Here is a 71,089-nt window from a genome sequence, read left to right as displayed (position 1 = left end):
CAACTCGATTGTCGAAGAGCACATTGAATGAGACTTAATAAGTTATAACCAATTTAGGGTATTGTAAATGTAAAATCAATATTAGACGGGTGGTGCAAATAAAGTGAATATTGGTCACATGCCAAATTTAATGCATATCTTGAGGCTCTAAATGGTATGTTTTGAATTAGATTTGAATAGTTGGAGGGGCAGGGGGGAGGGGGGGGGGGGGAGATAGAGTCATTCCATTAGGATTCAGTTTAATCCTTTTCTATATAAAGGGGGGCTACCATGTAAAAAGGAGTAGGAGGTTTTTAGTAAATCTTAAGAGAGAGATCTTGTAATAGCTTGAAAAATAATGGAATAGCTATTCTGAGCTCAAGAACATAGTTTGATTTTGGGATGAATCCTGTGAACAAATCTTATTTTTGTTTTCTCTCTCTCTGACTCTTTTATCCTTCTCTTTAATTAATTTTTTGTGTGAATTTTGATCATTTGTGTGCATTAAGAACAACGAAGATCAATTGTTAGTGATAAATCTTGTGGAATTGATGACATCCAAGATTTTACCTCAATAAATTGGCGCCATCTGTGGGCATCGATTTTGAAAAGACCAACGGAAATCACAATGGTGAGATTTGGATCAAGACACCACGTAGAATGATTATGATGTCCATCAAGAATTGGAGGTTGCCCCGAAAGTCAACCTTTGCAGATAAGAGTTTCCAATTTGATCTTAACAGGGAATGGACCTTAGTTTCCCAATTGGTTCCTTTGATCATGATGTCCGAATCTTTATTTGAAGCATGATCGGATCCTTTGATAATATATTTTCTTATTAAGTTGCAAGAAAGGATTAAACCATGAGTTTTTAGTATCATTGTGAAAGTAAGGTGATTTTACTGGTTCAAGTTGCTTGTTCTATTCACTTACTATGGGAAATAGGATCAACCTCGGAATCTAGCTCTATTTGGTCTGCCTAACTCTATTTGAAACCCAGCCTTGCTCGGTCTACCTAACCCTACTTGGTCTACCTAGCCTTAATCGAAACCCAACCTTACTTGGTCTACTCAGCCCTACTCAGAACCCAGCCATGCTTGGTCTACCCAGCTGTACTCGAGATTCCCTTAGAATATACGTTGTTTTGTTATATTCAAAACCCAAATCTACTTAGTTTTTGCTTAGGATGATTGGTTCGTACACAACATGGAGGCATAAAATAAGGAATGTTTTCATTAAAGTCATGAACTTGGCTGAGTCACAAAACTCCATTGAGTCGAGTTTATAGTTCAAGAATTCGATCAAGTGAAGAGACTACGTTGAGTCACGTGACTTGATTGGAGGCTAATTACCACGTTATATTTTGTGCAAATGCCATTATTTTTTGTTGTTGTTTAAGAGCTGTATGTTGTAGGGAAAATACTTAGTAAATCAAAACTCATTGTGAAAGTCCGATCCATATTCTAAGAGGGCTTTCTACAAATTTCTTAGTTTGTCTTCTGAATTGTAACAATAGGTTTAGTTTCTATTTTTATTTTTCTATTCTGTTAAGTTCCTTTTGTAGGATTGGAGCACTTTTTGGACAAAAATTCTCAAGTTTAATCCGTTAGATCCAAGATTCATTCCACCTTGTTGTTGTTTTTTTTTTTTTTTTTGCATTTTTAATTATATATATACTTTTCTATTTTAAATACATTTGTATTAAGAACTTTGTAAAATTTCATTAATTAATTATTATCCAAGAATGCTTGGATTGTAATAGACTAGGGTAGTAGGATGGTTGGACAATACTGTCACGGCTCATTAGGTTCGCACACCAAAATCGGAGTTGGTGGCCTAAGTGGACTTAATTCGTCTTCACCTCATCTAGCACGTTAGGTAATTTCAATTTACCTATGCCTCTCATTGCTAATGGTTATTCCTTGTCTTTATTTTTTATTTTCCATTTTACACACTCTTGGATTAGTAATTAAGCTAGTAAAGAGCACCCCTCTCTTAGGGATGGTACCATAAAATAACAATTGGAAGTGATGATCCAATCAAATTAATTAAAATCAATTAGATCAGTATGAGAAATCTGCTTCAAGTTATGCCGATTGTGCTTCTTGATCATCTTTGGTATGTAGTAAGATCTTGCCTTTTGAGGGGACATACTCAGTCTATTAAATAAAGGAAGGTGATTTAAGAGTTCCTTTTGTTATGCATTGTGCTCCACCTTCGATCTGGAGATCCGAATGATCCAAACTTGATTTCATAGAAACGAGTCGGAATGCTAGTTGCACCATTTCTACCTAGTTAAGAGATGTCTAGAGTTAGGCAACCTATCTAGGTCCAGTCTTTTCTTTCGTGATTGTTTGATATAATCTATGATTGTATGCTTGGTAGACGATCTAGAAGTAACGTATTAGAATCATTTGATCATGAGATCGAACATACCATCAATAGAATTCATAAGAAACCCTCATTGAATATGATGAGTGATCGAGAACGAACTCTCAATGAGCTCTTCGTTCTTGCTTCCGCTACCCCACCTACTTGTATTATGTTACCATTAAACAGTGCCCCTTAGTTTGAAATTAGGACAACTATTATAAACATGCTCCCTAAATTTTATGGTTTAGAACATGAACAACTTTACACCCACATCAATCGATTCTTGATCATATGTCAAACCTTTTAAAATCAGAATCTAGATGAGAAGAGTATCACGCTCATTTTGATTTCGTTAACCTTGAAGGATCACACGACTGCGTGGTTGAACTCTATAACTCCCAATTCTATAACTTCATGGCATGTTCTATCCAAGAAATTCATGGTCAAATTTTATCCCATGGCCAAAACTTAAAAGATGAAGGATGCAATTAGGAACTTTAGAAAGTGTTTGGATGAAGAATTCTCCCAAACTTGGAAGAGATTCAATGATCTGTTAGTCAAATGTCCATACCATGGCATTGACAAAGCACAATTGATACAATGTTTGTGTAGAGGATTTTTCATAAATCAATGTACCTTAGTTGAGTCTCTGCATAAGGGTTAATTCATAAATCAGACTCCCAACAAAACGTACAATTTTCTAGTTAAGCTAGCCAAGAGTGCTCAAAATTGGAGTACTAACAATGGAGAGTTTGATAGAGATGACCCTGTTAAGAAGCTAGGAATGTGTGAGATGAAAGTAGACCCTAATCTCAAGAATGTTATGTCCAATCTAGTGAGTGGTATGCATAGTCTTACAAAGAAAGTAGATACTTTTACCATCTCAACATCTAACCCTCACCATGATTCTCGCTTAGTTTCGTAAGTGTTAGTCGAGCCAAATTTTTTATGTGTTTTGTGTGGCGGCAACGATCATTTGGTTGAATGTATCCCAACTTGTGATACATTAAGGTTGAACATGCCAATGCTATCAATGGCTACAATGCTTTTAGGAATCCAACTCAAAATTCTTATAGTTAAGTGTATCATCTAGAGATAGGTTCTATCCTAATTTTTCATGCAAACAAAACGCACCTATTCATTCTAGTGGTCTACCAAGTTATAATAGGAGCTATCCTAAACAAGACAGTCATTCCATGAACCAAGTATTTGTTCCACAAATACTTTATCAATCTCGACAATTTACTAAATGTATAATCATAATCCCATATTCTATGACCAACTATATTCTGCTTGACTAACAACAATCATCCTTAGAATTTATGATGGTAGAATTAATGCAGCAGCAATACTAGCTCATCTAAACTCAACAATATGCTAATCAAAACGAAATCCAGATTAATCAGGTTACTATTCAATCCATAGTTAAGATGGACGTTCAGTTGGGTCAATTATCTCTTTTCCTTGGAGAGATAGAAAAAGGTCAATTTTCCATTCAAACTATTCTTAACCCTAGAGGTCAACCTACGGTTCCCAACAGACTAAAGAGTCAATACGAGATAGAAAGTCATTCTAGAGCTTTATAAGATTCTGTCCAAGCTATCCACACCTTGAGATCAAGAAAAAAAGATGGACAACAAGGTCCAACCTATTGATGAGGAAGATAATGTCCTAGAGAAGGACAAAGTTCAAGTAGAAGAAATCTTAGAATCCCTTAAAGAGAAATAGAAAGATTTGGAAAAAATTTCGATCATTCAACCAATTCCAAAAGCTCCATTTTCCCATCGCCTTAAAGATAATAATAAGTGTAAATAATTCGAGGGTGTCCTTGAAGTTTTTCAAAATGGGCATATTAATATCTCATTCTAAGATGCCATTAAACAAATACCTTCTTATGCCAAATTCTTTCAAGATTTGACCACATCTAAGAGGAAAATACCATTTCCTTAGAAAGCCATCATAACAACCTAAGCTTCGTCTCTCATCTAGCAAATAGTTGTACAAAAATTTAAAAATCCCGGATGTTTGACAATTTCCATTCATATTAAAAATTAAATGGTTGAAAAATATCTCTTAGACTTAGGGGCGAGTGTGAACTATTTACCTTACTCGATTTATAAATAGCTATGTTTGGGGGTTTTGAAACCTTCTGATATCACATTGAGTTTAGTCGATAGGTCGATTAAGGTTTCAAGGGTATAATTGAGGACGTGCTAGTAGAAGTCAAAGATTTCTATTTCCTAGTTGACTTTGTTGTCTTAGACACATAACCAGTTGTCAATCCGCATAGTCATGTTCTTATAATTTTAAGATGTCTATTCTTTGTAATTTTTAATGTAGTCATTCATTCTAGAAGCATGATTATGACTTTAGTATTTGGGGATATGAAAATCATATTGAACATCTTCCACAATTTCAAAAGAATTGATGTAGATGATGATGCAGAGGAAGTGAACATGATAGATATGATAATCAATCAAACCTATCAAGATTTAGGGTATTTTGATCCCTTAGAAAAATGTTTGGCTCACTTTGGTCAAGATTTTGACATAGAAGAGTTCATAAGTCTTCCTATTCATACTCCCACTTTTGTTCCTACCCAAATCGATCCTTTCAATTTAGAACTCAAGTCCCTTTTAGAGACATCGAGACACACATTTCTTGATAAAAATCAAACTTTGCCTATGATCATTTCCCCTAACCTTAGTGTAGTCCAAGAGGAAAAGTTGTTAAAAGTATTGAGAAAACATCAATAAGCTATTAGTTGGACCATGTTGACATTAAGGGAATTAGTCCATGCTTAGTAAAATACCATATTCATCTAGAGAATTTTGCTAAGCCTTCGTTAGAACCTCAGATGTAAAATCTCAAGTTTTTGATTCATATCTCGAGAAAAAATAAATAGTTGAATTTTGAAAAAAATCTTGAAATTGGGACTTAGGGTAAAACTGTAGGATTTTGTTCTGATTATTTTTAATGAAATTTGACCTCACCATTGGATTCAAAATGGTCGAAAAACTTACTTTAGCGTGTAAGCACACTCAAATGCGAATTCAAAAAGAAAAGTTGCAAATCCTCGATTACCGAGTTGAATCAAGTTAAAATAAAGAATATTTGTTAGATTAAGAATTATTAATATTTGATTATACCATTGGGTTCATAATGAAAAATTATTGAATATGGACTATTTACTTGTCATTTTTGAAGATCAAAAAGTCAAATTATCGTCAAAAACGAAAATGACGTTAATTTTAGAGTCACATCGGGTGAAAAATGTAAATTTTTGTTAGAGATAGAATTTATAGAAATTGACTATACCATTGGATCCGAAATGAAAAATGAGATGAAATAGAGTATTCATTCGTCACTTTTGGAGTCCGAACGGTCAAGTTATCATCAATCGAAACACTAGGCCAAATACCGATTTCGTCCCAAGACTTTATATAAATAAATTTTTTAATTTTTTTTCACTATTCATCTTCCAAAGTCGTCTAAAAACCAGCCACGAGTTTAAAAACAAATTAGTTTTTCTTCTGAAGTTCAAACTCTGATTCGTCGCGAACGGTCCACTTTGACCACCGACGCAGAAGAGAGAAACGTCCGCAGCCTCGTTCTTTACAAAACCCACCCAAGTTTCTTCTGTTTTCTCGCCTTTTTCATCCCGTATCGTCAAAAATCAGTCGTATATATATACGAGGGTTTTGCAGCTTCAACCTATGATTTCATCTATTTTGGGATCAAACCGTCATTCGTCATAGAAGGGAGAAAGGACGACGGCGTCGAGATCTTTGAAACCACTGGGTTACATTCGAAAATCATCCATCTCGATTTTCATACCGATCACCTCGATCTTTGTGCACGTGCTTCAATTTTGTCGCCTAGAGATTATAAGGAATTCTCAATTTCTATTTGTAATTGTAGATTGTGAAAATTGCATTTAGAATTTTATTAAAAATTTGTAATATATTTTCAAAAATATGGAATTCTTTTTGTTATTTCAAATTCACGTAAGAACTTGCATAATTGATATGTTTAATTGCATTTTATAACAAATTATACGTGGGTAGGATATTTCACAGGGTTATTTCCACCAATTGGGTCATATGCACCGCTCGGACCCCGTTTTGATCTAAATTTTGTACTTTTTCAATGTTATTGATAAAAATGAATTTCATAGGTGAAAAAATGATTTAATACTCAATGAACTCATATTGAGTTGATGAATATCAGAAAGTTGATATTTTGTTTGAGAGATTGAAAATTGTAAAAATCAGAAAAAGGAAAAAAGGGTATGAAACGGTAAAATGTCAAAGTCACACCTAAGGGATGATGTCTGCATTTTACATTATTGTGTTGTGTGTAGGTTGGTGAACAGATATTTAAGGATAATGTACGTTGCATGTTTATTTACTTTCTGTTAGCGCGATGCGCTGTTTAGTTTTTCGTTCCATTATTTATTTTAGGCCGAGTGGCCATAGTTGCATGGTAGGAAACTGGATATCCATTATCAACCTTGTTTTGTTAATTTTCCTTTCGTTTTCAAATAAAAATAATATATATATATATATAGCTATTTTGTGAGCTGTTAAAGAGTCCGTGAATGCCTGAAGGGATAGTGCGTCATATCATCCAGAGTGGTGTACTATCCTGGGATGTACGATAGGGACCACAAAGCTCATACATGGTACGGGACGAGTATGAGAGTGTAGTCACAACTGGAATCCGAGTTTATTTCTTTCTATCTTTATCAGTGAACTTGTAATGTAAATATGGTCGTATATGAATGGTTTGTATATTTGGGAATCACATACACGCCTGATAGGCATAGACGAAAATGATTAGTAGTGATTACTAACAATTTATAGTAGTCTAACGTTCTGACACATCGAAAAGAGACCCATTACTTTTGGTTACATCAAACGACCTATCTGAACCGGATAAATGGTCAACCAAGTATGGTAAGTACAGCGATCGGCCACAAAATCAGGAACTAAATGTCAGTAAAGAATATGAAACATTGCGATCCAGTCGTGAATCCCAACTCTCTAATTTCACTACTCCACCATTGTGTATTATGTATATGTTGTCTTATTTTGATATATAAAATGAAATGCATGTTTAATGTTTCCATTTGATCAATTAGATTTGTATATAAAAAAAATGCAATAATGTGTACTGTTGATTGATATAATGTCAGTTTTAAAATATTTAGTTGCTTATCCCTGGCTATATGTACCAGTTAATCGTAGTTTCTTCTATAAAACTTTGCATATGTTAAAATGATTCAATATGCTTATTCGTTCATGTTAGAAAGGGTTATTGATAGAAATTGTTTGTTTTCCTACTGGGTAACCATTGTTACTCACCCTTTCCTTTTTCATTTTTTTTAGTTTCAAATCCGAAATTTGGCGAAGCAGGTGTAGAACACGAGTGAGGACTATCTAGTAGGTCAGATAGACGATCAGAGTCCGTGACCTGGTGAGTATTGGGGCTATATTCCATTAGTAGTGTTAGTTCGTGTAGAAGTCTTATAGATTCTATATTGAGTATTAGGACTTTTGTTAGAATGAAGAATTTTTGTATAATCTGGTATTTTATTTATCCTTTCGTACTTTAATATATCGTACGTTATTAGATTTATAAAGGCTTCTACTAATATTAAATTTTGTATGTATATACAGGATGATGTATGTCTTTTATCAGGTGTAGGTTGAACATCTTGGAATACTAACATAAATAGAGGAGATCATGTTGAAATTTTGAGGGCCACCTTGTGCCTCGAGATCTGACATGGGACTTTGTGTTAGCGTTTGGCGGGGCGCCACATATGGTATCAGAGCATAGTATTAGATCCGTATGGGATACAGATTTGCTGTGTTATGGAGAATTGGCTGATACCACAAATATTATATCAATAATCATAGAGTGTCACTAGAATTTCGGTATCCGAGCTCATCAGTAGTTCCGTATTGGAATTACGAGTTCTTTCGTGTTTAGATGTCTATAAAGCCTAATAAGCGTAGGATAGTATTATAGGTTCATTCTGTTAGTAATGAAAATGGTATTCATTACTAGATTCCTTATTCTACTAGTAGTTAATGCTTCCTTGAGAATGATGTTGACGTGGTTGTGAGAAGTGCCTTGCTTCTGATAAAATGAAGATTACTGAACTTGCAGGTTAGGAAAGATGCAAGGAAATAGAGATGCAACTGGACCCGTGACAAAGAGTCAAACTGGTAAAGAAGATCTACCTGGGTCTAGTAAACTCACCAAGATAGAACGGTTGTAGAAGCAGTCTCTGAGTTATCTCAAAGTCAGGCGCGTATGGAAAGAAGACATTCGGAGATGTTTGAAGCCCAAGTGATCATGGTGAGTCAACTAATAAAAAGATTAGAAAGGATAGAAGAAAGACTCGACCACTATTTTAAGGATAAATCCCAAAAGGATAAAAAAGTAAATACCCACCACAGGAAGGACTACAAGAAGAAATAGGGACAATACAAGCACCGCCTCAAAACTTAATAGAAGAAAGGCAGTTAGGATCCAATAAGAGGCAAACAATTATGAAACTAGTAAATTCATAGGAAAAATAACCATACATTAGAAGTGAGATTATAGACATACCAACTCGATGGATGGAAGAATTTTATAAGAAATAACAAAATATACTATGAAATCAGTTGAAATAAAGAGTTACGAAAATTGAAACATAAAGGAAAGTAATGTTCGGGTCGACGTCAATTGATTAAGGATGCATGGCTCAAAAAAATGCTAGAAAAACCAATTCAAGGAATAATAAGGCTACCAAATTTCAATAAAGTTGATAACGTACTCGTACCACCCCGAACAGACAAGACTAGTGATCGGAAGCGAGAAATGATACAAGACTTACCACAATTGCAAGGTGCACCACTAAATCCAAGAAATGAAGAAGTGTTGGATTTCTTCGCAAGATACAAATACTATTCCACCTCTAGGACCACTTCCACAGGTCGTGCCTTTAAAAAATGAGAAAATTTCCGAGCCCAAAGGACAGGTAAATCCAAGGATGTAGTTGTAGAAGTTCCAACGATTACATCCACCAAGATTTGGGGGTTTTTCTAATCCGATTGAGGTTAATGAGTGGGTTTTGAAAATCGAGAGATTTTGAATGCCATGTAGTGCCTGAGAGATCAATGGGTGACGATGACTACATTCCAATTAGATGGGGATGCCAGTCATTAGTAACATTTTGAAAAGAATGTATTGGAAGATGGATTGTTTGAGTGGGTAGACTTCGAGAGGATGTTTGTTTATAGATTTATATCAAAGACTACTCGAGAAATCAAGCACGATGAGTTTTTGAGATTAGTGCAGGGTAATCTATCGATTACAAACAATGATATGATGTTCACTAGATTGTCACGATATGGGCCCGAGTTTATACCTAAGGGCCAAGAGGTCGATGATTGAGACTACCAATTATAGAGATACGATGAGTCAAGCTTAGAGGATAGAGTGAGGGGAGATGGAGTTACAGACTTTCAGGGGGCAAATTAGTTGACCTTAAACTTCTTTTCCTCCCAGATCAGATTTGGTCAAAAGGTCGATGTATTCGAGGCCAATTTTCTCCAGATCAGTGTATCTATAATATAGAACTCTTTTCCTATCGAGTTGTAGAGTTCCCCCATTACTAAGTTATAGAGCAGATGGAGTTCCATTATGCCAACAGGGCCAAAGGATCCAACAAGGTAGATTCAGAGCATGCAGGTTCTAGTTTACCAACTGCCTACTCCATAGAAACCTATGAAGACAAGATCGTTGACATGTTACTCGTGTGGTCAGGTGGGACATATCAGAAGAGAGTGTCCTCTATCATAATTGTGAGTAAGGGTGGTGACCTAGGAGAAAGTACCTATCTCAGATGAAGTTTTGGAAGGTACGAATTCTAATTATAATATTAGAAAGTAGAGTTCTATTAAATACTAGTTCCTCTAGATTACATAATTCTGCTGAGATTTTGCACACTTACTAAAGTTAGAAACTATTGACATGGGTGGAGTAATGAAATTATCAACACCACAGGGAGACTATGATTGATAAAAATTTATTAAGGTAGTATGGGTAGAAAATGTTGATGAAATAGGCATAGTAAAGTAGAGTAGAAAATTGAATATTGAATTGAATATAAAGATAGTGGTGTATTGGAAATGGAGATTTTAATACAGTTTATGAATTTAGTGTTAGTAGATATTTGTATTATAGTAGGGATATATTAAATGTGAATGTGGTGTATTATTTTATTAAGAAGTATTAAATGGTGTTCAAATAGTAGTGGTGTGTTTGCGGTAAGTCTATGCATTGAGGAATAATATTCATAGCAAGTTTGAGTAAAACATAATAGACGGTGTAATTGGTAAGAGAAGTAAAGATAAAGAATATAGAAAATGTGAAAGGATTGTTGTTGATTGATATTGGTGGGGAATTGATATAATGTGAGTTGATTATTATCTTAGGATTAGACAAATAATGGATTAGTTGGATTATGAGAGTGATTTGGAGTGGTTAATTGATGAATGTATTAGGTTGATGCAATATAGGTGACATAAGTTTATGAGTTATAAATGAAATTAGCTTAGGACCAAGAATAGATGATAATCGAAAATATGTGTTGCTTATTATACATGTCGTGTTAATGGAATGGCGACAAAGCTTAATAAGATATTATTTTAATTTGAGGATGAAATTTTATCAAGAAGGAGGGGGGGAGAATGTAAAATCCCGAGTTTTCGATTCGTATCTCGAGAAAAAATAAATAGTGAAATTTTGAAAAAATCCTAAAAATGGGACTTAGGGTAAAACTGTAGGATTTTGTTCTTATCATTTTTAATGAAATCTGACCTCATCATTGGATTCAAAATAGCCGAAAAACTTATTTTAGCCTGTAAGCATGCTTAAATGCGAATCTGAACAGAAAAGTTGCAAATCCTCAATTACCGAGTCAGATCATGCTAAAATAATGATTTTTTGCAAGAGTAAGAATTATTAAGATTTGATCATACCATTGGGTTCATAACAAAAAATTATTGAATATGAACTATTTACTTATCATTTTTGGAGATCAAAAAGTCAAATTATCATCAAAAACGAAAAAGACGTCAATTTTAGGGTCACATCGGATCAAAAATGTAAATTTTTGTTAGAGATAGAATTTGTAGAAATTGACCACACCATTAGATCCGAAAAAAAATTAGACGAAATAGAGTATTCATTCGTCACTTTTGGAGTCCGGACGGTCAAGTTATCGTCTATTGAAACAATAGGCAAAATACCGATTTCATCCCAAGACTTTATATAAATAATTTTTTTAATTTTTTTTCGCTATTCATCTTCCAAAGTTGTCTAAAAACCAGCCATGAGTTTAAAAACAAAATTGGTGTTTCTTCTGAAGTTCAAACTCCGATTCATCGCGAACGGTCTATCTTCGACCACCTATACAGAAGGGAGAAACGTCTGTAGCCTCATTCTTTACAAAATGCACCCAAGTTCCTTCTGTTTACTCGTTTTTTTCACCCCGTATCATCAAAAATCAGCTGTATATATATACGGGGATTTCGCAACTTCAACCTCGGATTTCATCCATTTCGGGATCAAACCGTCTTTCGTCACAGAAGGAAGAAAAGACGACGACGTCGAGATCTTTGAAACCACTGGTTAGATTTAAAAATCAGTCATCTCGAAGTTTGAACCACCTCAATTTATGTATCAATCACCTCGATTTTCGTGCACGTACTCCAATTCCGTCGCCTAGAGATTGTAAGGAATTCTCAATTTCTATTTGTAATTGTAGATTGTGAAAATTGTATTTAAAGTTTTATTAAAAATTTGTAATGTGTTTTCAAAAATATGGAATTTTTTTTTGTTATTTCAAATTCACGCTAGAATTTGCATATTTGATATGTTTAATTGCATTTTATAACAAATTATACGTGGGTAGGATATTTCACCGGGTTATTTTCATCAATTGGGTCCTATGCACCGCTCGGATCCTATTTTGATCTAAATTTTGTACTTTTTCAATGTTATTGATAAAAATAAATTTCATAGTTGGAAAAATGATTTAATACTCAATGAACTCATATTGAATTGATGAATATCAGAAAGTGGATATTTTGTTTGAGAGATTGAAAACTATAAAAATCAAAAAAAGAAAAAAAGGGAAAAAGGGTATGAAATGGTAAAATGTCAAAGTCACACCTAAGGGGTGATGTCTGCATTTTACATTGTTGTATTGTGTGTAGGTTGGTGAATGGATATCCAGGGATAATGTAGGTTGCATGTTTATTTACTTTTTGTTAGCGCGAGGCACTGTTTATTTTTTCGTTTCGTTATTTATTTTAGATTGGGTGGCCACAGTTGCATAGTAGGAAACTGGATATCCATTCTCAACCTTGTATTGTTAATTTCTCTTTTGTTTTCAAATGAAAATAATATATATATATATATATATATATATAACTATTTTGTGAGCTGTTAAAGAGTCCGTGAATGCCTGAAGGGATAGTACGTCATATCATCCAGAGTGGTGTACTATCCTGGGATGTACGGTAGGGACCACAAAGCTCATACATGATATGGGACGCGTATGAGAGTGTAGTCACAACTGGAATCCGGGTTTATTTCTCTCTATCTTTATCAGTGAATTTATAATGTTAATGTGGTCATATATGAATGGTTTGTATATTTGGGAATCACATGCATGCTTGATAGGCATAGACGAAGATGATTAGTAGTGATTACTAACAATCTATAGTAGTCGAACATTCTGACATATCGAAAAGAGATCCATTGCTTACGGTCACATCAAACGGCTTGTCTGAGTCGGATAAATGGTCAACCAAGTATGGTAAGTGCAACGACCGACCATAAAATCAGGAATTAAAAGTCAGTAAAGAATATGAAACATCATATCTCAACTAGGAGCGATCCAATCGTGAATCCCAACTCTCTAATTCCACTACTCCACCATTATGTATTATGTATATGTTGTCTTATTTTGATATATAAAATGAAATGCATGTTTAATGTTTCTATTTGATCAATTAGATTTGTATATAAAGAAAATGCTATAGTGAGTATTGTTGATTGATGTATTGTCAATTTTAAAATATTTAGTTGCTCATCCCTGGCTATATGTACCAGTTAATCGTAGTTTCTTCTGTAAAACTTTGCATATGTTAAAATGATTCAGTATGATTATTCATTCATGTTAGGATGGGTTATTGGCAAAAATTATTTATCATCCTATTGGATAACCATTCTTACTCACCCTTTCCTTCTCTATTTTTTTTAGTTTCAGACCCAGAGCTTGGGGAAGCAGGTGTAGAACACGAGTGAGGACTATCTAGTAGGTCAGATAGATGACCAGAGTCCATTACCTTATGAGTATTGAGATTATACTTTCCTAATGGTGTCATTTCATCTAGAAGTATTATGGATTCTATATTTAGTGTTAGAAATTTTGTTAGAATGAGGAATTTTTGTATAATCTTATATTTTATTTATCCTTCCGTATTCTAATATATCATACGTTATTATATTTATAAAGGCTTCTGCTAGTATTAAATTTTATATGTATATACAAGATGATGTATGTCGTTTATCAGGTGCTGGTTGAACGCCTTGGAATGCTAACATAAACAGAAGATACCAGGCCAAAATTTTGAGGTGCCACCTTGTGCCTTGAGATCTGACATGAGACTTTTTTTTAGCGTTTGACGGGGTGCCACATCAGATACAGCTAAATCTTATCATGAAGGATGTAGTCCGGAGTGAAGTAATAAAATTACTAGATGCGTATATCATCTACCCCATCTCCGATAGTGGTTGGGTGAGTCCCATTCAAGTTGTTCTTAAGAAGTCTAGTATCACTGTGGTAGTAAACCAAGATAACGAGTTAATCCCAATCAAGTCCAAATCGGATGGAGAGTGTGTATCGATTATAGGAAAGTCAACTCAATGACTTCCAAAGATCACTTTCTACTATCTTTCATTAGCTAAATGTTAAAACGTCTAACATGACCTTTCTATTATTACTTTTTAGATGATTACTCTTGGTACAACTAGATACCCATTGCTCCAACCTATCAGGAAAAAATAACTTTTACTTACCCCTTCAAAACTTTCATGTATGGTTACAAGTCCTTTGGGTTGTGCAATGCACCCGCTACTTTTCAATAATGCATGATGAGTATATTTTTGGGCATGCTAGAAAGATATTTCAAAGTATTTATGGATGATTTTTCGATCTATGGATCAAGTTTTGAGGACTATCTCCATCACTTGACTTTGGTTATCGTGCATTGTAAAAAAGTTAATCTAGTCCTCAATTGGGAGAAATGCCATAACATCTGGAGTTGTGCTAGGACACATTATTTCTATAAGAAGGATTGAAGTAGATAGAGTAAAAGTCGATTTAATTGAGAAGTAACCACCTCCTCGAATGGTCAAAGAAATTAGGTCATTCTTAGGTCATATAGGTTTCTACTGTAGATTAATTAAAGATTTTGGGAAGATCTTGAAGCCTTTATGTGAACTTTTAGGCAAAGATGTTCCTTTCAACTTCTCAGTATCACATCTCTCCGTGTTCAACTAACATAAGTTTGAGTTAACCTCGGCACACATCATTCAACCCTCAAATTGGAACATTTTAATTGAGGTTATGTGCGATGTTTTTGATTATGTGATAGGCATTATTTTGGGTTAGCAAATCAATAAACATCCTTACGTTATCCAGTCTGCCAGTAAAACCCTCAGTGATGCTAAACTTAACTACTCTACAACAGAGAAAGAAGTGCTAGCAATGGTCTATGTCATTGATAAATTTCATCCCTACCTAATAGGGTTGAAAGTCATGATTTACATAGACTATGACGCATCAAAGTACCTCGTATCCAAGAAGGATGTTAAGGCAAGGCTAATCCATTGGATTTTATTTTTGCAAGAATTTGATCTCGAGATCCAGGATAAAAAAGGTGCAAAGAATGTTGTAACTGATCATCTATCTAGGATAGTTATTGAGTCATCTGATGAATCTTTACCCATCTCTGAATCTTTTTCCTATGAGCAACTTATGCAAATCTCTAATTCTAATACTTTTTGCTATGTTGACATTGTCAACTACCTAGTTATAAGTCAATTGCTAGTCTCAATGACTAGAAAAGAGAAACTTCGTCTCCTTTCAAAAATCAAGTGATATTTTTAGGATGAACCATACTTATTTAAGTATAGTTTCAACCAAATCATTAGATGTTGTGTTCCAACCTGTGAGCAAGCAAATATCTTAGAGTTTTGTCATAATCATGCTTGTGGAGGGTACTTCAGTGGTAAAAAAACCGTTGTGAAAATCTTACGGTGCAATTTCTTCTAATCTTCTATTTTTCGTGATACTCACGTATTTAGTAAATCTTGTAATTGATGTCAGAAATTAAAAAAAATCTCAAAGAGAAATGAAATCCCTCAGAATCTTATCCTGATCATTGAGATTTTTGACATTTGGGGCGTAAATTTTATGGGACCCTTTTTTATCTCTTATGATTACCAGTATATCCTTGTTGTCATTGATTACATGTCCAAATAGGTTGAAGCTGTAGCATGTAGAATGAATGATCACAAGGTGGTGATCAATTTTTTCAAGGAGACCATATTTTCAAGATTCGTTACACCATGAGCTATCATAAGTAATGGTAGCTTATATTTTGAAATAAAATTTTTGCAGCATTGATGAGGAAATACTTCATAACTCATTAAATTGAAACACCCTACCATCTACAGACATATGGACATGTAGAGATTTCTAACAGGAAAATCAAGATCATTCTAGAAAAAATATTCAATCTTTTATGGAAAGATTGGTTTTTGAGATTAAATGACTCGTTGTGGGCATACCGAACTGCATTTAAATTACCAATCCAGATATTTCCCTATCTGTTAGTTTTTTGCATGGCTTGTCATCTCCTTATAGAATTTGAGCATCGAGCATATTAGGAGATCAAACCCCTTAACTTTGATCTCGATAAAGTCGATGAAAATCGTAAATCATAACTCGATGAATAGAAGAGATCATAAATGACTTTTATGATTGTGTTAAATGTTACAAAGAGCGTATATTTTTTTTTATCACGGTAAGTACATTTTTCGATGAAATTTTGAACCTAGTCAAAAAGTTTTGTTGTACAACAATAAACTCCACTTTTTTTTGGGAAAAGTCAAGTCTTGTTGAACTGGCCTATATATTATCCAAACAGTTTACCACCATAGTACTGTTGAAGTCCTTAATTCTAAGGACGGATCCACTTTCAAAGTAAATGGCCAACACCTCAAACCATATCTCGAATGTGTACCTCAAGAGGAAGTTCTTCTCCTCGATGATCCAATTTATTAAGATGAACATGACTTTCATCTGGCTAAAAACATTAAAGTTAGTACTTCTGGGAGGTGACATCGTCATTATCTTATCAGAAATTAATATGTTTATACTCTCCTTAACTTGTGGGCAAGTGAGGGATCAAACCCCAAAATAAAGTGGGGATGTTACCAAGCTAAGCAAAATAAAGTTAATCTAAGTTACAAATTTAAAATCTATTTTTGTATTTTTGTGAAATAAAAATAGAGAGTAAATATTGCAGGAAAATAAAGTAATAAAAAGAAAATTTATTCTAAGAAATAGGAGATTAAGCCATTAGTGATTAGAGTAGCCTAGGATTAGCAAATAAAACTATATCTAAGTTCTATCCTTCTTTGTACTCAACCTCAAGGGGTTGATGTAAGCTCCTTAGATTGGAAGATATGACATGGAGCTTGAAATAATACTATAGTTAAGACCCCTTCACTCACTAATGTGTGAAGTCCCTACTACCAAATATCTAGATTAAACATGTTTTATCTTGATTTCATCTAAGTATAAAACTTCTAAGTTAAGCATAAGATGTGTAGGGATTCATCTAAAGCTTTGATCCATTGGAGTTAGATAAAATCTTGAAGAGAACCCTATAATCATAAATAACATGGAATGATAAAGAACATAAACACAGAATTAGAAGCTTGCTCTTAGGCTTTTTCCTCTCACTAATAGAGGGAGTCTAGCCTATGGTCATTGCAAGGATACAAGGAGAATTCATGAAGCCAACACTTGTATACATATAGTAACCAATATACACTATCACCTTCTTTGAGAAATTACAGAGAGTTATTGAAATAAAACCTATCTAAAAAATATATAATTATAGAAAAAATACCAAAGGCATTAGTAGGAGAAGAGAAAAGGGATACGGCCCAAGGGACTCTTTCCTAATTAGGAAAATGATTTATTTATAAACCTTAGGTGCTTTAGAAAGACCTAAAAATAGTTATCATCACTCTTGCGTATAATCTCACGTGCGGAGCACACTGGACAATTTTAGGACGTTCCTATCGAAAATCACTATGCCACATTGAAAGTTCGTTGCATCACATTGATCTGAAGACACCTGGATTTCTAGTTTTGCATGGTTTCTTGATTGTAATGCACTCTTGATTGATTGATTTGGTGTTCATCTAGGTGATTTTATATTTGACTTCTACAATGAAGACACGTAATCAGTCTTTCGATAAAGTGCATTAATTTTATATAATTTAGGCTAATTTGCGTCGTAAAACATGTAATGTGATAAATTGAAGCTTAAATAATTATTTACCTAATCTAATTAAATAATGATTGAAATCAAGATAAATACTTGGGAAATGTGTAGATAAATCGGTGTTTTGAAATACTGATCACACCCCCAAACTTATCTTTTTTTAGTCCCTTAGAAAAAAATTTATCACTTTCCTAGGCATTTTGACTGCATTTAGCGAATGCAGCAATCCCTTAAACCACTAGGTTAGCCCTAGTAGACAAGTTTGACTTGTGAGGATTTGTAGAGAATATACCTACAAAATTCAAAACAACTTTTGAAATAATAATAGTCAACATCAAAACTTATATTTAAAAGCACATGCTTCTGAGCAGTGTCGATGAGAAAATTTACCATATTTTGAACCTTCTAAGAGTTGTGGAAAATGGTACATTTGGGTTCCTAGACCCATCATAAGTTTGTTTTCGCGCCATTGTTGCCTTCATTGGCTAATTTTTACGAATTTTATCTTTTTCTATTCCCGATTCCATAGCTTCATGGGATGCTCTATCAAAGAAATTTATGGCCAAATTTTATCCCATGGCCAAAACTAAGAGAATGACGACACAATTGGAAATTTTAGAGGGCGTCCGAATGAAATTTTTTTCCAAAACTTGAGAGAGATTCAATGATTTGTCAGTCAAATGCCTACACCATGGCGTTGACAGAGCATAATTGGTGCAATGCTTTAATCGATGATTAACCATGAATCAACATACCTAGTTGAGTCTATGCATAAAGGTCAATTTAGAAACTAAACTCCTAACCAAGCGTACGATTTTCTCGTTGAGTTAGTCGAGAGTGCTCAAAGTAATAATGGAGAGTTTGATAAAGATGATCCCGTTAAGAAGTCAGGGATGTATGAGATGAAGGTAGACCCTAATCTCAAGAATATCATGTCCAATCTACTGAGTGGTATGAATAGTCTCACAAAGAAGGTAGATGTTTTCACTATCTTAGCATCTAACCCTTACTTTGATTCTCGCTCAGTTTTGCAAGTATTAGTCAAGCTAGTTTCTTTATTGTCTTATATGACGGTAACAACCATTTGGTTGAGTGTTGTCCTAACTTACCATACATTAAGGATGAATAGGCTAACGTTGTCAATGGCTACAATGCTTTTATGAAGCCAGCTCTGAATTCTTACAGCCAAATGCATTATTCAAATAATAGGTTCCTTCTTAATTTTTTATACAGACAAAACGAACCAATTCAATCTAGTGGTCCACCAGGTCACAAGAGAAGTTATCATAAGAAGCAAATCCTTCCATGAACTAAGTCATTGTTCCACAAGTACCTTACCAATCTCAATAATCTACTGAATGTAGAGTCATAGTCCTAGATTTCATGACCAACTACAATCCACCCAGCCAACAACAGTTATCTTTAGAATTTATGATGGTAGAGTTGGTAAAGCAGCAACAACAGCTCATTCAAATTCAACAGCAGACTAATCAAAATCAAACCCAGATTAATCAGGTCACTGCTCAATCTATAGATAAGATGGAAGTTTAGTTGGGTCAATTAGCTTTTTCCCTTAAAGGGAGAGAAAGGTCAATTTTTCAGTCAAATTGTTCCTAACCCTAGAACCCAACCTATGGTTCCCAACGGATCGAAGGGTCAATACAAGGTAAGAAGTCATTCTAGAGACCCACAAGACTCCGTCCAAGCTATCCACACTTTGACGTCAGGAAAGAAGGTGGATAACAAGATCCAACCTATTGACAAAGAAGACAATGTCCTAGAGAAGGCCAAAGTTCAAGTAGAAGAAGTCATAAAATCTTTTAAAGAGAATGAGCAAGATTTGAAGAATCTTCCCATTGTTACACCAATTTCAAAAGTTTTATTTCCCTATCGTCTTAGAAATAAAAAGAGGAATAAGTAATTTCAGGGTGTCCTTGAAGTTTTCTAAAATGTGCATATCAATATCCTATTCTTAGATGTCATTAAACAAACTTCATATGCCAAATTCCTTAAAAATTTGATCACAACTAAGAGGAAAACACCATTTCCTTGAAAAACCATCATGGTAGCCTAAGCTTCATCTCTCATCCAGCAAACGGTTGTGCCAAAATTTAAAGATTCTGGATGTCTGATAATTTACATCCATATTAAAAATCAAATGATTGAAAAATGTCTCTTAAACTTAGGGTCAAGTATAAACATTTTACCTTACTAGGTTTATAAACAACTAGGTTTAAGGTTTTGAAACCCACCAACATCACATTAAGTTTAGTCGATAGGTTTAGTAAGATTCCCAATGGTATAGTTTAGGATGTGATAATGAAAGTCAAAGATTTTTATTTTCCGGTTGACTTTGTTGTCTTAGACACAGAACCAGTCATCACTCCGCATAGTCATATTCCTATCATCTTAGGATGTCCATTCTTAGCAACTTCTAATGTAGTCATTCATTGTAGAAATGGGATTATGATTTTACCATTTGGAGATATGAAAGTCAAATTTAACGTCTTTCATAATTTCTAATGAATTGATGTTAATGATGATGTGGAGGAAATGAATATGATAGATGTGCTAGTCAATCGAACGTGTAAAGATTTAAGGTATTTTGATTCCATAGAAAGATGTTTGGCTCACTTTGGCCACGATTTGGGTCCATAAGTGAAGTCAACACTTTGCTTGAATCTATTCTACTTTTAGACTCTACATGTTGACATGCAAAAGTCGAAAATCTTTCCATTCATACTCTCGCTCTTGTTCCTTCTCAAATCAAGCCTCCCAAATTAAAACTTAAATTGCTTCCAGAAACATTGAGATATGTATTTCTTGGCAAGAATCAAATTTTACCTATGATCATTTCCTCCCACCTTAGTATAGTCTAGGAAGAAAAGTTGTTAAAAGTGTTGAGAGAACATCAAGAAATTACTGGTTGGACCATAGCTGACATTAAAGAAATTAGTCCATCTGTGGTGATGCATCACATTCGTCTAGAGAATTTTGTTAAGCCTTCCCTAGAACCTTAGAAACGACTAAATCCTGTCATGAAGGATGTAATCTAGAGTAAAGTGATGAAATTACTCGATGCAGGTATCATTTACCCCATCTCCAACAGTCATTGGGTAAGTTTCATTAAAGTTGTTTCTAAGAAGTTTGGTATCACTGTGGTAGCCAACCAAGACAATGAGTTAATCCCCATTCAAGTACTCGACTCAATGACTCCCAAAGATCACTTCCCACTACCTTTCATTGACCAAATATTAGAGCATCTAGTAAGACATTCCTACTATTGCTTCTTGGATGGTTACTTCGGGTACAACTAAATACCCATTGCTCCCACTGATCAAAAGAAAATAACTTTTACCTACTTCTTCAGAACTTTTGTGTATCGTAGCATGCCCTTTGGGTTATGCAATGCACCCTCTACTTTTCAGCGGTGTATGATTAGTATATCTTCGGACATGCTAGAAAGATATCTCAAAGTATTCATGGATGATATTTTGGTCTTCGGACTAAGTTTTGAGGAATGTTTCCATCACTTGACTTTGGTCCTCGTGTAATGTAAAGAAGTCAAATTAGTCGTCAATTGAGAAAAATACCATTTTATGGTAACATCCGAGATTGTGCTAGAACACATTATTTCTACTAGAGGGATTGAAGTAGATAGAGCAAACATAAGTTTAATGAGAAGTTACCAAATCCTAAAACAGTCAAAGAAATTAGGTAATTCCTAACCCACGCAGATTTCTACCATAGATTCATTAAAGAATTTGGGAAGATTTAGAAGCCTTTATGTGAAATCTTAGGCAAGGATGTTCCTTTTAACTTCATAGAGTCATATCTCTCCGTGTTCAACCAACTAAAGTCCGATTTAACTTCGATGCCCATCATTCAACCTCCAAATTGGAATAATCCATTTGAGATCATGTGCGATGCTTTAGATTATGTGACAGATACTGTTTTGGGTCAACGAATCAATAAACATCCTCACGTTATCTAGTACGCCAGTAAAACCCTCAGTGATGCTCAGCTTAACTACTCTATAACGTATAAGAAAATGCTAGCAATAGTCTATGCCGTTGATAAATTCTTACAAAAAAGGATGCTAAAATAAGGCTAATCTATTAGATTTTACTCTTACAAGAGTTTGATCTTGAGATCCGAGACAAAAAGGGTGTAGAAAATGTTGTAGTTGATCATCTATCTAAGATAGTTACTAAATCATCCGAGAAATCTTTACCCATCTCTGAATTATTTTTCGATGAGCAACTTATGTAAATTTCTAACAATCCATGGTATGTGGATACTGCCAACTACCTAGTTACAGGTCAATTGCCAGTCTCAATGACTAGGCAAGAAAAACTCTGTCTATTTTAAAAAATCAAGTGGTATTTATGGGATGAACCATACTTATTTAAATACTGTCCTGACCAAATCATTAGACATTGTGTTCCAACTTGTGAGTAAGCCAATATCTTAGAACTTTGTCATAATCATGCCTGCGGAGGGTACTTCAATGGTAAATACACTGTTGTGAAATCTTGTAATACGATTTCTTCAGGCCTTCAATTTTTCGTGATGCCCACAAGTTTAGTAAATCTTATAATTGATGTCAGAAATTAGGAAAAATCTTTAAGAGAAATGAAATGCCTCAGATCATCGAGATTTTTTGGGACACAGATTTTATGGGACATTTCCTATCTCCCAGGGTTACCAGTATATCCTCGTTGTTATTGATTACATGTCCAAATGGGTCGAAGGTATAACACATAAGACAAACGATCATAAGGTGGTGATCAACTTGATTAAGGAGACCATCTTTTTAAGATTCGATACTCCGCGAGCTATCATAAATGATGGTAGCTCACATTTTTGCACTAAAATCTTTGCAGCATTGATGAGGAAATACCTCATAATTCATAAAATTGCAATATGTGGACAAGTAAAGATTTTTAACAAGGAAATTAAGACCATTCTGGAAAAAATAATCAATCTTTAATGAAAAGATTGATCTTTGACATTAAATAACTTGTTGTGGGCCCATTGAACTATTTTTAAAACACCAACATGGATGTCTCCTTACCGATTAATTTTTGGCAAGGCCTATCATCTGCGTGTAAACCTTGAGTATCATGCATATTGGACAATCAAATGCCTTAAATTTGATCTCAATAAAGCCGATAAAAATTACAAGTTACAACTCGATGAATTAGAAGAGATCAAACATGATTCTTATAATTGTGATAAACGCTACAAATAACGTACAAAATTTTATCACGATAAACACATTCTTCGATGAAATTTTGAACCTAGTCAACAAGTATTATTGTACAACAACAGACTCCACCTTTTTCTAGAAAAACTCAAGTCTCTTTGGATTGGCCCATATATGATCCAAATAGTTTACCCTTATGGTGTTGTTGAAGTCCTTAATCCTAAGGACGGATCCACTTTCAAAGTAAATGGTTAGTGCTGCAAATCGCATCTCAAATATATATCACTAGAGGAAGTTCTACTCCTTGAGGATCCCGTTTATGAAGATTAATAGAATTTTCGTTTGGCTGAATATGTTAAACTTAATGTTTCTGGGAGGCAACCCATTCTTTTTGTTTCAATAGTAATTTTAGAAGTTTTGGCTGAGTACTATAGTTTTTTACTTCAGTTAGGCCTAAAACTTGGCCATTTTCCTTGTCAGGAACAATTATCAGTTCAGAACCAAAGTGGTAGGTTCAAAAAATAAAACCATAATTGGTCTCATATGTTTAGGGTTGTACAATGCTTAACAGAAAGGATTGGTCAACCTGTTGATAGGTTTTTCCCTTGTTGGCCCTCTTCAAATAGTCACCGATGAATCAGGATAGCATACCCAATGCGCTCAAGCTCTACATGCTAAAAAGTGACGAGCAGAGTCCTTATCATGTTAAATGATACTCATAGCTAGCATTACCATCCAAACCTTAGGATTTTAGTTATTTTGTCTTATGCTAGTTTACATAATGTATATTGAAACTACTGGTGTGTGTTTATCTAACATAGCCTAGGAACCATTTGCCTCGGTTATGAGCACAATATCATTCATGGTGTTTCTAGTAGAATACAACATGATCACGACTAATATGACAGATACAATCGACGCTGCGATAGTAGTGAGTAGTGAATTGTCTCATTTCAGGAGACATTGTGTTACTATCAACAAGATTGTAGGATCTTTTTTAGGTTTCATCCAACCCACTTCATTTTCTTTTGTCATTTTCAATTTTGCTTTTGCATGTGCATGTTGAAATATTGAAAACAATATCATGTTTAAGTTTGGGGGCGTATGGGTTGGATTGCTACTTATTTTTCTTCTTCTATTCCAAAAATCATAAAAAAATAAATAAAAAGATTTAAAAGATTTTGAAAAGTATTTTGGTGTTAACTTTGTTGTATTTTGCTCAAAATCTTTGGTGTATCTTTAAATACTTGGTTAAAAATCTTAGATCAATCATTGGTTGAAATCTTTGATCCCAAGTCCTTATCTGTGTTTCTCTTAAGAAAATATTATAGCAAAGTTATCTTTTGGTTATAGTTACTTCTAATAAGGTTCAAGAAATATATGTTAAATTGATTAAGTTGTTCTTTCTACTTAGAATATTAGGAAAAATTGGGTTTGATGAACTTTGACTTCCTTATTCATTTGGTTGGTTGATTAGAAAAAAAACATAACTGGGTTAAATATGTCTTGAACAACAACAATTGAATTAGACTGGGTACCTTGAAAAGGATTGCATGTTTTTCTTAAAAAATAGTGGAAGAAATAAAATGAAAATGAAAAAGAACAAGAAAATAAAAAGATCCCTTGAAACGTAAAAGAAAGAAAAATTTAAAAGAATCAAACTAGAAGAGTTTAGAGTTTCATTAGGATAAAAGCCATCAAGTATAAAAAAGTGAATATACTGGAATATCACAGATAAAGTCCCTTCGGGGTATTAAAGTGAACATCCACACTTCTCACTACCCCAGACAGGATGTTAAGTTTAGAATTAAACCCAAGTCAATCCACCTACTCCTAGTTAGATAAAAGGTTAGAACTCACTCTATAAAACCAATTTCTAAAGTTTCTAAATTAGAATTACTATCTCTTAAAGGTCAATTTAATTCTAAGTTTGTTTATAGAGAAATAAGAGTTGGGACTCTATGCCAATGGTATTTCCCAATGACTGACAAATCGTAAATAACCCGTGCTTTTTTAAATATAAATTTTGATTTTGATCATTGTTATTTCAAAAAGTTATTTTAAATTTTGTGGATATATTCTCTACAAACCCTCACGAGTTAAACTCGTCCATTAGGAATTACTTAGCGGTTTAAGGACTTACTACATTTGTTAACTGCAATCGAGATACCTGCGAAAGTGACAATTTATTTTCTAAAAAACTAGAAAAATGCAAGTTTGGGCTGTGATCGGTATCTTAAAACACTGATTTATCTATACTTTTCCCATACATTTATCTTGATTTTCGTCCTATTTCATTACATTAGGTAAATAATCATGTAAAGCCTCAAATTATTACGTTACATGTTCTACTATGCTAAATGGACTTAATTGCATAAAATTAATGCATTTTTGAGAAAGTCTTGATTACGTGTGTTCATTGTGCAGATCAAATATCAAACCATCAAGATAGATTATTAAATCAACCAATCAAGTGTGCATTACAATCTGGAAGACCAATCAAGTAATTATGTGTAAAATTGTAGAACCAAAAGTCTTAGCATGATTATGGTGCAGTCACTATTCTGTAGTCACTATTCATTGTGGCACAATGAACCTCGGTCAGAGCGCCCTAAAATTGCATCTATTTGCCTCTTATTAACTTATATGCACAAGAAGTATGACGGCTATATTTGGGTCCTTCTAGAGTATCGAATGTTTATAAATAGACCCTTTTTTCCAAATTAGGAAGGGACCTTCATCTCTCTCTCTCTTCTCCCCCCAAGTGCTCTTAGCACTTTCACTTGTAATTTTTCCTTTTAGGATAGTTTCTTTATCTTTAAGTTCCGTAATTTCTTTAAGAAGAAGATATTGTACATTGGTTACTCAATGAATACAAGTGCTAGTTTTACTACTTCTCTTTGTTTCCTTGCAATGACCATAAGCTAAACTCCCTCCATTAGTGAGAGGAGGAAGCCTAGGAGCAATTTTTATTGTTGTATTTTTGTTCTTTATCCTTCCATGTTTTTTTGATGATTATTGGGTTCTCTTCAAGGCCTTGTCCAACTCTAATGGATCAAATCTCTAGATGAATCCTTATACCTTTTATGCATAACTTAAATGTTTTATGTTTAGATAAAATCAAGATAAAACATGCTTAATCTAGGTAATTGGTTGTAGGGGCTTCATACATTAGTGAGTTAAGGAGCTCTAATTTCTATGTTATTCAAACTTTCATGCTATATCTTCCAATCCAAAGAACTCACACCAAGTCCTTGGAGTTGAGTTAAAAGGATAGAACTTAGATATAGCTTTAAATGCTAGTCCTAGGTTACTCTAACCACTAGTGGTACTCTATCTTGTTTTTAGCTGAATTTTCATTATTATTGCTTTATTTTCCAACAAATTTACTTTCATTTTTGTTACACGAAATATAAAAACAGATTTGAATATTAATTTAGATTAACTTCATTTCTTTGAACTTGGTAATCACCCTCGTACCCAATGTTCGACCCTTACTTGCCTTCCTCAAGTTTTGTATAAAATTAAGTTCTCAACTATACGCAATTCACTTCCCATATATATATGACTTAAAGGTTCTTGTTATAGCTCAACCGACTCCTCAAGTTCTTATTTACAACTTCATCAATCTTCCAACGTGATAGATTTCCTCAAAGAACAGAATCAGGAGCAGAATCACTCACACAATTGGTCCCAAGACCTAATAGATCTCAATTTTAGTATGGGGAATTAGCTTCAAGCGTTCCTTCAAAGCTGTCCATTTTAAATTAGGGAGTTTGGTAACCATCCATTTTCAAAAACTTGGATCAAGCCAAAAAAGAAATATTTAGCATTTTTTGTTTGGATCTTGGTTTTTCTATGAAATCTAGAGAGTTGTGGTGTTGGGTTGCTAATGTGGCACTTTATTTTCATATTTTTGCCACGTTACCAATTTTTCACTTTTCAACATGGGTTTGGGTTAAGCTTTGCTATGGGTTGGTGTCTATGTGCAAGATACAACTCATATAGAAATACATAAGTTCTACTTGCATCTCCAACAGAAAATGTAAAGAACTCAAAGAGTGCTAGGTACTAGAAGGATTTGTTGAAATGTTAGCAAAAACCATGAGATCAATTAAATCCTTTGATGTCCAAGGACATCACTACGTTGATTGAATTGATGGTTAAAGTCAAAGTTGATGTAAACAACAATGACGTGAATGATCTGTTTATTTCTATTTATTCTCCTCTGTATGTTCTACTTTTGCAATGTGAGGTATATACATAAAATATTATTCAATTTCACCAATCAAAAAAATATTATTTAATTTCATTGCGTACAAAGTTAATATGATATCTTATGTTTCTCCATTTTTCATTCTAAAACTCTATATTTGCTTCAAAGTTCATTTATACTTCGAGGTTTAGAGATTAAGGTCAATTGAATTTTAAACTTGAAAAGGGCACCAAGAATTGTAACAAGACGTTGAAGAGGTTATAGACTCAATTGAATTTTGATGCTTTATGAAATCAGCTGATTTAACTTTTCGACGTTTAAGGAAGGCATCTTGGTTTTCACCATTAAAATTCAAGTTTCACCGTGGATCATTTGATCGATCAACTTATAAATTTGGTTTTCACTGATAAAAATGATGTTCTTAATTAGTGAATTTGATTTTCTATTATTAATTTATAACTTTAACCTTAAGATCCCTTTTTGTTTATCAAAAACCTTCTTGATCGAATTCGGAATTTTTTTACTTAGGACTTGATTGAGATGAAATCCTTGTTTTTATCCGAATCATGGGAGACTCAAGAAAATTATGAAATCTGAAATGGAGCCAATCACTCACTACATTGTGGAATTAGATCCAGGTCCTTCTCCTTGTAGTGGGGATGAGATCATGCAAGGACTCATCACTACCCCCCAATTCAGATCTAATGAACCAAATGAATCACTGGGTCTCATTCATTAAATTATCCATAATACTATGATGGATCCACATCATTAGATATTAATTCATCCTAGATCCGCTAATTTGCAATTCACAATTGTCCATACCTCACATTCCCAATCCCCATCGTAACTTGTAGCCATCGGAGAGGGGAACATACAAAAATAGAGAAAGAATCGTGAAAATCATATCAAAATCGCAACACCAAATTCACCAGATGTAATAAAAAAAAATATAAGAAACTAAAGAAAAATCAAAAAATACAAAATAGAACCGATCACAATCAAGATACTCTCGATGAAAGTACCATTTTGTTCCCCCTTCCAATGGATATGTAATAAATGTGAATGATAATAAATAAAGATGAATGAAGGGGTAAGGATGGATGTCTGGTTGTAGTGGAGGATATGAGCTAGGGGGGGGGGACAATGGATGAGTTCCTAGCTGATCTCGTCCACACTACAAGGAGAAAGGTCATGGGGTCCAATCCCACAAGTAATAAGGTGATCGGTTATGTTCTGAATTTTTGTAGCTTTTCTAGATCTCTAAACTCAATATTACAAATAAAATAGCATCTCGACTAGATCTAAATCAAATATTTAGATCCAATTTGGAAGTTTTCTAAAGATGAGAAATCAAGTTTTGTGATTCGAAACTAAAATCAAGCATGAAGCATAAAAATTGGCAACTAAGAAATTCATTTTATTAGTGAACAAATAAACTAAAATCCATAATAAAATTTAGATTCAAGAGAGAGAATTTAGAATTAAAATTCGAGAAAGAAATTCAATAGATCTGTCACAAATTTAATCTTACTTTTTTTAGCTTGGACAAGTTTCTAAAATCTGAATAAATTTATATTTCTTATTACCTCTTTTGAGTAGAATATTCCAATCTTACAATATTTTTACAATAATTCAAAAGAACTCTTTCAAAATGTAGAAAATTCCAAGACTTGAACTCTTTTCTCTCTCTCTGAACTTCTCTAAAACTCTGGAGAGTAGTTCTAAAAATATCCTTGAAGCTCTCTTCAGGTCACCATGAACAATTCCTTAAAAGATTCTCTAAAAAAATGAAACATATGTACAATTGAGAAAGACCTCCTCTAAAATGAGGATCCCTTGCCTTTTTTTATAAAATCATAGATGAGGGAAATTTACAAAAACAATCACAAATCTGAAACAACAACCTACCCGATTCAAAATCAACGAACCGAACCATATTTTTTATCATTATATGAAGTAGAATGATCATATCTCCCTATCTGTAGATTCAAAAACTTGCACTACCTCGAGATTCTAACTAAACTTTAATTCCTCCATTTCATGTACACCTATGTATGCCTGCAACAACACCTCTCAGACACCCAAATTAGATTTTTGGTACAAGAAAAAATAATAATATTTTAGGATTTTTAGGGAGAAAACCATATACCTCCGCAGTGTCATGTGTATTTCCCTTTATAAGGGCTTCTTTCATTATTTTCTCCATGATTTCCGTTCTTTCCGTTTCAACAGTTTTCGCCCTTTTTGGGATTTCCCTTGATTCTCATGAATATGGTTAAGTTTTCGATTCTTGGGGATATGATGTTTCTGAACTTTCTTCCTAGACCCTCAATATCTCGGTTTAAGAAGTCGATCGTCTTCCCCTCTTTCAATCTTTCATGGTGGTTGCACGAATCCTGAATCATTTCATATATGCCACAAGATCTCTAATATTTTTCATTTAATGGTATATAGATCCACCCAGTCTTTCATCCTGACCCTCCCTTAGTTTCCCTATGCCTTTTCCTCCAATCCTTTTCTTCCCTTACTCGTTATGGTTTTCTAGGAGCTTCAAGTTCTACTACACTAATGGTGGTTGCTGTGCTGTCTACCCCCTGTTCTTCATCAATTTTTCAACCAAGGTATATTTCTCCACCTTCACATACAAGTCCTCCAATCGTGATGGATCAGTCTTGATTAGTGATTTATGCAGCTGTGTCCTGGGAATTATTGCTACTATATAGGGTGCACATGCAGTCACCTCATTCTCTACCACCAACGTTATAGTCTGGAATTGTCACATGAAGGCTTGGATGCTCTCTCCAACTTCCTACCATAGGTGGAAGAGTATATTTACTTCAACCTTCATCTTCCTCAAATGTATAAATTGTCTGACAAAAGCTTGTTTAAGCTTAAAGAAGCTTTTTATTGATCCTGTGGGTAACCTTTAGCACTAGGATATATCTCCGTGCCTTAATGTCATTGGAAAGAGTTTACAAAGCAACAAGTTGTCGTTCTGGTACAACACCATCTGGTTCTTGTAGTGAAGGATATGCTCCATTGGGTCATTCGTCCTATCGAACGTTTCGAATTTTGAGGGATGAAATATTCTCGACAGATCGGATGCCATTATTTCTAGTGAAAATGGAAACCCTTTAAGTTCCCAAATTATATTCCGAGCATGGCACCCCAAATCTCTTCCCCTAGCTTGTTCCTCGTTCCTCCTATGCAGCAGCTCTTCCACATCCTCCCTTTTCATGGGGTTCCGAACTTCTTAACTTCCCTGCTAAGTTCCTATTCCTACTTAATTTATTGTCCGATCAATATAGATTTGATCTATTACAGGGGGTGGAGGTCCTGTCTTGCTCTTATTTTTCCCCAAGTTTTGGTTCCTTCATTATACTTTTGTTTGAGTTATTTATTTTTCCTTCTTATCACTTGAATTTAATCATTCTAGCATTCGAGCCCTTATCACATCTCTACTCTCGTCTCTGTCGACAAACGGTGTACCGCCGTGCTAATGATGGATTTGCTGATTTTTTAGGTCTTTCTCATCTTGTTCTCACTATTTTGGTCATTTCTCCTTGTAACGATCCCCACATCCGGTGCCAAATTATAGATGCTAAAAAACTTGCACTACCTCTAGATTCCAACTGAACTCTGATTCATTTATTTCTTATACACCTAGGTGTGCCTGCAATAACACCTCTCTAATGCCCAAGTCAAATTCTTGGTACAAGAAAAAAAAATAGTATTTTAGGATTTTTAGGGAGAAAATTATATACCTCCATAGTACTCTACGTCTTTCTCTTTATAAGGGCTCCTTTCATGATTTTTGCTCTTTCCATTTCTACCATTTTCAAAATTCCCTTGATTCTCGCAGATACGGTTAAGTTTCCAATTCTCGGGAATACGATATTTCCAAACTTTCATCTTAGACCCTTGAAATCTTGATGTAAGAAGTTTTTCGTCCTTCATTCTTCCGATCTCCTATGATAGGTTGGGTATTCGACAAAATCATCTTGTAAGTGCCACGTGTCATTAAAAAAAAATCACACTATTTGTCCTGGTCATGATATATAGCAATAAAAAATTACTATCTAGCGAAATCAATTTTATTGGCTTTTGGGTATACATTTCTTCATGCAATTGCTTTTTTTTTTTCTTCCATTTCTCTTGATTTTGGGCTTTTTCAACCTTCAAATCTTCATACTTGTCTGTGTGTCTGATTCCCAAATGAAATATTTGTACCATGGCTTGAATTGTGAGTGGGCCCATTATGAGGTATAACACCACCATACATGTCCAACCATGCCGCAATGGTCATGTGCTAGTGGGACTCCAAGTTGGTTCTAAACTCATGGAAATTCTTTTTGATTGCATTCCAATCGTGTCCTTGTTCCTCTGATTCTTATGCAATTGAATTAAGTTCAATAAATAAAACGTACATGATTAAGATCTTTGAATTGTATACCATTACATGCAAATATACCATGAAATAATACTAATAAAAAATGTGCAACGCATGGAAATGAACATAATGCATGACTTCCCGTGTAAAACCAGAGTTAAACAGAGAAACATTGCATATATGCCCCAAAAAACATGATGAAATATGAAATATTTGTCACTTATCATTCTCCATCTACCTGACCGTTGGGATGTTAAGGATTCCTAGAGAAAAATGTATCCCAAGGAAAAAGTGTACTAGTCCCTTGAATATTAGATTTAATCTCTAAGAAATTCGCGTTCTTCCTCGAATCCTAACTGTCATGTTAATGAAAAGCTTCAAGCGTAGGTCGAGGCTTGAAAAAATCCTTCTACAATTTAACCATATGTTACAATTTTCATTTTTGGAAAATGCTAGCCTCAACCCATCAGTTGCAGTTCTCTATCAACATGACCATCGAGATGTTAGGCATTCCCTAAGAAGTTATGTATCGGTAGGAACTAATCTTTAGGTAATATACTTTTTTCCACATATCTCAACAGTCATGTAGTTAAGACTCGAAAATCCCTTTTTTCAATTATAAATAGGACTCTTCTTGGAATATGTTATGTTTATTTAATTTGTAGATTTTGTCTGTCTTTTCTCCTCGTTAAATCTAAATATTTGTTTTTGAACGTTTAGACCAAAATAAAAACACAAAAAAAAATCAAATATTTTTCCTTCGTTTTCTATTCTTCTTTAGTTCTCGCAACAAACAGAGGTTAAATAGTAGATCTGACTAGACTGATGTGTTCTAGAGGTGTTGTGAGTCGTGTCACACATCTACCCACAAATCCGCAAACACCTAAACACCTTAAAAAGAGAAACATTGTCTGCACCTCAACCAAAGTTCGATCATATTCATTTTAACAAGTTAGAAGCAAACATTGATTTTAGATTCAAAAGGCACTTAAGTATAATATGCTTTTAAGTCTAGTGTTTGCCTGCTGCTTTATTGATTCCCTGAGTAGGCATCAAACAACCCCCCCCCTCCCAGGACGAGGGCCTCCTTCCAGCTCTGTTTCACCTCCGGGGGAAGTATGGATAGCCTTCAATTAACCTTGCCGAGGTAAAATGAAGTATAAACTCGTAGTGCGGTATCTCTATTTCCAAATATACCAAAATCAATGAATAACTCGAAGGACAAATTATTTTGTAGCAAGTGGGAATGTTGTGAGATGAGATTAGAACAAATAAAGCCACATGGAAAAAAAAAACAATAACATTCAGACACCATAATTTCTGAAAGATGCAACATTATGAGAGGTACTTTCAATAGTAATTGTAGTTCTAATCCAAAAGGCTAACGAAAAGGCCTACAATAGTTTTGGTTCTAATACGATTAGGACGCGGCGGGGGGCAGAATTTATCTAGTCATTTTAGTAAATTTTATCTAACATTTTTAGGATTTTGGTATTTCAATTAAATCACTTATTTTAAGATTATTTGTGTATTATTTATGTATGTTTCATGGTATTTTCTACTTTTTGAAAACTTTTATTATTTTGGGTAAGTATGAAAGTAAAAGTGGAGTCAAACTAAAAGTCTAAAGTTCATTTCAATCATTGAAAAGAGTTTTTTTGCTTGTAAATTTTTCTTCAAATTATCAAAAAGTTTCAATTTTTTCCAATAAATTATACTTGTGGATTCGTGGTTGCCTACTTTCAAAGTATAATAATAAGAAAAAAAAGTAGGGTGATATTCTTCTTGGATTTCGTGTTGGGATTTGAAGTCTCTTCTGTCACCTCCCTACTCGTGCCAGCGTGGTATCTATCAAAATCATTCCGACACTCAAGTTAGAAAAATAGAAGAATAGTCTAAGGAACTGGTTAGACCTCCAATCCGCCAAAAGATTTATTCTTCTATGCTCATTGTGCTACTTATGGATCCTTGCTGTGAATTAGGGTCTCCCCCTCTCACGGACAATGATCCCAGAAAATTTCTTGATTCTGTGGATCCACAAATGGAATGGAAATCTTCTAGATTAGTTATACTAAACTTGGGAGCTCTCTGGGCTTTACATGCGAATATCAGGATTATAAATATTCTTTGACCAGGTCTAACCTGCTTGGCAGACCAGGTCTTATTCAGTGCTGTACTGCCCTTCTAGCCAAACTAGGGAGATCTTTCCTTTGACTTACCCTGCTGATGGGTAACGCCCGTATGCTGATTTATGCATAATACCACTTAACCGGCCTGGACACGTGTACAGCTTAAATAATTGACAGTTATTTCCCTCTACACATATCATTTATCCACTCCTTATATTTAAAGAAGATCATCGATTTGGTTCAACTAGGATCCAAGCAATGTCTAATAAATTTGACAAATACACAATCAATCTGATCATTGAATGAGAGCATGACATAAAAACAATTCCAATTCTCTTTCTTAATGCACCCTCGCTATGATAAAATAACAAACTCAAATTGTCGAGATCAACAAATCAAATTATTGATCTCAACAATTTAAATGTTGATCTTTATGGTTTATGTTCAATTGTTGAGATCGACAATTTACAATTTTGACCTAGAAAATCGTAACATGATCTTGACGATTTGAACAGAAATTTCAATTGTCCATCTCAACAAGTGAAATTGCGTCGGACATTTTAAGAAAGAATTAAATTGACCATCAAATTACTGTCAAAAAATTAGGGGGATTTAAAAAGAGGTCTCCCCTGCATGGTTCATTAAGTAATTTCTAAAATGATTCTAAATTGTACCATGACAAACATTTGCAATATTGTGAGTAGAAAAGTTCATCCCGTAATAACAAAGAAAAATGAAACATTAATAAAAAAAAAAAAGGGTCGGTCTCAAGGATTTGAATTGTCCATCTCGACAATTTGAATCAACAATCTCACCAATTGAAATGGGATCGGAACTGCTTTAAGAAAGAAAAAGTTCAAAACTGACCATCAAATTACTTTCAAACAATTAAGGGGATTTACAAAGAAAAAGTCCCTCCTGCAAGCTGCATTACGAAATCTCTAAAATGATTTCAAATTATATCATGATAAAAATCTGTAATATTGTAGATATAGAGTTCATCCCATGACAACAACAAGAAGAAGAAAGAAAGAAAAAAAATGAAATGACATATATTGTTAGTAAATAGTTATTGATAAAGGTGAATTATGCAGCATATAGTGTGAGATCAAGTCGACCAATGTAAGGTTTGACTAGCGAGCCGTAGAATAGATGATTCCCTATCTTGAACCCAGTGGTCACCAATGCCAATCCGGGATCAGAATATAAGGCAATCACTTCCCCATCCAAATTCATAGCCATTATTCCACTATTTTTTTCTGACGTGGGAAGCTTCACAAATCTTCCCATCATTGCTGTTGTCTTCCGAAGCCAAGGATATCTCATCAGAGCATCCCAAAAAATTGTCTTTCCCTTTTAAGAAAAAAAAATTATTTTAACAGTTATAAAATTGAAGAATTCATTAACCAAAAAGGAGAAAAACTTGTAAATAAATTTGTTAGTTAATATTTTGGATGCCATTAATTTTTTATTTTTTTTTTCTTTAAATTGATTATAAGTCCCCTTCATAGATTAATGAAAGTTTCAGCATATGTGAGAAAAACCATTGATTTTTCTTCCCAAAACTAGTCATCTTCAATGTGAAGATTTTATCTGCTTCAATAATCAAACCACAAGAATAAGATAGGAATTTTTGACAAGTACTATATAATGAAAATTTTGAAAAATAAAAATCAAGGATTTTCCACCAAGGATTAAAGCAAAGGTTGGAAATGATGGATTGAATATGAAGTTTGAGTCATAAAAATTTACCATAGAGGTTGAAGAATTAGGGCTATCAATGGATAGTAATTGGTTCGAATACATGTATATTCAAATCCAAATCCAAAAAAAATATAATGATGCGTTTTGGTTGAATTCGTCGTAGAATTTAAGATATGGATCTTAAAATCCTTAAATGTGGGAATACAATGCCATTTACTTGACATAAAGTAAAATGAAGACTTCTTCAATATGATATAAGGATCTATCATATAGAACAAGATGCAGTCAGAAAGGAGCAAAAAACGAGCGCACGTAAGTCTATTTTGCTATACTCTGATCACAATCTGGGTGTACAAATTATTACTGACTAAGACAAAGCATAGGTATAACAAAGAAAGTCATTAATTGAAAAATATTATTCTTAAGTTTCACCAAGTGGGAGTTATTAGTCCATGGTAATGGTATGACTTAAAATGATGAGATAGTTTTCACACAAGGAGAATAAAGAAGTTGTTTAGTATTGGTTGGGAGTAACTTACTAAGTTACTCCACACTTATGGAATAACTATCTGTTAGTTTTAACAAATTCCATGCCTTACCTTGTTTAGAGGGAGACATGAATTCCGGACTCTACAAGAACAGACTATGCGGTTCTGTTTCGAGGCCATAAAAGAAACAATGGTTCGGGCAATGGGTTGACACCCATTAATGCTATTGGAACCCCAATGTTTATATCTCTTCAAAAATGTTGGAACCCCTCAAATATTTATAAATATGAGAGATGGTCCATTAGGATCATTTACACTATTTTCTTCTTGAGAAATCCTTGTGAGATTCTTGAGTCTAATGACCACATCTCACGCATTACAAGAGCTAAATTCAAACATAAGGATGTCTAAATTATGTAATCTTTAAAGAGTACACTTAAAAGTCTTTGAAGATAATATTTGCATTTTTACTCAATTCAGATAATATTTGCATTTTTACTCAATTCGAGATAATTTTTTTGTAATTTCAAGAGGAACCTTAGGTGTTGGTCGCAAATACTTGTTTCTAACGTTCCCCATGAAAAAAATAAAATATTGGAATAAAGTAAACCCCTCTCATTTACTAGTTAATATATGAAAATATCTTGGATTTGGCGTTTCTAGGCATGGCACATGGATGGAAACTAGTTTCCCTCCATGTGGTGTGTCTAGAAGCATTAATAAAAGGGTGGGAGCCTGACTAACATAATCAGATTAGCTTGAGGGAAAAAACAATGACAAGAAAGAATCAATTAAATTACCGAGACTAGCGCAATCCAATATCGACCATCTGCATCAAATCGGATGTTGTCAAGGTACCCTGGCAAGTTATCTAGGAACTCATCTATCGATCCTTTTTTCTCACCTTGAATGTAATAGTTTCTACACCTTCGCCTGGAATGTTTTTCATTTCAAGAATCAATTTTCTCATTTTTCATCAAACAACACAAATTGATCAATGGAAAATATGCAGCATATGCTTTAAACGTGTATTATTCACCTTATTTCAAAAATTCAAAAAAAAAGATTCAGTAATATTATAGTGATTAAGTGACAGTGATGGTGAAGGTGATGATATAGTGGTGATGGTAATAATGATGGTGGTGATAATGAGGGCATTGAGGTTATTATTCCATTTATTTATAAAAGTAAATTAAAGTCAAGGGACAAATCATTTGTTTGAAAAATTAAGGTGGTATGCGTGTCATTATTTTTTTAGATGATGAAAGGGGCATTTTTCCCCGTAAAAAGGTGAATTCCTCCAAAATTTTGAAGCATGACTGCTTCAAAGTTGAACTTTTGTTATATGTCGCAACTCACAAGTAAACACTTTAAATTAACTTTTACAATATATAACAAGTTACAATAGTATTTTTTTTACCGAAATTCATAGAAATTCGTAAAAGTCATAAAATTTGTAAAACAAAACATGGTTTATTCTTTTTTAACTTAAAATAGGTGAATTATTCAGAATAATTCAATAATCTGAAAAATAATACTTTTATTGAAAAAAACAATTAGTGAATTTTTTGCGAATTAAACAGGAGATTGTTTACTATGGTCAGGACCACTAATTTCTAGGGCTATCAAATGTCAGTGGGTAAAATAGGGCTCAAAATCCTAACTCCAAGCCTGCCAGCTAAATGGTTGGGTCGGGCCAAATAAAGCTCACCTATGTCAAGGCCGGACGCACAAGTACTTGAGCCTAGTTATGAGCTTCTTAATGGGCCTAGCTCTAAAGTTGTAGTCCAACCTTAACTTAAGACAGTCTATCTTGGTCCATTTACTAAACAGGCCGAATAACACTATCCAAGTGGTTTCCACAATGGGCTGAGCAGAGCATTTACAGGCCTACTTATTATTATTAAGTAACAAAAGATTAACCCGAACATGTAAGGTTTTGAGTCCCCTTAAAACTTACAAGGCGGTTTCACAGAAGATAACAAAATCTTCTTGTGGCGAGATGGCTACTCCGTTTGCAAAGTAGAGGTCACGGATAAGTACTTGGGTCATATTAGTTGATGGATCATAGCTCATGAGCCTTCCATGAGGCCGACCCTCAAGGAAGTCCAACACGTACTCATTCAGGTTGTATTTATAAGATGCGTCCGTGAAATAAATCACACCATCGCGTGCAACATCGACACCATCCGTTAGTCGGAATTTCAGCCCATCAGCCTCATCAGTCAAGAATTTTATCATTCCCTCTCTTGTGACCTTCAGCAGTCCCTGAAATGTGATATTAAAAGAGAAATAAATTATCTATCACATATATGGTTGTGAACAGAGAGAGACTGGGTTGCATCAACTCAAGAGGTATATATATATATACATGGAAGGCAGGTCCATGTGGAACGTAATTTGAGAGTTACTATTGCCACACTAGCTTTTACTAACGCCACACCAACTGTGTGCAATTCTTTGGGAATTTTACATAAGAATTGGTGTGGCATTAACAGCTCTCTAAAATTTACATTGTTTCACACATTGCCAAAGTGGAAATGGGCATAGAATCATAGATGCTTTTTCACTCTTATCTTTATCTCAATGAAAAGTATTTGAGAGCGGATCTTTTGTAGTGGGTTTTCTCTGTATTCCTATGCAGTGCATTTAAGTAGTACAGATTTTACTTCTTGAAAACAAAATCTAATTCATCAGCTTTGTATGGATCATGGTTTAGATCAGATTGAAAAACCAAATTGAAAAAAAAATAGGACAAATTTTAAGGTCAGATGAAGGCTTTTAAAATGAACGGTCCAAGACCTCCCATTTTTAAACAAAAGTGATAAAACCCACTTTAGAGGAACTGCTCCTAAAGTATCTATGGTTTTGTACACACATCCACGCCAGCAATGTGTGAAACGATGCAAATTTCAATGTCACTTCAGCATTTTCCACTATGTGAAAAAGGCCAATATTTGATGGTCTTAGCCCGTTAAATATTCTCTTGTAGAATTTTTTTTTTGATGGCCCTGGACTATCAAATTATTAGAGAATGGACTTCAAAAAAAATAAAAAAAAATCCATAGAGTATGATTGTCAAATTTGGAGGTTTAACAAACAATAGCACGGTCCTCTAATTCACCAATCACAATGAACGAAATAATAAAAAAAAAAAATCAGAAAAATAAAAAACAAAAGAAAAATCATAAAATAAGCTCCAAATTAAACTAAATAACCCAAAATTAATATACATGTAAACCTCTTTGTTAATATTGAAAATTCTGTCGAAGCTATAAATAACTGACAATAATTAAACTAAATAAGACCAAATGATATTGAAATCACTGGATCGGCAACATCTTTGATGGAGGTCGGTGTTGTTATCGTTGTAGATTGGGGAATGAACCCTTGTGCTTCACGTGCTGCTTTTTCCTTGGCCTTTTTCGCCCTTTCCAACACATCCTCCTGCATGCAGCATTTCATTAATGATTTTCCCTATATTGCATCCATCAATAAGTAAAAACCATTCAAAGGGGAAGAACTATAACTACTTACTAAAAGAAAAAACAGAACCAGAACGGGAAGCATGATAGGCAACCGGGTAAACTAGATTACTATTACATCGGTGGGGAGGGGGGGTACATAGAAAGTGAAGTTCTTGAACACAATGGTAGACTCAAAATTACCTAAAGTTGATACGTTTAAGCTGATTTTAGGTAAATGGCACAAAAATCAAATAAACTTTTTTCATTGGAGAAATATTAAGAATAAAACTTAATTGTTGTTAGGCGAATCTGAAGACTAGACTGTATAAGAACAAAGCCTTCAATGCCAAATTAGTAGACTAACGTTCAAAAATATGCCTTAAATAGGAGTGTCCCTATTTTTGTCTTCTGCAACAGTTTTGAGTGTTTGGTTTGGTCCTTAACTCATAATCTCTTTATACCTCAACAACAACAACAACAACAACAACAATAACTACAACAAAGACTGTTGTCTGCACCGTCGGTCCTGTTTTCAACAACAATGGCTGTAGCTCCTCATAAACAACTGCAAACAGAGCAAGAGAAAGGTTTGCCTTTCCCTACTACTAGGCTTCCCTAGTACTGCCATTTCAGTAATCTTATCTGCTCCTTCAAATGTAATGGCTTCAAAAGAGCAGTAGTTGGTCTTGGAGAAATACACGGACACAAATGAGGGTTTCACTCACCTCAGACCTTCTTCATGAATTAAGGTCTCTCTCTCTCTGCGTGTGTGTGTGTGTGTGTGTGTGTGGTTTTCTTTTGATTTGGTATACATCTTGGTGTGTGGTTTTCTATTTTGATTTGGTGAATTGTTGATGTGTGTATGTTTGGGTAATTTACTGTACAGGTTGATATGATTTTAAACGAATACAAAGAAAATGTTATTACAAGAGACAGTCCCAAAGCTTGATCTTCTACTCGAGAAACTTCGCAAGCATATGCCTTAAATACAGTCAAATAGAGAAGCTTAAATATGTATTGAATATGACCCTGATATGTATTATTAAAACAGAGTAAATGACATAAATAGTTTTGAGACAACAATTCAAGTTTAATTATATAGGGAATAATGTCAAGCAATACTAACACTGAAATTGTGCCCAACACTATTACAGGTTTTGACCATATCGATCAGCTATAACTCCCCAATGAACATAAGTTAAAGCTCTTCCAAACATATATGAAGCTCCTACAACACATTAAATGCATTATAAGTTTTGTATTATGAAGTACTCAAGCTAGTCCTACTCTTATCCAATTATGTAACAATATACTTAAGTTTCTCATACAGCGAGAACAGGATCAATTGAGAATCAACCAAAAAAGTTGAAGAGTTTAAAAACAACATAAAGTAGAGGTTCAAGAACTTGAACTTGAAAATTTGTAGAGGGAGCAACATTTTTTTCTTTCTTAATCTAATAAATACAAGCATCATTATCATCTGATGGTAATTTTGGTGTAAAAAGATTTTTTTAAGGGCATTTTTGATACAAAACACAATTTCCCAAGTGTATTTAACGTGCGCTATTAAAATTTGGGACAAAAAAAAAAAAAAAAAAAAGAGAGGTGAAGAGGGATTCTAAGAAACACAGACCTTTCTTGCAAAGGCCAACATTAGATACGATGCCGCAGTTGTTGGGGAGTTGGAGGAGTTGTGTGACATTAATGCCAAGAAATTGTACTAAGCCAGGGTTGTTGTAGAGTTTGCAGAAGCATTCAAACTGTTTCTGTACCGTTTTTCGCAGAGGCTGGCAGCATAACTCGGGTGGTTTTGTTAAGTTTAGGTACCTCACGCAAGGTGTCAGGTTCGACTCGTAGTATGTCATTTTTGCTCTTGTTTCCACCACTACCGTCACCACCACCACCACCGCAACCATTAAAGTCCCACACCCTGATGCATCTACTGGCACCTTGTGCAGACATGCCTGCAGAGGCACATTCCTACAACCACAAAAACATGTGTCAAGAAACTTTAAGGAATAAATAACAATTGATTTAATGCACTCATATAATAAAGAAAGATACCAGGCTGCATTTGGATCATCTGACTCTCGGCACAATGGAGGCTCATTTGCGGGTCTTTTCTCATAGCACTCATTGGATAAAGGCTTCCTGAATATTGCTACACCAACTTCATTCACTGTATCATTTTTAGTCTCTACCAGCTCCCAGCACAACTTCTTTGTTAGTTCAACCATTTCTACAATAGATTTCATGAGAAGAAACATTGTTAGATATTTACCCAAAGAAATCCCTCTCTTAAACACAAAGTGACTAGGGAAGGATGTATATACCTTTCCAGATCATAGAATCCTCTTCGCCTTTCCTGTAAACTGGAGTAGCTGACCACACAAAGTGACCACCAGGTCGCAACACGCGGTTCAGCTCTAAGAGAAGTTTACCACCTTCATATTTTAAATCACAATGAGCTCCTATAACAAAATATGTTATTAAAAAAAATAATCAAATTACAATTGTAAGATTGAAAATACCTTCAACGTGCCAAGGCACCCTACAGTGTGCACAGTGGAGTTTAACAGTTTTTCCTTTGAAGACTTCCTTTTAAGATGAGTATAATTTGTAATATGGGAAGGCTAATCCATGCACTTTGTCTTCTTCGATGGTCACTTCAACCATCCTCTATTCTAATAAACTTCTTCTATATCTTTCAAAAACGTGAAACATGATGAAGCACAATTTGTAGAAATTGGAAAAAAAAAGGTGAGAAAAAAATAAAGAGAGACGAGTGATAGTTCAAGGAGATATAAGGTTAAAAAGCATTTACTTTCTCAATGAACTCGATGTAACGTAGAGCGCCATTTTTAAACTGAGTTCCACCACCAGGAAATGCCATTTTTAAAAATGACAGGAAGGAAGCACTTCAATCATCAGCTGAAGTAAGCCATCAAGCTTAGTTGAAAGAAACTCTTCATGGTCCTGGCCATATGAATTCAGCAAAGAGATTTGTAAGAAGAACATTCCAAAGTGCAAAACATAGAAATTTAAAGCCTGGGTATTAGAAACTTCACATATATTTAATAATGCTTAGTTGTAGAAGTGAAAACTACAAGGGGCATCCCCAAGTATACTCACCTCCACCCTCTACCCCACACATACATATCCCTTTTCTCCATCTAATAGAGATTCACTAGGGAGATATTCTAATTTAATAAGCTAAATAATAACCAGGCAGATGGTTATTACATGAAACCCAGTCCATCGGTTCTAATTTAATGAGCACCTTTATCATTTTATACACACAATAAATAACCTGATGATAACTAAAAATTCTTTACCTTCAGCTAACCTCAGCAAAACACTTGGAAAAAGAAAATCCCTTTTTCCGGGTCTTATCAGAAGGCATCAAATTTGCGTTGGATCATCCTTTTCCCTCCTCCTTTATCCGGGCTTGGGACTGGCAATGTAAAAGGTCTAATTTTTTCATTGGCGGAGTTAAAAAAGTTTACCTAAAAAGAAAAAAACTATTAGTTACTTGTAGACACGGGATTTCGTCATTACGACGGCCACATCTACTATGATTTGGAGTCGCCACCATTCATATTGTAAGTGGGTGTGAATGGTCACCCGATGTGCATTTTTGGAAAAGTGACATTTTGGCATTTTAGTGACTCACGTGGATAAGGTACGGATCAAACCTTAAGATCCGGGGTAAGCGGCTTGGTTGGAGAAAAGGGAAGGTGTTAGGCACCCTTTTCTCCCCACTAAATAGTGGTAACCTCAACTCAACTCGGTCATTTGATTAAAAAAAATACGAAAAATGATGTGCCACGTGTTGTGCATTTGTACCCTAGATAGGGGTTCATTTTCGGCTTGATCATAGGGTCATTCCATTGATGGAAATGACCCTTATAAACCTTTAGCCTTGGGGTCCATTCATCCTAAAAAATAAAAGGAAGGGGAGAGGGGTGATAGAAGAGGGAGGAGGAGAGGATGTAGAACAGAGAGGGGGGGTTGCCTTAAACCCACCTTGTATCTTGTTTCTTCTTTTCTTCTTCTTGCTTGAGTCTTCTTGAGTCCTTAGTATTTTAAACAAATACAACTCTTTTTTTTATTGAAGGAGTAGAGAAGAGATGATAATGGAGATGAGTGTAGTGTGTGATTTTTTTTTATGAGACTTGGGGAGGGTTAGTGTGAGGGAATTGATGAGATTTTTCTTAGTGAGAGGGGTGATAGTTGTTAGTAGAGAGAGTTGGAGAGAATTTTGTAGTGAAGGTTGGGGGCCATTTTTGGGAAGAGGAGGAGGGTATTTATAGATGTTGAGGAGTTATTTTAGGGATATAATGGGGTGAAGTGAAGAAAAAGGGTAGAATGGTTATGAGTTTGAGAGAGAAGTGAGTGTAATTTAGAGGAGATTGGAGGGTATTTAGGTAAGGAGGGTTAAATGGGTGAGTTTTGACCCAAATGGTTTGGATCCTACCCAACCCATTTGGGTGGAGTGTTTGGTGAGGTGAGTTTAAGATGGTGGTTGTGATTAAATGGTATTTGATTTAAGAGAATGGAGGATTTAAAGAGGTGGTTGATGATATTTTGGGAGGGTGAAGGAGATGATGCCATGTGTTAAAGTGGGTGGAAATGAAGGGTTGGGATAGGTTGATGGGAGAGGTTGAGTGTTTGACTTGAGAGGATGGTGTAGGTTTAGGTTGTAGATATAGGTTTTGTAGGGAATGATGAGGGTAGATTAGGGGAGGTATAGGTTAGGGGTGTGGGTAGATGTGTTTGATTTGAGAGAAAAGGTGATGGGTTGATGTGTGGGTAGATGGGATTTAAAGCAAATTAATGGGGTAGGTAGTCGGGTGAGGGAGGTGAGATGGGGTGATGACATGTGTCATCTTTTGATGATAAAAGAGTGATTGGTTGATGTGGGTTGTGGTTTATGGGTTAGGGTTGTGGGTTGGATAATGAATTGGATATGGTTAATGGTTTGTGGGCTTTGTAGTGTTGGGCTTGGGTTTTAGAAATGGTTTTGGGTTTTAGGGTTTGGTTGAGGGTTATTTTGGAATGGATTTTGAGGGTATAGGTTGGTTTTAGATTTTAGGTGATGTGGGATTGATTTTAGGCTAAGGGTAAGATGAGAAATCGATTTAGGAAAGTGTTGAGGGCTCATGGGCCTTAGGTGGGCCTATGGTTTTTTGCGGATTCGGAGGCAGAGCGGTGGTAGTAGAGAAGGGGTAGGCATCCCAAGTCTCACATTTTTAATTTTTTAATTTTTTTAGATTTTTGCAATCATTAGTTTGATAAAAAATGCCACGTGTTGGCGAATCGGGCTTTTTAGGCCCGTTGGTGAAATTTATCGAAAATTTGGCGTTTTTTATTTTGGAAGTGGAGCGGTGAATATTGGGAAGACGTAAGGTAGGCCGAGTACTATTGGTAGGTCTCCTAAACCATTGAGAGGTCTTAGGGGCCTCGGGTTGGTAAAAATGTCACTTTTCAATGACTTGGGCCTTTAAGGCCCGTTGGCCCATTTATTTAGAAAATCGATATTTTTGGGCCCTTTCGAGAAGTGGCCCGTTCAAATTGAGGTGTCTACATTACTAATTAAATAATATAAAATAATGTGAAAGTCCTAGAAGACAATAAATGAGTCATTAAGAACTAGTATCAAGTAAGTCTACCATTGTAATATGTAATGAATCAATCAAAGTCATATAGAAATGCATATGTAGTACATATCCAAAGACAATAGAAATGTAATACAAGTCCAAAAGACAAGAGTAGATCATGCTATGATATATGTCATCATACGAGATCACCTAATGATGGAGCCTATGTCAAATGAATCAATAAGAGTTATAGTATCAAGTAATTCACCACTAGAATATATAGTACTATTCCAAAAACATATCCAAAGACAAATCCAAAGACATATCCAAAGACAATAGAAGTCCAAAAGACATAAATGAATCATGATATGATGTCTGTCATCATACAAGGCCATCTAATGATGGAGCCTATGTCAATGTTCGCAAACGTCATTCCCTCAGCCACATCCTTATCCTGTAGCTGTGCAGACATGTCAAAAATCTCATCAATAAGGACATGATAGTAATCCAAGGACAATACCTCTACACGAACAAGTATCCCATGGGCATAAATCTTAGTCAAATGGAGGTTGCACAAATTGCACCTCTGACCACGTGGGGCGGGATAGTGTGATGATGTTATCCCCTACAAACAATTAAGAGTATTAATATTCTATACAAGATATAAAAGAATATAATTTTAACAAAATGTACATCAATACCTCAAAAGAACTTCCAACGTCATATTGTGAAGAGGACTTGGTAGATGACTGCGGCACTGAGTTTAACTTCTCTGTCAAATTCTGAAGTTGCTGACTCATATTGAATACATGACCTTCCAACTTTTGTATCTCAATTTGTTTTGGAACCATGTACTGTATAGTTGTTTTTTATATTCCCCCACCCAAGCCTCTCACTCGCCCTTTTCTATCTTTCCCACATACCTATGAAATAAATGTTAATCTTATTAGAATAAGATCATGTATGTAAAAAAATAAAAAATGAACGAAATAACATGAATATACTTTTGCAACTGCATCATTATCTAAATCTTTTGTTCCAAATGTGGGATCCAAACTAATCAATTCCTTAATTAAAAATTGTAAAATAAAAAACTTATTAAAAATTAATCTTTTGTTTAATAAAAAAATAAAATAAATTCCTGACCACTCACAATGGTATTGCTCAATTCGGGTGTCAAAGCAGTACCACCAAGCCCAGTGTGACTAGAGATATACAACTCTGTTCTACTCGGCTAGCTACCATCTGATCTCGTTTTTCTCTATAAAATAGAAATCATATATGATATATCTATTAAAAATAATCAAGTATCTACCCATATTTAATTATAATGTAAAACTTAGCAACTCCTCAGCCCTATTGGCTATACCCTTTCTACCAGTATTGTGTAGGGCTTTCATTTTGCCACGTAGATTCACATACTTCAAGCTCTTTTCCTTTTCCTCGGGTGTAGACTTTAAGTCGACAAACATCTCCCAATCCTCTTGCTTCACCCATCTTTTAGGTTTATTCATCTTGCACTGAGCATTTGTAGTACCAGATGTACAATATTTCTTTCCTAGTCGGTACTTCCAATTCCTCCAAGTATTACCAGCTTTCTGCAAACAGAAATCCCAATGATCATCGGTGATTTCAAAGTGATCCTATTTAAGAAAATGAACAAATTGATCAAATTAAGCAACAAAGATATAGTAAATAAAAGTCAACATTAATAAAAATATTATAAATAAATAACAATTACCTGGATCAAATGCCAGATGAGATCAAGTATATGGGTAGGTACTCTATTCCAAGAAGGGTATAGAGGTGATACATTCGCCATAGCAAAACAACCTACAAGTGTAGCTAATGCAATTGAATTATCATCGATGCATTGTCCATGCCCATTGAAGCTCAAACGACGTCGTGGACAAGAAGATGAAGAAGAAGCGCGATTTGTAGTTAATGTCAAAGAAGATGGTGCATCTATCGATTGGGAAGATGTAGGTCTATGTCCCGATAATTCAGGTTGAGAATCTAAACGGTCATGCAATGAATCATGTAACTCGAAAGCATCAGAGTTTGGATCACGAGACCTATTCTGTGACATATTGCCTACATTCAAATTGTAACATACAAATGATTTATTAGAGCACAAAAAAATATTAAATATTATAAAATAAATAATAATTAACTGGATCAAATGCCAAATGAGATCAAGTATATGGGTAGGTACTCTATTCTAAGAAAGGTATAGAGGTGATACATTCGTCATAACAAAACGACCTATAAGTGTAACTAAAGTAACTTAATTCTCACCAATGCATTGTCCATTTCCATTGACGCTCAAACGACGTTGTGGACAAGAAGATGAAGAAGAAGCGTGATTTGTGGTTAGTGTCGAAGAAGATGGTGCATCTGTCGATTGGGAAGATGTAGGTCTATGTCCCGATAATTCAGGTCGAGAAGTTAAACAGTCATGAAATGAATCATGTAGCTTGGAAGCATCAGATTTTGGATCACGAGACCCATGTTGTGACATATTGCCTGCATTCAAATTATAACATACAAATAATTTATTAGAACATTAAAAATATTAAATATTATAAATGAACATGCAACAGAAATATTAGTAACTTACATCAATGTGGAAACATGGTATATATGATAGATGTTATTGATATTCTAATTTTCATCATCTTCTATAATATCTTCTTGAAGGGCTGATGTTAAGGTATTTGCACCCATATTTGCAGCAAAAGAATATGAATCCTCAAAAGCATCTACATCTCGATTCAATCTCTTTGGAGCTTCTAATACGACGTGCCAATCATCTGTAGGTCTACTGTGATCCTTACAATAGAAGACTTGTGTTGCTTGTGATGCAAGAATAAAATGTTCATCATCTTCTCTTGAATTCTTCATTAATGTCCCTAAATTAATATATCTCAAATTTGTTTCTGGATCAACGACATAACTATTTGAGACTTCGATACGTATCCAATCACAATAAAATACAGTCTCCGTGAAGTCAACATAATTTAATTCAATTATTTTTTTAATGACACCGTAATAAGTAACTTCTTGGTCCACCATATTCATATCCCTAGCACTTGACTTAAAACTGGTCATAGCATTCATTGAAACCCCTGAATTTTGTGTTGTCAAATTCATTTCATATTCCATTGTGTGGAAAATATAACCATTTACGGTAAATGCGTTATATGAAATGGCATCAAAGTATGGACCGTCTGCAAGCCTCTTCGTAATCGATGGATAAGCTTCATCTTTTAATTGTTCTCTAACCAAAGGGACATAAGGTAGTGGCTGCTCTGATCGTGGATTGGCCTTACGATTTCTTACTCGTGTGTGTCCTTGAAGATTGTGTGTTTGAAGGTATTCTTGGTACCTCCTGTTAAAAATATTATAAGTTTATTGTAAAAGCCTAAATTAAATATTATAATCAAATATGAATTTTACTTACTTTTCCCATTTTGGATTTTCAATAGATTGTAAGAGTACCCACTTGCGGGCTTGTTGGTATTGGACATCAGTAAGAACATATGGCTTTCCATTTTTATCGATAGGATAGGTATGCTCATTATCATCATCCATGAATCTTCCACGTCCTTTCTTATGACTTCCTAAAATACTTATACTTTTTGGCATATAATGCATAGAATACATCAGTGCTTCTTCTAGGAGATAACATTCTGAAATAGAACCATCTGGATATGTATGATTAACAACATACCGTTTAAAACTCCTCATCATCCTGATACATGTGTCACATATCAGGAAGTATTTTTTTAAAAGAAATTAATTAAAATAAATCATAAATTATATTATCGAATTACCGTTCAAAAGGATACATCCATCGGTATCTGACAGGTCCACACATTAGAGCTTCCTCTGCTAAGTGCACAACAACGTGTATCATAGAAACAAAAAATGCAGGGAGAAAGTATTTTTCAAGCACACAAATGGTTTCTACAACACTTTCTTTAATACTCTGCAACTCCATACGATTGACTTTTTTCGAGCATAAGATGTTGAAAAATAATGATAATTGTAGAATAGCAGCACGTAATGGTTTCTGCTTCTGTGTTTTGAATGCATGCATTAACAACACCGGAAGTAGTTGTTGCATAAGGATGTGATAATCATGTGACTTTAGATTTTTCAACTGAAGCTCTTGTAAATTCACATTGTGTTTCCAATTTGAACTGTACCCTGCAGGAACTTTCAAATTGTACAAAGTTTTGCAGATTAGATCTTTTTCCTGATGGGACAATTCGTACAAAGCTTTGGGTAATTCCTCTTTGCCATTGATGTTCACCGGCCATAAATTTTTCTTTATCTTCATTTCTTTCAAATCTAACCGGGCTTTACAACCATCCTTAGTCTTATCTTTAGTCTTCATTATTTTTGCAAGGAGGTTTTCTACCACATTCTTTTCAACATGCATCACATCTATATTATGGCGAATAGGAAGTTCTTTCCAATATGGTAAGTCAAAGAATATTGAATTTTTTGACCACGAAGTCTCATCATTTGTAGATCTCTTTCTCTTCTTATTAAGGACTTTTCCAAATTCAGTCAGAATAGTTTCCATTTTGTTTAATAATTCGATACCACTCAAATGACGACTCGGCTTCCTATGTTCTTCCATTCCATTAAACTGTGATTTTTGACTTTTAAAACGATGTGTTGGATCGGTTAAGAATTTTCTGTGTCCCATGTAAGCAAACTTGCCTCCATGTTTTAACCAGACTGATTCAGTCGCTTCACTACAAACAGGACATCCAAACTTACCTGCGGTCCTACAACCCGACATATGACTATACGTTGGAAAATCATGTATAGCCCATAACAAAATTGCTTTCATGGTAAACATACTCTTAGTGATACAATCATACGTTTCAATTCCAGTCAACCATAACTCATTCAACTCTGCGATCAATGGTTGCAAGTAGATATCAATGTCATGTCATGGACTAGTTTTTCTAGGAATCAATAATGTTAACATCGTAAATTCTTTCCGCATACATAACGATGGTGGAAGATTGTACGGAACAACCATAACTGGCTAACAACTGTATGAATTATTTTTTATTCCAAATGGATTAAATCCATCTGTTGCAAGTCCTAACCGTACGTTACGTGGCTCAGCAGCAAAATCTTTCCATTTACAATCTATTATTCTCCAACAAGTAGAATCCCTCGGATGATGCATGAACATCTTGTTTTCATTTTCATCGATTTTGGAATGCCATTTCATATTCTCTGCAATCTACTATATAGTGTACATCCGTTTCAATCTTGGTGTTAGTGGAAAATATCTTAAAATTTTCTGTGGTAGAAGCTTGCTCTTTGACTTTCTTTCGTTAATTGGTTTCTATCTGCTATCATCACATTTAGGACAATTATCCCTATGTTCATGCTCTCTCCAATACAATATGCAATCATTAGGGCATGCATGAATAATTTCACATTTCATTCTCAGAGTCTTAATCTTCTTTGCAAAGTAGGTTCTTTGGTAAAGTGTTCTCCTTCAGTAGTATTCTTTTAATCATTTGCAATAACTCGTCGAAGCTCTTGTGGGACCATTGATGTCTACTCTTCATGCTCAACAATTCAACTGTAATCGACAATTTTGTATCTTCTTCTCGACACGACGGATATAGGGGTTGTATCGCATCTTCCATCATTTTCTTATATTGAATATCATCTTCAACGTGGCCATCATTTCCTTCATGACATTCATCTACAAAAGTATCTACATCATCTTCAACTTCTTCATTAGGAAAATAGTCAAGTGCGTCATTCAACATATCAGTCACTCTTGGGTACGCATCTTTGTCATACTGACTATCAGATGCACTAGCCCCAATTGTAAAATGACTTTCACCCCAATGTTCACTATGAAAACTCCATGTCGTGTAAGATGTATCGATACCGTCACAGATTAGGTGTTCTGAAATTACGTCTAGTTTTTTCTTCCCAGAAGACATGTTACGACATTTGATACAAGGACAATAATAGTAACCATCGGCCCCCAAACTCAGACTATTTTGTTTCAAGTACGCGAGGAAAGAATATACACCTTTGAGGTATTCATTTGATAACCTAGGTTTCGTTATCCACTCTTTACTTGGAACCATCGGTGTCGAAGACATCTACAAGTTGAATGCGTAGAACTTAATGGAAATTTCAATAAATTGAAAAAAAAAAATGTATGATTTTTAAGATTTGAGGTCACGATTCAAGTCCAATTTACCAAAAAATAAAAAAGATTTGAATAGATAATAATCGTCTTTAGTTGAACTGAAGGCGGTGACCTAACATTAATAAGAAACATCAACGATTATGAATAATCAGTGATGGTAATACACATGAATTGAAAAGCCTATTTTGTGGCAAGACATAAACATTCTAAGGGATCAACCTCCATAATTGTCAATAGACACATTTGGAACATACTGTTATATGCACGAGATAATAGAGTCGAGACATGACATCATATTATGTAAGGCAATTGAAAAATAAGACAATCAAACAATCAAGAGATACAACCAATCAAAGATCTTGAAAATCAATAAATATGCATGTGATAACAAAATCGAGTCAAACGGCTGATGTCATTTGGGATGATTTTAGGTTCAGTTATTGGTAAGGGGCTGGAGAGGTATGGGATTTGACTGGGATTAATGGGGATTGGGAACTGTTGGATTTAGGAAAAGAGTGTTTTAGGTGTAAGGGTATTGAGACTTGGGATGAAACCTATCCACTGATATTCTGAATTCCACTTCTTTTATGTTGCCTATTAACTGACTGAGCGACAGGCGTAGACAGATCCTCCAATGATTAATTGCTTTAAGTCTTTGTAAAAGGAAACAAACACGTATGTCAATATGTTGGTGTCTGGCAAGGATACTAGGTGTTTGACACGATGTCTTTGAGAACTTGACATGCCAATGCACCTGTGAATGTGTTTCACGGTATGAAAGAGATGTATATACCTATCAAGAAAAAAATGAAGGAAGCTGCTGTATTTAAGTTAGTTATTTTTTTTTCAAATACAAGGAAGGAAATATATGAGAAGAGAACACAGTTTTATATACCATAACATAGTAGTTAGTAAAAATAGATTTCTAAAATAAAACCGTGGTTCTTAATCAGTTAGTGTACAAGTCTTTCATAATTTTTTTTTAAAAGTTAAAAATAAAGGGTGATTCTACTTTATGTATTAAGCTGTGTATCAGGTTGTGTCCATGTGTTGATACATGTACTACATGACAAAATTCTTAGAAGCGTTGTTATTGTTACATTGCTTTAAACATAGAATAAACAAGAGGAAGAAGGACATGAGACAAATCACTCTCTCTAAGAAAGATTAAGGTTTTATTTATCCAAAATAAATAAAAACAACAACAACAAAGATTTAAGGTTTAGAATGAGTCTTAAGTTAGGCATTGCATCAACACAACCTTACGATGAACACACACATCGGCCATCCTTGCACCCAAAGATATAGAATTCTTAAAACTATATTAAAACTAAACAAGTACATGGTGATGTAGAACAACCTAAAGTTTGCTTTAAGTAGGATTTAAGCTGTTGGAAATTGAGGTTCATGGGTTGAAAAATAGGTTTTAGGGATACGGTTTGTGGTAGGATGATTTTATCAAGGTAAGAATTTTAGCACTGATGTTATAGGGCTGTTTCTGACAATGGCTAAGAAGGGTCATTTTTTAAGAAGTAATAGGCTATTCTCTATATTGCTGATGTCATTTGCACCACATGTCAAACTGCTGTTGGACTGTAAGCAAAAATAAAAAATAAAATCATTCAAGGAAAACCTAGAAAAAGAACAAATGGAAATATGTGGATCATTCAAAACTGGGCTGGATCGAAAACAATAACTAAACAAATACGTAATATGGTAAGCCAATAAAATGGGAATAAGTATAGAACAAACCACAGAATCAGATTCTGGTGGCACATTGCACCTAGGAAAAGAAAAGTTCAAATGCATCGTCAGCAATAGAATTAACAATTGAGCCATCCAAAACATTCAACCATCAGCAAAAGTGAAATGAGTGTCACGAGTATTCTCCCGAATACTAGGAAAATTATCCAAACTGAAATCATCTCTCATCTACTTTAGGTCTAGATCAAGGATTTGGATTTCGACAAATATATGATATAATGAGGTTCTAACCCAACATTTATTCTAGGTCAACTATGTCTCAAAAATCGTCACAAAGTTGGATTATAGGTTTAAATCGACAAGGGAAAACTTCTAAAATTGTTGAAAACAATAAAAAAAGATATATATGAAAAATTATGAAATATATATAATGAAAATTCATAAAATCTAACTAAAACATAAAGTCAAATCTTAAGTTGAAATTTGTCAATTTTGAATTCTAAATTCTAAATTCAAAATTAACAAAAAACATTAAAATCCGAAAAAAGCTAAAATCCAAAATCTGTACCGTTTCAGATCGTGCAACAAAGATCTTCCCCAAGCTGTTCTTTATCTCACATGCTTCCTGCAACACAAAAAAGTAAAGAAAATTCAGAGATTGAAGAGCTCTAAAGCCGCTAAACAAAGAAAATTTTCCCTCCATTTTATAATCAGATTAAACAAACCATAACTTCTCAAAATCTCACCGTAGAATATCTACTTGAATCTTAGAAAGAAAAAAAATGGTGAAAAAATTCAGATCTAATCATATCAAAACACTCAGATCTATGAAATCATTTGGATCCTTAATCAAATTTTTATTTGTTTTTAGGTTTTGTTTCGTGTAAAATTAACACATTTGGAAAACAAAAAATCAAAATCAATATATTTTGTGAAATCCAAAACCCTAGATCTCATCCTCATCAATCTGAACAACGCTATGGATCCATCAACCTAAGAGAGAGAGAGAGAGAGAGAGAGAGAGAGAGAGTCACCTTAAAAAATAATAGATCACTCCATCATTTTCAATCTTGAGAGATCGAGAGATCACTTCGAGCGATCAAATAGAGAGTGATTGAGCGATGACATCGATCCAGAGATGAGATCGATATAGAGATGAGATCGAGGGAGACAGGGAAAGAAATTGATCGACAGTGAGAAAGCAATGGAGAGGTTGATCGATTGAGTGAGATAGAGAGAGAGGCAGAAAGTGAGAGGTCGATCGATCGACTGTGAGAGAGAGATAGTAAGATTCGACTGTGAGAGAGGGAGAGAAACAGTAAGATTCGACTGTGAGATTGAGTGAGATAAAGAAAGAGGCAGAGAGTGAGAGGTCGATCGATCGACTGTGAGAGAGAGACAGTAAGCTTCGACTGTGAGAGAGGAAGAGAAACAATTCGACTGTGAGAGGGAGAGAAACAATAGGATTCGAGCGTGAGAGGGAAAGAGGGCAGAGAATTTCGGGTTTAAAATTTGACCGAAAACGTGGTCCACGGGCCGCGGAGTTTCGGGTTTAAAATTCGACAGGCCAGGACCAACAAATTTTTTTAGAAAAATGTATGATTTTCACGTAGTGTTCCATCCATGTATAAATGGGAAAAGGAGGGATCATGTAGAGCCTCGATTGGAGGTCCTCATATTTTGGCCACGTAGACTGTCACATTGGTCCAAATGACACCTCAGTCAGTTAGATTTGAAAAATAATAACTAAATAGAGCTTCTATTGCCACACCAACTTTTGCTAACACCACATCAATAGGTGTGTAATTCTTTAGTGATTTACATATGAATTGGGGAGGAGTTAGCAGTAGTTGATGTGGCAATAGAATCTCTCAAAAAAAAAATACACAAAAAGATTTGTCCCGCTCTTGACTTTGATAATTAAGCTGACATTGAGCTTCAAAATTTGAAAATAAATCCAATGGTTAAAACAGTGCCTTTTCCCAAAAGAAATTTGGGAGTTCCTAAAATTTAATGACCTACATCCATGTGACACCATTTCATTTTTTCGACTGCCACGAGGATATATAAATATATAGATATAGCTGAAATTGATTCAGCCTAGAACTTGGACTGAGATAATGAACACAATTTCCACAATAAAAGAAGTAGCTTTCAATAAAATTGAATGAAGGAATAGGGGTGGCAAAGGGTCAAGTTGTGTCGTGTTCGTGTTGAGGTAAGGGTACTTTGAAAATTTACCAAAATCAAACCCAAACCCAACATGTTTATTAAATAGGTAACCCTAACTCAATCTATATAATCCATTCCAGAAAAATTATAATCTCAAGTGAAAAAAATAATTTTCATTTCCACCACCAAAAATAAAGTATCATTACTAAAAGAGTCATGCAGGAGTTATGCAGGCTGAAACTTCATATCGTAGTTCTTGTCGTGAAAGTGTATGGGAAACATACATGCTTTTTCACCTGTATCTTGATGAAAAGCATCTATGGTTCCCATACAATTTCACATCAAGAAATGCGATATGAGGTTCCAGCCTGAGGTCACTTCAACATTATTCTTATTAAAAATAAAGTCATACGACCATAGACCAATATCTACTAACATAAATTAAGCATTTTGGAACAAAATTTTTAAAATCTTTAGAATTTTGTCCTTTGGATGCCACAAGGTAATGCAGTCATGAAACTTTACTTGGTAACTTAGTAAGAAAAGTGTTTTTCTTTCCCAAACTAAAATCTCAACCTTTAATCATTTGAAAACTGTATTAAAACATTATATTTTATAAAATATGAAAAAAAAAAACAGTTTAATGAAAAAGTTCTACAAAATTCTATTTGAAAAATGGATAATTTTAAAAACCCTTAAATAATAATTTTTTTTTATTGGTAAGCTAGAGTTGAAGTATTTATGAGCATAATGATGACCTGTCCGAGTCACCATGTATCTCGAAGATAATTTCTGAAAAGACACATGAAAGTTAAATAAATTAAAGATTATGACTTAGTAAATCCCCAAGAACATGAGAATTTTTTTACCATAAAATCAATAAGTATTATTAAAAATTGAGGAAAATCGAGACGAGTGAGAATATGTCATAAGGACAGGGGGGTATAGGGGAATAGAATTTTGCGGAACAGTTATACCATTGGATAGGTCTTGAAAAATAATTAAAGATGGACTATCCGCATGTTGGAATCCGACGAGAAACAAGCTCGGTAAAGGGTTCCAAATTTGAATTTCCAGAGATGATCAATAGGATCAACCAGAGTTGACCATTGTCAAAGTCAGCAAACTTAGACCCTAGTCCATCTAGAGTGGACCCCACAAGACTAACCTAACTAGCACACTTAGAGTTAATGATAATTAACTAATCTATGTTAGTTAACTAGGTCAAATGACCATGACCATGGTCTAGATGACTAACCAACCTCTTCACACATAAACTCCTTATGTGTCTCAAGGTAAATCATCCTTAGGGCACAGGGAAGCCCACTTTTAAACCACAAACAACTTGTTGGCTCACCTACCCACCCCATATAACTCATGGTTAGTTTGTGCACTCACCTCTATAAAAGAATTGTTCATGGGCATTTTGCTCTCTTTTGCCTTTGCCAAATCCAGCAGCAAAACCTTGTCAAAGTCTTCATCAAAGCCCTTCAAAAACAATTCCAATAGTTTCTAGTTCTCTAATTCCTTAGGAATTCATAAACAACAAGTACCTTAGATCAAATTGGAGTTATAGAAGTATCACAAGAAGATTCAGTGAGTTGGGGAAGCTTGGAACCAAGAGCTAGCTAGACCTCGAGAATCAATCACAAAGGATTTTAGCAAGTTTCGAAGTAGTGTAGAGGAAAGGGAGTCAGTTACCTAGGTAGAATTTGATTTCCTCTTTAGTATTTTCAAAATTGACACATAATGATTGACACATGGAAAAGTAACTAAATAAGACAAATACTCAAAGTTGGGTTTGTGGTATGAACTCAGTGGAAACCACAAGCAGCAAGACAACACTGGCCTATGCTGTTTGTAACTCTAAGGTGGAAACCATGGTGAGAAGCTCATTGGCACCCGGACTCTACGGTGGAAGCCATGGTGGGAAGCTCAATGGCACCCGATCCCATCGCAGGCATAAATTCCGGTCCCACCATGTATTTCACCTCCCTGTCACCCCGAAGTTGCCAATTGTGGACAAGTTTGCTAATTTTTCAAAACACACGAAAATCATTTGAAACACTTTTATAACCGAGTTGACACAAATCCAAGTTTTCCAAAAGAATTAGTCTGTGATTGTAATGTTTATCTTCAGTTATCCGGATTTACGTTAAAACACAAAATTATATTATGTAAGCAAATTATTTTCCAAAAAATGTGGTTATTTTGCTTATGCTGTAATCAGTACGAGTCTGATATAGTTAGAAGTCGTAAGTGGGAAACCAAGTTCAATTTACGGAAATCTAAGTCACATCATATATTGGGAAATGAACATGAACTCAATTTGAGGATTAATTTATAGAACGAGTCGAGGATATCAGTAAAATGTTAATGGGTATTTACTTTTAGTCCAGTGAGTGCCTTGCTGATTTGGAGAATAAAATGTTTATTTATTGTTGGGTCAGGAGTACCTAGCGTTTATTTACTCTTGGCTCAGGAGTACCCGATGTTCATTTATTTTTGGGCCAAGAGTTCTCCGTTGCATCAATTTTTGGGTTAGGGAGTACCCATTGTGTGCTTATTTTATTTAAGTTATACTAAGGGTAGACACCCCATTTTTTCCTAGACCGAGCCCGAGAGCACCGAAAGCCTTTTGAGAAAGGATTTAACTCGAGTCGATTTTCAAATGATCACAAAAGCCCCACGTTGAGTCAATAGATTAATCACAATTTATGATTTTGGCCTGGTATGGAGGTAACCAATAATCAAGCTTAATTTTTAGCCTGGCCATAGGTAACCAATGGCCAAAACAATAATTTGCACTGTATGGAAGTAACCAACAGCCAAGCTTATTTTTTTTAGCCTGGCCATAGGTTACCAACGGGCAGAAGAAATTGTTATACAGTATGGAGGTGACCAACGGTCAGAAGGGAATTTTGCAATGGCCATTGATCACCTAAGGCCAATTTTATTAAGCAGTTTGAAGGCCTTATGTACATTCGAATTTGTTGAGGGCTAATTACCCTTTAACCCACTTCTTAATCATTTTTTCCTCAAGAAAATCCCTTCATTTGACATTTTTACCCATAGATTAATTTTATAATAAATCCACCATCAAGGTTCTTTTGTCAATTCTCATTTTCTTCTAACAAGGACCTTTAGTCAATTTTGTCCCCACTTAAGGCCAATTACCCCCATTAACCTTGGGTTGTTGAATCACATTAGGGACAAGTACCATTTCTACCATTTCTACATTCTTCACAATTTAAAGAGCTCTCACGACATTCAATGTAAAATGACAAAATTCCAAAGCCTATGACTACTTTGTCCACCCAAGAGAAATCTCTAGAATGTGAGCTTAATAACCAACCTATCCCTAGTTTGTTAAAGATTCTCTCAAGGAAAATGACTCAAGAAGCCAAAAACCTAGCATCGAATTACATACTACTTGAGTTGTTTCATTCACAATTGACTCAAGGTCAAGGTCTTATGACCATTCTAACCTTCATCAAGAATTCTCTAGAACCTTTGGATTTTTACAATCCTACCCTCTTGATCATCATGATTGGTGAGACCTTAGGTGAATAAAAGACCTTTAAGTCCAAAGAGAGTAGAAGTCATTTGAATTTTCGATAGAGGTTTTATCACAAATATTAAGAACCCTATGAATTAGGGCAAGTTTATCTCCAAGGGTTTTCCAAACTCCTATAAATAGGACTCCTATTCTAGACAAAGAAGAAGAACTCAAGAAACCAAAATTCTTTCCAAGACTCTCCTTTAAGCTCTCTAGCCTACTCAAACTCTATCCAAGTCCATTCCCAAACCTCCAAGAAGCTTCAAATGAAGAAGAAGGATAAAGAAGAAAGAAAGAAAAAAAAAAAAAATCAAGGTGGGTTGAACCCTCCATTCTTCCCTTTTTCTAAACTCCCTTTTCTATCTAACCCCCTTCTTTAAATTCTTGCAAGTTATTCCATAATAATGCATATCTAATTTTGTTTAGGTGAGGTAATGAAGTAGAGAGTAAAACCTTATAAAGGTAATCTCCTCCTATAAGCCCTCAATAAACTCTTTGAGCATTAAAATAAACTATTGTTCATTTTACTTTCTTGCAAGTGTATTTCCCAAATTAGTTGTTTTTGTTTACTTTCATTGCAATCTAAATTCCTAGAGTAGATGTTTTTTTACTTTCTTTTATAATGGCTTAAGAGCTAGAGACTAATCCCTCTTTGGAGGTAATCTTCTCTTTCTAAGTCCATTGCATGCATACATACAAACACACACACTCACTTTGTTCTTCCTTAAAATAGCTAAGGGTCAAAGGTGTGGATCTACCTAGATCTACACCTAAATCTCTAAACTAACAAAAATAGTCCCAAAGAGGATACATTGCATGCATGAAGTCCCTAATCTTTCCATGGTTGTCTCCAACTCATGAACACTTCCTAAAGGCTATACCAACAATAAAATGCTCCCAAGTGAGCACATAACCTCTAAAAGAGCCTTTCAATCCAAAGAAGGTGAAATTCTTATGGATTCTCACCAAAGTCCTAGGTTAACAAAAAATTCCAACAAGCACATTTTTCTATTTTGACTTGCTCATTGGTCCATTTTCTTAGTTTCCTAAGGATAGACTATAGTTATTTGTTTTCTTAATTTTCTTTATTATTTCTTTTGTTTTTCAAAAATCAAGTTAATATTTCAAAACCACACCTATAGTCATATATTGGTAACCATCTCAGGATGGGTAGAACAAGGTGCCCAACACCTTCCTTGTCCCTCAACCGAGCCTCCTTTCCATAAGATCTCTAGAAAGACCATTTCCCTTCATCTTTTGGATATGTGAGTCACAATAAGCCAAAAAATAGATTTTAAAAAGTATTTTCTTATAGTGTCCATTCACAATTAAATTAAATGGTGGCGACTCCTAAACCCATGTAAATGAGCTCAAACCTTTCCCAAAGGTTTTGATACCCACGTGTCTACACTGAGAAAGGAAAGTGTGTGCATATGATAGAATACATTGGATTTCACACACTAGCCTGATAGGCAAGATGAAAATGACTATTCCCATGATCGTTCAAAGTTTATAGTAGTCGACCAAATGACCTCTGTAAATAAGGTTCCCGTGATTATGGGACCTTGGTCAATAACTAACTTGAGTTGAGCAAAGGGTAAACCACTTGCGGTCAAGCCATTTATAAATTAGGCAATAATGTTGCAATCCCTCATCAACAAACTTTGGATCCCTAACTGAAGTGGAATTCAATCATGAAATTCATAGTATTTATCAGTACACAAAACCATACTTGTCAACATTATAATGCTTGTTTATTTATTTTATGGTTATGGTGGTTATGAAATTCCATTTATTTTCTATGAATGTCAAGAACTAAAGTATGGATGTGTAAAGAGGAAATTTATCACTTCTTATTGTAAGTTAATTTACAATAAGATGAGACATAGAACATTTGGGTCAAAGAGTTGCAGTTATTTGGGAGTGATGTTAAGACCAGATAGGTTGTTTGAAAGTTGCATAACCAGTTATGGTCATTTTTGTGCTACTTATACAATTATTCTATTTTCCGATAAATCGCACTACAATGTGATGAGTTTTCTTAATTACATACCGTAGAGGATAATAATGGTATGTTATCCAAATTGTACATGTGTCCAAGCCAATTAAGTGGTATTTTGTGTAAGCCAATGCATCTGGCATCCGGCCCTGCCCAACAACAGGATGGACCAAGGGAGTGGTGTTTATCCTGTATGGTAAGGCAAGACAGTATTAGTAGGGACCAAGCCTACCTAGCAGAGCAGACCCGATCTGAGTATCTACGTAATTTAGGTTTATGCATATCAAGTCCAGAGATCTCCCTAGAACCAAGGACTTAATCCCAGATATTCCAATTCCGTTTAGGATCCTTGCAATTCAAGGATTTATCGTGATCACATCCCGATTAAAGGGGAAATCCTGTACCAATATACTCAAACACCAAGCAAGTTCAAGTTTTTCAACAAAAAGTTCAACAGTACGACTACAGACCAAATCAAAGAGCCACATATACATCCACCTATTGGGGGGAATTGGAAAATCAGAAGCAAATCATGTTGCAAAACAACAGGAAGATAAGGTCGCAAGTCGAGCTCTTCCATAAACTTACACCGCTTGACACCCCAGCAGAGAAGATCCTCAGTGTTATCAAAAGTGCTCCCTTTCTAAAATAGCCAAGAGCTATGATCGGGGACCCAAGGAGTAGGGATCTAAGAAAGTACTGCATATTCTACAAGGACCATAGGCACAAGCAGACTTCTTGCAAAAGCCTAAGGTTCACAATAGAGGACCTTGTCAGAAATGGATACTTGAGGAGTTCGTTGATCGAGGTGAGGGAGTATACGCCCAACAGCATAAGTCGAGGCAAGCCAAACAAGAGCCTCAAAACCACAGATAGTATGAGCAATGGGAGTGCTACGAAGAGGAAAGGAACAGAGTCGAGAACATCATCACTGTAATTCACGGAGGGCCAGTGGAGGGGTAGGTAAAGTTGGGAGAACGGGGGCAGCTGAGGAAGGTAAAATTCCTAAAGAGGGTTTTCCAAATCAACCATCAGGCTATACCGACAGCTGGATCATCGGGGGTCAAAGAGCCCAAGTCAGGTAAGATTTTTTTATTCAGATCTAGTGGGAATACAATGTCCCCACAAAAACGCCTTTGTATTAACAATTGACCGATATCCTTTTCGTTAAGCCCTTAGAGATAATGGGATTGGAAAAGTCAATCAAGAGAATCTGGTTATCACGTTAATCGGATTTAACAAGGAGACAACATAGGCATAAAGGGAATAACACTCCATGTGATAGTAGGACCCACCATGATTTTAACTGATTCATTGTTGTTGGAAGCCCCTACCCTTATAATGCCATATTAGGTCGGCCATGGCTGCACCAAATGAAAGTTGTGGCCTCTTCTTACCATCAGTTACTGAGTTTTCGGACATCGAAAGAAGTATGGGAGGTACGTGATGATCAGCTCGTGGCCTGTAGATGCTATAATACTATCATAACCCCTCCAAGAGCAGAGAAGAGGGACACCATTTCCAATATAATAGGGGGGAAGCATGGCAAAAGGACTCTGGAACTACAATAGTTAAAGGAAGCGACAAGCTGATTGGAGAAAGCCAAAGATGAAGAGAAGATCGCTCCCAGCATTGAGGAACTGGAAGCAGTCAATATAGGCACCCTCGTGAAACTCAAAGAAATGTTCATCAGTGCAAACCTAAGCGCCCTAGAAAAGGAGAGCCTCATATCTTTCCTCAGAAGTAATCAGGAGGTGTTCGCTTGGTCACTTGAAGATATGTAAAGAATAGATCCGAGAATAGCAAGCTATAGCCTACATGTTGACCCCACTTTTAATCCAATGAAGCAAAAGAGGAGGTCGATGGCCCAAGAGAAAAGAGAGGTGGTAAACAAAGAGGTTGACAAGTTGATAATAGTAGGGCTTGTGAGGGAAGTATTTTACCTGACATGGCTAACCAATGTAGTGTCAGTACGAAAGAAGAGTGGAAAGATGTGTGTCTGCATAGACTTCGTGAGCCTGAACAAAACTTATTCCAATGACAACTTCTCCCTCGTGAAGATCGGCTAGTTAGTATATGCAACTTCGTCCCATGAACTACTCTCCGTCATAGACAGGTACTCGGGCTACAATCAAATTCAGATGAACTCAAAGGATAAGGACAAAACTATTTTCATCATAGAGAAAAGGGGAACTTATTGCTATAGAGTGAAGTCGGTTGGACTAAAAATGTTTGGGCCACCTATCAAAAGCTTGTGACAACGTTGGGAACACCTTCTGATTGTTTCTAGCCATTGGATGGCCAAAAAGTCATGGCTTCAAGTCTTATATGAATAACGTCTCATGTTATAAGAAAGGGTGATGGGCCTGAAAAGTGTGTTGCATGCTTAGGGTTGTCAATGGGCAGGTTCAAGTCGAGCTTGGTTGAGCTCTAACCTGATTTTAATGAAGGGAGTTATTCCTTGTACCAGCCCTATATGCCTATCGAGCCTATGATAGTTATGCTTGAGCCCTGTCCTAACAGACCCCAGCTGAGCTTGGGTTGATTTTCAAACTCTAAAAACAAAAATTGAATTCTTTCATTTTTTTGAAATCATTTGGAGTCATTTGATATATTTTTTTAAAATCAAAATAGGGGTCTAGTGTGTATCCTCATTGAAAAATAGTTAGAGATGAAAGTAAAATTATTATGTATAATTTTAGTTTTATTTTCTTATAAAATCATATATATATATATACACGTGGAAAGTGTTCGGAGGTCCTAAAGAGAGCCAAACATTTTTCAAAATAGGGATTAGAAGTTTCAGGATGAACTGGTTTTTTGTGTGGATGATCTTTATGATGAAGAGATCAATCCTCACAAAAAAATCAACTCATTTCAAAAGTTCTACCCTAGTTTACAAGTTGAAGAATCGTGGACCGTCCAATTTTTGTAAACCACTTTTGATGGAGTTAGAAGTTTTAGAATGGGCAAATTTTTTGTTAGTATGATCTCCTCATCATGGAGATCATCCTCACAAAAAATCAGCTCATCCCGAAACTTCTAACCCATACATCATATATATATATATATATATATATATATATATATATATATAGGGGTCCCGTTCCCCACCCTAAGCTTTACCCTACACTTTAACAAACGTGTTTTGTCCTACATGGGTTAGAAGTTTTGGAATAGGCTTATTTTTGGTGAGGATGATCTCTATGGTGAGGAGATCATCCTCACCAAAAATCAGCTCATTCCAAAACTTCTAACCCCATCAAAAATGGTTTACAAAAAATGGATGGTCCACGATTTTTCAACTTGTAAACATGGGGCTAAAAATTTCGGAATGGGCTGATTTTGGTGAGGATGATTAGAAGATCATCCTCACCAAAATCAGCCCATTCAAAAACTTCTAACCCATGTAGGACAAAACACGTTTGTTAAAGTGTAGGGTAAAGCTTAGGGTGTTGAACATTTCCCTCTATATATATATATGTTTTGTTTTATACGGGCAAAAAGGTTCAGAATAGGCTGGTTTTTTGTGAGGATGATCTTTATGGTGAGGAGATCATCTCACCAAAAATCAGCCCATTCTAAAACTTCTAATCCCATGTTTACAAGGTAAAGAACTCTGGACCATCCATTTTTTGTAAACCACTTTTGATGGGGTTAAAAGTTTTGGAATTGACTGATTTTTCGCAAGGATGATACCCTCACTATAGAGATCATTCTTACAAAAAATCAGTCCATTCTGAACCTTTTCGCTCATATAAGAGAAACACATTGTAGCTTCATGAGTAGCTTTATGTGTTTGTGTGTGTGTGTCTGACCATTGCAGACAATCTTAGGGGAGTGCGATTTTGTTGACGCATAATGACTGTGCAATCTTATTGGTGGATTGCTTGGAATTTTTTTGTAGTAGTCCCTCCATCTTAATTTGTTTTACAATCCTTATACTCTTTATTAATTAAATACAAATCCAAACACCGTCATTTTCAATTGAAATAGCAAAACACTAGTCTTATTAATGTGGTAAAATTTTAATCCTTACTAAGGGTCGTTTTACTCATATGGATAACCACATCACCGGTCGAACACTCCACAACTCTCTAAGTTTCATAAAAAACTCAGATAAAAAAAATAAAATTCAAGAAACAATTTTTTTTTAGCTTGATCAAAGTTTTTAAAATTGATGGCTACCGAACTTTCAAATAACTCCAAAACTTAAAATTGAAATACAACGGTGAAAAATAACTATTTTTTTTGGGATTTGTATTGTCAAAGTTCATATACTTTTCTTCACTACAATATTGAAGCCAATCATGTTTTTGGATGCCACAAGGTGAGCCCAAGGTTACTTTGACACAATAAAATATTTTAGAGAAGCACTTTTCCTACTAACTAGTAAAATTTGAAATCTTACTAAGGCTCATTGAGCTCAAATGAATTACCAAATTGGAATCTAATACCAAGATTTTTTATTATGAAAAAAATCAAAAAAGTAATTTATGTAAAACAAATTATATTTTTTGAATGAAAATGATTTCCTTGAAAATTTAGAGAAAACAAAATGAAAAAAAATAAAATTAATGAATGAAAAATATTTTTCTAATTAACCTGCAAAGATAAAAGGAGGTGTTTCGACATTTTACTATGAGAGATATTTTAAGATGGGTGTTATTGGCACCCCAACTTTTGCTTATTACACCCCAATTAAAAATAAAGAAAACAATTGAATGGTTGAGAATAAGTAAAAGTTGAGGTACCAATAGAAACTCTCTCATTTTTTTTCTTTCTTTTGCTTATATTCTTTTGTTTTGGGTTTAGGATTTTATATGAACCGTTTTTTAATAGTAAAAAACTACTAAAATTATTTGAATGAGTGCTATAATATTTTATTATGTTGAGATTGTAATTTGAGACAAACCTTAGTAATAAATAAAGAAAATAGGTGAATGGTTGAGAATAAGTAAAAGTTAGGGTGCCAATTCTCTCACTTTTTTTCTTAGATTCTTTTGTTTTAAGTATTATGATTTTACATGAACCGTTTTTTTTAATTGTAAACTACTGAAATTGTTCGAATGAGTGCTATAATATTTTATTCTATTGAGATTTTAATTAGATGTAAACCTTAGTTATAAATAAACAAAATAGGTGAATGGTTGAAAATATGTAAAAGTCGGGCTGCAAATAGAAACTCCCATTTATTTTTATTTTTAGATTCTTTTGTTTTAGGTTTAAGATTTTATATAAACCTTTTTTAATTGTAAAAAGCTACTGAAATTATTTGAATGAGTACTATAATATTTTATTATGATGAGATTGTAATTTGAGGCAAACCTTAGTAATATTTGAAGAGTGTGTTTTGATCTTTAATTGGGGTGTGATAATTAATTTAAGTAATTGGAATGTAATAAGTAAAAGTTGGGGTGTCAATAGCCCCTCTCTTAAAATATCTCTCATGTTACAAAGTTGAAACACCTCCTTTTTATTTTTTCAGGTTAATTAGAAAAATATTTTTCATTCATTATTATTATTTTTATCTAATTTTTTTTTTAGGAAATCATTTTCATTCAAAAAAATATAGTTTTTCGTTTCATAATTTTTTTTCAGGATCAGAAACCATAGTTTTAGATTGCCAATTTGGTAATCCATTTGAGGTCAATGATTCTTGGTAAGATTTCAAATCTTACTAAGTAGGAAAAATGCTTCTCTAAAACATTTTACTGTTTTCAACTAACCTTGGGCTCACCTTGTGGCATCCAAAAACATGATCGGATGCTTCAATATTGTTGAGGACAAAAGTATATGAACATTGGAAAAATAAATCCCCAAAAAAGTTATTTTTCACCGTTGTATTTCGATTTTAAGTTTGAGAGTTATTTGAATGTGCAGTAATTTTCAAAAACTTACATCAAGCTTAAAAAAAAAAAAAAAAATTGCCAAAAAAGTTATTTTTCACCATTGTATTTCGATTTTAAGTTTGAGAGTTATTTAGAAGTTCGGTAATTTTCAAAAACTTATATGAAGCTCAAAAAAAAAAAAATTGTTTCTTGAATTTTATTTTTTTTAATTCGAGGCTTTAGATGAAATTTAGAGGGCTGTGGTAGTGTTGGACTGGTGATGTGGTTAGCCATAAGAGTAAAAAGACTCTTAGTAAGGATTAAAATGTTATTACGTTAATAAGACAAGTTTTTTTTTTTCTTTTTCTATTTCAATTGAAAATGTCTGTGTTTGGATTTAAATTTAATTAATAAAGAGTACAAGGATTATAAATTAAATGAAGAGGGAGGGAACGCTACAAAAATATTTCAAGCAATCCTCTAATAGGATTGAGTGGTCGCTATGGGGTCAAAATGTTTCCTATATGCTTTAAAAGTTTCGGATTGACCGGATCCAACCAAACAATCCTCCAATAGGATTGAATGGTCGCTATGGGTGAAAATTTGTCCCATATCCTCGGATTGACCGGATCCAACCGATAAAATTCATCGAAGAAATTGACTCTTTGTTAGTGGTCTGTGAAAACTAAAAAGGTGGGTCTCATGGATTATCAACATAGCAATTCAACACAGCCTTCTAGATTTAATGCAAAAACCCTGATTCAATAGAAAAAATTAAAAAAATAAATAAATTGAAAACCCCTTTTTCAACTTGAGCAAAACTGTTGAAAGGGGATGGCTATGGAACTCCCAAATTTAAAACTAATATTCATAGGTTAAAATTAACTTTTTTCTTCACTTTTTTTTTTCACAATTTAATCCTTTATAATCTTATGGCAATAGATCATATTTTTAAATGACACAAATTGATGCAGTTGGAATCCACTCCAAGGTATGTTGGGTAACATATTAACCCCATAGACTTGAATTTTATGACGTTGATCCCTACTCTAGGGTTTGCTCGGTAACAAACTTGATAGAGTGAGGTTTGGCAAAGAACAAACTTCATTAAACAAGGTTCCCTTGGAGTTGTCAGAACTACAAGGTAGTTTTCGTAATGAAATGCAATTGTTAGGCCTACCTGGTAAATCTTTCTACATAATTGTTGGCTCATCTATGAAAGATGTAGACACCCCAATTTGCACGAACCACTTTAGAAAAATCTAAATTTTCTCGAATTGATTTCAATTAAGAACTTAAGTCTCTCAATGGGCTTGCATTGCTACTTGGCATCATTCTCATGCATACATGCATATTGTCATATAGTTTTGCATGCTCAACCTTGTCCCTAATCCACTTCAAATCCATATCCATCACCCATATCCTAGCCTAAGTTCATAAACAAAGTCCATATCTTAATCAAGCCAAGTTACCCCAAGACCTTAGCCCATTATTCATAAACAAAACCCAATGCCATTCTAAACCCATTACCCAAATCCATTTCCTAGTCCAACCTTAGCCTAAGACAAAGTCCATTCTCCAAGTTCTAAGCCAAGTCCACTTTAAGCCCAACACCAAGCCCATTCTTTCACATCCCCTCAAAAGGTGACACATGTTCATCTCCCATAAGCCATCAATTACCAATGCATTATCTAATTGGAGAGTCAATTCCCCCTTGTGAAAATTCAAGAATGCCTTTCCCAAAAAGGTTGATCAAACTAAAAAGATACTTTGATCTTTGGTAATAATTCATAAAGTTGAGAGAACTTCCAATCATACCCTCAAAAGGTGGGAATCTTCAAGTACATATATGGAGTTCTCCTATTAGTCCATTTCAAAATTATACTTCCACCCTTGTTTTATGTGTTATTTACAAATGAACCAAGGTCTACTTTTCACCTACCACTTTCACCTTTGCACATGTCATTCTCTTACTCACCCTCCCAAAAGTACTTTTGTTCTCCCATTGGTCTATTTTAAAAATATATTTCCACCCTTGTTTTATAAGTTATTTACAAATAAATCAAAGTCTACGTTTCACCCACCACTCCACCTTTACACATGTCACTCTCCTATTCAGCCTCCCAAAAGTACTTTTGTTCTCTCACCATTATTTACCAAAAAATCAAAGATCAAATAATGGTTTGTTAAGTTTCTGCACAAATGTCATCTTTACCCTCATACAAATGAAAATTTTAAAAAGAAATAACTTAAACCTCATGTACATTTTCTTTATTTTTAAGGTTGGATCACTTTATCCCCAAAAATTTTTCAAAAACTCTATAAATACCCTCATTTTCCATGGACAATTCATGTTCTCAAGCCCCTATCTCTCAACCTAGAACTCTACAAAAATTATTATTCATTCTTTCATCTTTCAACCTTCAACTCACTCCACCCTCAACTACATTACTCAACACTCAAGTTTATCTCTCAAAGCTCAAAGTTCATTCAAGATTACCAAGGGAACAATGTGGGTTAAGATTTAATTGTTTTTAAGTTGCATCTTCTTCTCCTATTCTTCTCTTTTCTTTTCTTTTTTTTAGTAGCCTTTAGGATGTAATGGAAAATCCTCTTTCATCCCAAGTAGATTGAACCTCAACCTTGGGCATAGAATACTTGAGGCGGTTTGGTCGAAAGGATGGAGGTTCAAGCCCTTTTTAACCCATTTTCTCTCATGCATCATATGTACACTATGCACACACACACCACACATGTTTAGCCATGATGATGAAAAGCGTGACTCTCTCGATAGGATTGAAACACTAAGTTTCTAGTCAAACATGCATGCATTAAAGTTATGGATCTAAGGGAATTCCATCCATGGAAGTTCTTTAAAATCCTAAACCAACATTTCCACCCATGTAAAATGTGATGACTATATGGGATATCCTCTTCTATAGGATATTCCTCATATCTACACTACTATTAAATCTTCTTCCAAAGAGGTACATACACACCATGTGCATCCACCCATTTCATCCATTTCATGCATTTTTCTTGTTATGTTAATCTTTTAAAAAATGATCAAATCAAAAGATAACCACCTTAGGTGGAGAGAATGGGGTGTTTAACACCTTCCCCATTCTCTAACCGAATCTCCTTACCTAGATCTTAGGTAGACTATACATTTTTCATGAATGAGAGTCACTACAATGTCATGAAAAAATTGATTTTCAAGAAATCGATTCGGGTGTCCATTCACACCCATTTCCAAAAAAGAATAGTGACGACTCCAAACAACGTAGCATTGAGGTTCAAAGATGAACATTCTCATGTCTACAGAAGAGATTCAGTATTTAATACTGATAACAATCAATCAAGATATTAGCATCATTGTGCATTGTGCCAAGATGTTGAAGATTTATACGATTCCAGGCAGCCTACTTTAAATTTGGAAGGAACCCTCTTTATTACTATTAGATTTTACGCATTCAAAATCCTAAAACATAACTTTAATATATTTTGATTTTTTTCAATAGGATCTAATCTATCACATATCTCAAAAATGCTAATCATTAAATGTAAAATGAATTAAGGGTATTTACCTTGTGCCATTATGAAGTCTTTGATTTAAAACGTTACAGGTATGCCTATCTATCCACTTGTTCATAAAAGCTTTCAAAACCCCAATCAAATTGATATTTGCTTCTAGACTCACCTTATCCATCCTCTCTATATGGATTGACAAGTATTAATAATCAATGGATATCACTCTTATAAACTCTTTACTTTATGTGTTTTCCACACGTACGTTCTCTTTATTCGTATGTTCTAATATGGAGTCGCTGGTCCCCTTTTATAGATGAAGGTTGAGGGCCTAAAATTACTCTTTTAGTAAGTTTCTTATCCATCAAGGTCTTTTACTAATTTTAAAAAATTCTAATGATATTGAGATTCTTTACATATCAATATTTTTAATGTACATAGAATCCTTGTGCAACTAAAACAACAAAACCGTAAGGTCAATTCACACGACATAGAATTTTAACAGTTACAAGACATTTATTCCACACCCCTACATTTCCACCAAAATTTGAAACACCTCTTTAAAAATGCCACATGTAATCCAATAAAGAGGTTTCTTCAAAATTTTGAAATGGGCTGCCCGCTTCAAAGTTTTTTCCCATTTATACATTGATAAGAATCTAACTAACCTTACTAAGTTTGTAAGGATTTCACCCTTTCTAAGTATGACGCCCCGCCAAATGTTAACACAAATCCCAAGGTCAGATTTCAAGGTATTAGGTGGCACCTCAAAATTTAGACATGGCTCACTCTATTTATGTTAGCGTTCCACGAAACTTGAAAACCTGAATATCTAATTACAACAAATCATGTATATACAATGCAACCACGGAAC

At 34.6% G+C, this 71,089-nt stretch overlaps 4 protein-coding genes across 4 annotated transcripts; all 4 read right to left on the bottom strand.

Annotated features, from left to right (window-relative positions):
* Positions 1–34,998: 34,998 nt before the first annotated feature.
* On the bottom strand, positions 34,999–40,242 carry LOC147404686 (protein STRICTOSIDINE SYNTHASE-LIKE 6-like). Its single transcript, XM_086437883.1, has 6 exons — positions 40,221–40,242; positions 40,076–40,179; positions 39,475–39,624; positions 38,108–38,448; positions 36,948–37,080; positions 34,999–35,308 (listed from the first exon to the last, which is right to left on the bottom strand). Exons 1-6 carry the CDS (start codon positions 40,240–40,242, stop codon positions 35,042–35,044), a joined length of 1,017 nt encoding a protein of 338 aa, XP_086294009.1. The 3' UTR covers positions 34,999–35,041.
* A 1,233-nt stretch (positions 40,243–41,475) lies between these two features.
* LOC147404685 (putative methyltransferase PMT25) lies at positions 41,476–46,124 on the bottom strand. Its single transcript, XM_086437881.1, has 8 exons — positions 45,916–46,124; positions 45,735–45,839; positions 42,950–43,120; positions 42,146–42,590; positions 41,948–42,058; positions 41,679–41,853; positions 41,528–41,594; positions 41,476–41,484 (listed from the first exon to the last, which is right to left on the bottom strand). The coding sequence occupies exons 5-8, from the start codon at positions 41,958–41,960 to the stop codon at positions 41,476–41,478; spliced, it is 264 nt and encodes an 87-aa protein (XP_086294007.1). The 5' UTR covers positions 41,961–42,058; positions 42,146–42,590; positions 42,950–43,120; positions 45,735–45,839; positions 45,916–46,124.
* A 249-nt stretch (positions 46,125–46,373) lies between these two features.
* On the bottom strand, positions 46,374–48,663 carry LOC147404684 (uncharacterized). Its single transcript, XM_086440744.1, has 4 exons — positions 47,835–48,663; positions 47,513–47,740; positions 46,956–47,308; positions 46,374–46,857 (listed from the first exon to the last, which is right to left on the bottom strand). The coding sequence occupies exons 2-4, from the start codon at positions 47,733–47,735 to the stop codon at positions 46,540–46,542; spliced, it is 894 nt and encodes a 297-aa protein (XP_086296870.1). The 5' UTR covers positions 47,736–47,740; positions 47,835–48,663; the 3' UTR covers positions 46,374–46,539.
* Positions 47,879–50,030, bottom strand: LOC147404683 (uncharacterized). The gene is made up of 3 exons (XM_086437880.1): positions 49,051–50,030; positions 48,720–48,968; positions 47,879–48,605 (listed from the first exon to the last, which is right to left on the bottom strand). The coding sequence occupies exons 1-3, from the start codon at positions 50,028–50,030 to the stop codon at positions 47,879–47,881; spliced, it is 1,956 nt and encodes a 651-aa protein (XP_086294006.1).
* Positions 50,031–71,089: the final 21,059 nt, after the last annotated feature.

Source organism: Akebia trifoliata, chromosome 4, assembly GCF_017979445.1.
Source record: "Akebia trifoliata isolate Shusen 1 chromosome 4, ASM1797944v1, whole genome shotgun sequence".
Classification (NCBI taxonomy): domain Eukaryota; kingdom Viridiplantae; phylum Streptophyta; class Magnoliopsida; order Ranunculales; family Lardizabalaceae; genus Akebia; species Akebia trifoliata.
The sequence above is the reverse complement of the archived record's forward strand: the minus strand, read 5'-3'. Positions and strand labels throughout refer to the sequence as shown.

Coding starts and splice junctions, on each gene's coding strand:
- LOC147404686 (XM_086437883.1), bottom strand. CDS start 40,242: ATGGCAGTACTAGGGAAGCCTA. Junction 40,180..40,220: donor GGCAGTACTAGGGAAGCCTA/GTAGTAGGGAAA, acceptor CTCTGTTTGCAG/TTGTTTATGAGGAGCTACAG. Junction 38,449..39,474: donor TCAAAGATGTTGCCGATCCA/GTGATTTCAATA, acceptor TATATGTGATAG/ATAATTTATTTCTCTTTTAA.
- LOC147404683 (XM_086437880.1), bottom strand. CDS start 50,030: ATGTCGGGTTGTAGGACCGCAGGTAAGTTTGGATGTCCTGTTTGTAGT. Junction 48,969..49,050: donor TGGATGTATCCTTTTGAACG/GTAATTCGATAA, acceptor CACATGTATCAG/GATGATGAGGAGTTTTAAAC. Junction 48,606..48,719: donor CAATACCAACAAGCCCGCAA/GTGGGTACTCTT, acceptor TATTTTTAACAG/GAGGTACCAAGAATACCTTC.
- LOC147404684 (XM_086440744.1), bottom strand. CDS start 47,735: ATGTCACAACATGGGTCTCGTGATCCAAAATCTGATGCTTCCAAGCTA. Junction 47,309..47,512: donor TGGAAATGGACAATGCATTG/GTGAGAATTAAG, acceptor ATTTGAATGTAG/GCAATATGTCACAGAATAGG. Junction 46,858..46,955: donor TCATCTGGCATTTGATCCAG/GTAATTGTTATT, acceptor TTTCTTAAATAG/GATCACTTTGAAATCACCGA.
- LOC147404685 (XM_086437881.1), bottom strand. Junction 41,595..41,678: donor GATGATCCAAATGCAGCCTG/GTATCTTTCTTT, acceptor TTGTGGTTGTAG/GAATGTGCCTCTGCAGGCAT.